General features: G+C 51.5%; 2 protein-coding genes across 2 annotated transcripts in view; both read right to left on the bottom strand.

Annotated features, from left to right (window-relative positions):
- Positions 1 to 346: 346 nt before the first annotated feature.
- DVL3 (dishevelled segment polarity protein 3) lies at positions 347 to 42,209 on the bottom strand. The gene is made up of 17 exons (XM_065410289.1): positions 42,043 to 42,209; positions 15,284 to 15,353; positions 11,252 to 11,373; positions 10,403 to 10,509; positions 9,276 to 9,411; positions 8,877 to 8,970; positions 8,341 to 8,410; positions 7,451 to 7,590; positions 7,206 to 7,282; positions 6,536 to 6,603; positions 6,079 to 6,129; positions 5,814 to 5,963; positions 4,112 to 4,243; positions 3,604 to 3,771; positions 2,031 to 2,243; positions 799 to 1,191; positions 347 to 378 (listed from the first exon to the last, which is right to left on the bottom strand). The coding sequence occupies exons 1-17, from the start codon at positions 42,207 to 42,209 to the stop codon at positions 347 to 349; spliced, it is 2,190 nt and encodes a 729-aa protein (XP_065266361.1).
- An 8,462-nt stretch (positions 42,210 to 50,671) lies between these two features.
- EIF2B5 (eukaryotic translation initiation factor 2B subunit epsilon) overlaps positions 50,672 to 70,958 on the bottom strand; it is a 27,051-nt gene continuing 6,764 nt past the window's right edge. The window contains exons 7-16 of the mRNA XM_065410679.1: positions 69,557 to 69,869; positions 68,645 to 68,790; positions 68,142 to 68,280; positions 67,323 to 67,424; positions 66,007 to 66,114; positions 64,968 to 65,058; positions 63,639 to 63,762; positions 55,224 to 55,349; positions 53,524 to 53,634; positions 50,672 to 52,466 (exon numbers count right to left, since the gene is read on the bottom strand). Of these exons, the coding sequence (XP_065266751.1) occupies positions 52,401 to 52,466; positions 53,524 to 53,634; positions 55,224 to 55,349; positions 63,639 to 63,762; positions 64,968 to 65,058; positions 66,007 to 66,114; positions 67,323 to 67,424; positions 68,142 to 68,280; positions 68,645 to 68,790; positions 69,557 to 69,869 (1,326 nt within the window). The 3' untranslated portion in view covers positions 50,672 to 52,400. The remainder of the gene's footprint in view (positions 52,467 to 53,523; positions 53,635 to 55,223; positions 55,350 to 63,638; positions 63,763 to 64,967; positions 65,059 to 66,006; positions 66,115 to 67,322; positions 67,425 to 68,141; positions 68,281 to 68,644; positions 68,791 to 69,556; positions 69,870 to 70,958) is intronic.

The raw sequence follows: 70,958 nt of genomic DNA on the forward strand, positions 1-70,958 counted from the left end.
ACCCTGGCCCAAGCCTGAGCATGTTGTGGTGGAGTGGGCGAACAGAGAGTGGTACCCTCCCAGCTGGGGCCTCACCTTCTCCACTCCCCAGAGGCACTGAAGCCATGGAACATTCATGCCATTGGCCAGGAGATGGCTACATTTATTGATCTGAACACACACAAGGCTGGAGCTGGGCCCTGCTCCCCTCTCAGGGCTGTGGAGGGGACGGGGGGCGTCTTCAGCTATTGGGAAAGAAGCCATCTTCAGCACCGTACGTGCCCAGCGCCCTTGGGGCTTCGTGTCCTCCTCTGTTGGGCCAAGCTGCCATGCCATGCTCCAGCTCTCACCCCTGCGGGCGGCAAGCTCAGAGGAAGTCAAACACCCCGTAATTCTTTGCTGCTTGACAGAAGAAACACAAAAGGGTGAAAAGAAAGAGGAGACGTTTAGGGTGGAAGGAGTGAGGTGGCAGCGGCAGCTACACACGGGCGAGCAGCACAGGCACCAGGATGGATGCGGGTTAATGGGGTTAGAGATGGGGGTTAGGGGCTTGCACAAGCAGCAGCAACTTGCCTCTGCACACACGAGTCCGGAGGTGGGCTGGGCCGGCGGGGCTCAGCAAGGCCTGCTGGCCCCCGCCTCCACGCCATGGGAGTAGGGATTAAAATCAAGGTTTAGTTCAGTTTATTTTTCCCTTTTTTAGTTATCAAGACAAAAAAAAACAAAGTGAAGCCAGGGCTGTTCCTAGAAGACAAACCGACGAGGGCAGCAGACAGACAGGGGGACGGGTGCTTCACATTACATCCACAAAGAACTCACTGGGATTGCCCATGGCCATTCGGAACGACTGTCTACTGGCCGTCAGTTCAGGGGGCACAGAGGCCAGGTCACGGCCCGGCGGGGCTCCTGGGGGCCCCATGGCAGAAGGCGGCGGAGGCATCAGCAGCATGGGCGGGCTGTAGAGGGGTGGCAGGCCAGGCGGCCCATACGACTGCTGGCTGTGGTGGCTGCGGATGCTGTGAGCTAGGGAGTGCTGGCTGCGCTGGCTGGCTGGCACCGAGCGCTCACTGGCCGCCCGCTCCCGCCGCATACTGCTCCGGGTGGTGTGGTCCGACTCACTGCCACTGCCGCCCGACTTGGACTCGCCAGCCTTCGGGTCTCTCTCCTTTCTCCTCTCACTGCCGCTGCGGTTTGAACCGCTGCTGCGACTCCCTGCAAGAAGCCCAAGGCAAGGTTAGGGAATGACCCCGACAACGCCCCCCCAACATGCAACCCCAGCCGGCACAGCAGAGGAAGGGAGAGACTGGAATAAAAGGAGCCTCCCCTAAGCCAAGGCCACAACACATGGCCTTGGGAAAAACTGCAGAGAGGAACCAGCCAGACCCCAGCCAGGAAGGGCAGAAGCAGCCAAAGCCATGCCCCCTCTCCCTTCCTTTTTCTTTCCATGTAGCTGATACCCTCTGACCTAGCCCTCCCCACCAAATAAAAACTAAACATTTAAAGAAACGCAGAAGTAACATGCCATTTGCTGCCATCACACTGTTCACTCTCCTTGTGTGTTCTACCCCTTCCTCCACCCTGTGTCTGTCTGGTCTATTCAGATTGTTAAGATCTTCAGGGCCAGGACTCTCTGCTACTCTGTATTTGGACAGGCCTAGCCCCGGTCTTGGGTGGTCCTCAGGCACTACCATAATAAACCTGACCAATAATAGCTCTCAGCCCCAGGACAGGGCACCACTGCAGCAAAGCTGGCTTCCTTTCAAACTCTGCCCTCTAGCCCACCAGAGGCTCTGTGACAGGAGGCATCATACTCTGGTTCCATCATGCCCAGGATCTAGCCTGTGGCCCTGGCCCATACTTGATGCTTCAAAGCAGCTCTGCAATGCACCTGCCCGACTGTGCTGTGTGCACGTGAATGGGGGGGGGGGGGGGGAGGAGAGGAGGAGGAGAGACATATTCCTCGTTCCAGATGACCCAGATCTTGGCTTGCTCTCCAAAGGTGTTAAGGAAAATACCCCAATGGCACATTTCAGTTCCTTTCATTCATTTACCTTCACTGTGCTGGCTGCCTGCACTGCCCCCACCATAGCTGTAGCCTGGGTCAGGGAATCCTGGGTGGGGGTTGTATGGATGAGGCGGTGGGTATTGATATGGGAAAGCCATGGGCCACGGTGCGGCTCCTGGGTGGGGGAGTGGAGCCAACGTATCCTGATCTGAGGCTCCGCTGGATCCGTCATGGTCATGCAGGGACAGGTTAGCCATGTCTGGAGAGAAGCAAATAGAGAACCTGGGTTAGTCCTGAAATGAAAACAGCCATGTACAGTGGGACAACCTCACCCTCATCCCAGCTGACAGGTAATCATGGGGTACCCGCAAGAGGGGCAGAAGATTTCAGGGGGCAGCTATGGACACCTCCTTGCCAGAGACCAGCCCAGGCTATGTTGGGGGTTACTGTTCCCCACTTGGTCAGAGAGAGGATCAATGATCTGCTAGATCGGAGGTGGGCAAACTACGGCCCGGGGGCCACATCTGGCCCTCCAGATGTTTTAATCTGGCCCTCAAGCTCCCGCCGGGAAGTGGGGTCTGGGGCTTACCCCACTCCAGCCAGGGAGCGGGGTCGGGGTCTTGCCCCACTCTGCATGGCTCCCAGAAGCAACAGCACTTCCTCCCTTGGGCTCCTACGCGTAGAGGCAGCCAGGGGGCTCTGCACGCTGCCCCCACCCCAAGTGCCGCCCCTGCAGCTCTCATTGGCCAGGAACCGCAGCCAATGGGAGCTGCAGGGGTGGCACCTGTGGACAGGGCAATGCTCAGAGCCGCCTGTCCGTGCCTCCGCATAGGAGCTGGAGGGGGAATGTGCCACTGGTTCTGGGAGCTGCTTCAGGTAAGCACCGCCTGGAGCCTGCCACCCTGACCCACTCACATGCCCCAACCCTGATCCCCCTCCCACCCTCTGAACCCCTCGGTCCCAGCCCAGAGTACCCTCCTGCACCCCCAACTCCTCATCCCCAGCCTCACCCCAGAGCCTGCACCCCTAGCCGGAGCCCTCCCAATTCCGTGAGCATTCATGGCCTGCCATACAATTTCCATACCCAGATGTGGCCCTCGGGCCAAAAAGTTTGCCAACCCCTGTGCTAGTCAGTCATAAACCAGCTCAGAAGAGAAAGGACAACATCAGAGCTGGCCAGACACCCTTAGGTCTGTCTGTCTGTCTATCTCCCTTCCCTTCTCATCCCTCTCAGGTGAGCAGAGCCAGCCAGGTGTCCTTAGGTGTCAGCTCCCTGCCCATTCCTCCAAGGACAGTGCAGACTCTGATAGCACTGAGCGAAGCCAGCCCCACCCACCCAGGAGTTTAGGTTTAGCCCAGGATCAAAAAAAAGGTGACATTTTACTCCTCCCTGTCCTGCCCAGGAGAAAGGATTGTGCAGCAGAAGATGGTGACATTGGCTGCACAGTAATATACCAAGCACTGGAGAGTAGTATGGAAGGGGTTCAGGCTGGCAGTCTAGAGGTGGCAAACCACTGCAAGACTGTCCTCAGAGAGTTGTCAGGGCAGAGCAAAGCGTCTCCTTTCAGCACCCTCACCACCCCCCGCTTCCCCAGCAGCACTAGAGCAGGGGTCCGTACTGCCGCAGAGGTCTCCAAAGATGTAGTAGCACTGCTCTGAGAAGGTGATCTTGTTCACAGTGTGTCGGATGTAGCCGGCCTTCAGCAGGTTGCTGGCGTACTTGCGGGATTCTCGCCGATCTGTAAAACCTTCCACATGGTGATAGAGCCAATCCACCACGTCTGAACCTGCCATGAGATTAACCAAAGAGCACGGTTAAATACAGCAAGGACAGGAAGGGCTGGCTCTGGGGGCAGACAAGGGTGGCCTGAATTTGTTCCAGGGGTGAGGGATGGGAGTGGTCTGTGGGTGAGAGAGGTGCAGGGACACTCCTAGGGGCAGCACAAGGCCAAGGATTCTATTTGTTTCCCTAGCACAACCAACAGGACGAGCCAATGGGACATAATGGTGAAGGATGCTCCCTTGCCAAAGGTCCCCAAACAGGATCCCCTCACATAGGGAAGGTGCCTGCCTACCCATGTGTCTACCCCTCCCCCAGTCCCAGAGGAGGAAGTGGCTGCCTCTTACCGATGAAGGCATTGGGGATGGTGATCTTCAGCCACATGCGGTCGCGCACCTCCAGACCTGACTCGGGGGAGGCCATAGCTTTGACGATGGTGGCCATGTCGCTGTGGATGGACAGGTGAAAGTCATCGAGGCCTGCGAGGCGGACGAAGGGAAGGGAGGCAGAGATGAGAGGGGACGGAAGAGGCCACGGAGCCACATGGAGGTGTCACACACAAGGGGATGGGCCAGGGAACAATACATCGCAGGCATACCCCAGAACACTGAGGAACTGGCCAACACACTGCAGCACCCACTGGTCTAGATCTTCTCAGCTTTCTTCCCTCACAAAACCAAACCAAAAACCTGCCTCCGGCCAGCAGCACCTACTGCTAAGTTTGCAAGACTCTAAAAGCTGCTTCGTGCCGGATGCTGGTTTAGCTGGGAAATTAAACTGGCACCTTCCAGCTTTGCCAGAAAGGCCAGTCTCACGAGCTCAGGAAAGAACCAGTGCCATGCCTCGGCTCTGTCCTCACAGCACCATTTACTGGTGGCACCAACAACCTTCAGCAACCCCACAAAATACAATTAAACAATTCCCCTAACTGAGCGGCTTCTTTGCCAGGGCCTCTCTGCTCCTGGCAGCTCTCCTATAGTCCTCCTGGAGGCCGTCTGCCTGAGCATCTGGCTCCAGAGCCTACCACAGGAGCCAGCCTGCGTCCTAGAGCTCTCCTCACTCAACTCAGCTCTTTCAGCCTTTATAGGAATCAGGTGCCCATCGGGCAATCACCTTACCCTTTGCAAACTACCCAGAACAGGATGGGGCCTAATGGGGCTCCACCTCAGAACAGGGCTGGCCGGCTCCAGGCCCCCAGCCCTTACAGGGCAGACCTCCCTGTTGCAGCTACCTTTGAATTACCTGCCCGTAGCTGAAAGGCCCAGCCCCAAGCTCTCTCCCTCCCAGCCACCACAGGCCTCTGATCAGACCACTATTTCAAGCAGAGGTGCAGCCTCAGGCATGCCCAGCAGGGCATTTCTTCCTGGCCCCGCTCACTTTTCCCAAGGCATTCCTTGCATGGCTGACATCCCCTCCCCTCCCACAGCATAGTCTCCTCCTGCCTCCTCCTTTCGCCTTTCTAACTATCTGAATAGTTACCCACTGGAACAAGCTGCCAAGGGAGGTTTTGGAATCCCCGTCACTGGAGATTTTTAAAGACCAGGCTGGACAACCACCCGTCAGGGATGATCTAGGTTTACTTGGTCCTGCCTCAGCATGGGGGGGAATGGCCCCTCAAGGTTCCTTCCAACCCTGTGTTTCTATGTCACTCAGCCTGTGCCCAGCCTCTCTTGTTGTCTTTGTCTGGAGAGAAGGAAAACGGACGTGAATTTGCCCACCCAAAACTTGTACTTGTCCTGGGCTTTTGGGCAAGAGGACTTTTCTTAGCCTTCCCCAGCACCACCCTCAGGTGCCTGCCTGCAGAATTCTTCCCACCCCAGCCATGCTCTCTTGGCCCTTGCCTGGAGGGAGCTCCTGTTCCTCCAGTCCCTACTTCTGCTGGTAGGGAGTTCCCCTTGGTTCCTGGACCCCCCTTCCCTAACCCCACCCCAGACCTCTGATTTCTGCCCGTGCAGATGTATTGCTCCCGTCAGGCTGGGGTGCCGGCAGGCACAGCGCAGGTGACTGGAAGCCGTGCAGTGGCGGGAGCACACAGGCACAGGGACTTACGCTCGGTCTCTGGGATGGAGCTGGTGATGGAGGAGCTGGTGGAAGTGATTGTGCTCATGGATGGGCTCATACCGTACGCCGGGTAGGTGCCAGTCATCGCTGCCGTGTGGGAAACCCAGGCTGCCGGGTCGATGGGTCGGATGGGCTCACCTAAAGTGAATGCAGAGACAATCAGAGGCTGTCTGAGAATCATACCCTCATGAAACCCACCTCTAGTGGGCGCCCTGGGCAGCCCCTTCCTTCCCCAGCATCAGCCGGGACTCACCCGGATCGGAGCATGGAGAGTCTGGCCCAGCCCAGATCCGCTGGGGAGCAACTGGGAGAGAAAGAAGAGAGGGAGGGTCAGCAAGAGGGGCACAGAGGGAGAGAGTCCCCCTATGGCTCAGTGGCAGCAATCTTGGGGGTGTTTCTCCTTCCTCTGGAGCTCCGAGCAGGTGACCTCCCCGCCCTGGTTAGGTGGGTATGTCCCAGGCATGATGTGGGGGAGGAGGGTGGGCACTGGGGGACACAAGGAGAGGGAGACTGCAGTGCTCAAAGGTCTGCACTGCACCGGTGCCTTGAGGCCATAGCGGAGGGAGCGGGGTGCAACCCCCAACGACCCCACATTCAGTCTCAGTCTCACAGCAAACAGACAGGAAATAAAGCAAACACGCAGGTGCTCGCGGCAAGGTTCTCACATGGGCTGGGCACCAGCGTTAAGGGCGAGTCAGCAATCCACTTACTCCGGGGTAACGAGAAGCAGCCCCTGGGGCTGGGGTCCCAGCACTTGGCCACAGTCAGGGTGATTGGCCTGCAGCAGAAACACAAACGTTTTTGCAACCTGCGCACAGGCCAGCACGCAACGCAACCAGGCAGCTCTCATCAAGGTGCTGGCCCTCAGTGGCCACGATCTGCTCCCTCAGAGGGAGGTTAGGTACAGGCCTGCCTGGGCTGCCAGCACAGATCCCTCAGCTGGGGCTCACCCCCACCCAGCTGGCAGAGCCGGTAACAAGGAGGGCAGCAGGAACTGAAGGGGCATTCAGCAAACCCAGCCTAGGTAAAAGGAGGCTCGGGGCAGGGGACCAGCGCTAGGACACTTGGTTCATGACCTGACCATGGAGACATTCCCAGTTCCAATTCTTGCTTTGGGCTCTTTCAAGGTTATTCATATAACACCCAGGAGTCAGAGCAATACTAATAAGGAGAGGATGTTTGAGGGCTCTGGGCCCTCAAACACCCACAGGCCCAGCATAAGAGGGGTGGGGGTCTGGCTGCTGAGGACAGCAGGGGTTGCTGCTCTCAGACACAAGGGCTGGCTGCATTACCAGTGTCCGATGAGCCAGAGCAAAGGGGACTGTAGCCTAGTAGGAGATGCAGGCCCCAGACAGGAGAGCTGGTGGGGAAAGCACCTACCCTGGCTTGTGCACGATCTCCCTCAGCACGCGCACAGCATCATCGTTGCTCATGTTCTCAAAGTTGATATCGTTCACCTGCAAACAAGGCAAAGAGAGGCTGAATCCCAGAGACACGGCTGTAGGCTGGGCTCCTTCTGAGAGCAGCTTCTGCGACTTGGCCCGTCAGTCTGTGAGCAGGGGCTCCAGTCTGCCCCTCACCCCTCACTGTCACTGCCCCAGCCCCGGCTGCGAGGCGTGCGGTACCTGCAAGAGCATGTCTCCTGGCTCGATCCTGCCATCGGCCGCTACTGCGCCCCCCTTCATGATGGAACCGATATAGATGCCACCATCCCCACGCTCGTTGCTCTGTCCCACGATGGAGATGCCCAAGAAGTTGTACTTCTCTGCAGGGATGGGCGGAGAACGAGCACAGTGAGAGCAGGACGGGACAGCAAAGCCTCACTGCATTGGCCCTAGAGCCCCACACCTGGACAATCCCCCTCCACTAGTCTCAGCCACACAACCATCCTCTCCCACCCCCTCAAGTGGCTTCCTGGCTCCTTCCTCCCTTCCCAACTCCACCCAGCTCAGCCCTGATCTCCTCAGCCTCCCAACGCTCTGAGAACTGGAGTATGGGGATGACAGCAGAGTTAACCCCTACCCTGCCGTGCTCCTGCACTGCACCCTCCTGCACCTGGCACTGTGTGCCAAGCACTGGAAGGACACTGCCCACCTTGACACAGACACATTTTGGGCTCCACATTAGAGTTTTCTATTCTCCCCTTGCCCTCTCCATGTGCATCTTGGCATCTCAGGATCCCAGACAGAAAACAGCTGGGAAGCAACAGTGGGGTAACATGGTACACAGAGGGAGCTGAGCTCAAGTTGGGGGGAGAAAAGACTGAAACTCATCCTGGACCAAATCCCAGGACCCAAAACCACTCTCCCCACCACCCCAATCCCAACCACATTCTTGCAAACTGGCAAATCTTTAAGGGGATTAATGCTTCAGGACCAGTCAGTTTCCCCAGAGGACCCTCTCCCTTCATTACCTCCCCCCTCCTCCATCTCCCTGCTCCCCCGCTGCCCCTCCTGATCTCACTCCTGGAGCTCGGGAGAGCCTCGGGCCCAAACAGAAAGAGTCTCTCACTCACCCATGTTTAGAGTGACTGTGATGATGTTCAGAGACATAGTTGAGTCCGTGATGCTGCTGAAGGACGACGACTGCAACACAATGAGGCACAATGAGACGTCCCCCTGCTCCCTGGCCCAAGCACAGTCCCTCCCAGTTCTCACTGCTCTCTGCTGCCCCCCATATACTGTTCCTATGCTCCCCACTGTCCCTTCTATTCCCTGTAGTGCTGTCCCCACGCTCCCACCTCTGACCCCACCCCAGTCAATGCAGGAAGCTCCACAAACGGACTGCGGGCTGCACCCCACACACTCCCACGGTGACTGGGACAAGAAAGGCCTTTGGTCCTAGCAGCAGCACTGACCCAGAAGGGTTTGTGGTACTTTCACCAGCAGATTCTCAGCACCTGGGCCCTGTTTGTAGTGACTGGAGATTCCACCAGCTGAGTTCCTGGGGGCCAGGGTGAAGCCTAGCCCCCACGTGGGAGTGGGGAGGGGTATGCCGCAGGCACCAGAAAGCCCAGCCCCAGCTTTTCAATTGCCTGCCCAAGAGATGTACCCGCTCAATGCGTGGGGCCTTCTGTTTCCGCCGGCGTCGCTTGTGCCTTCTCATCAGGCGGGAGGCGCTGCTCTGTTCTGTCGAGCTGCTAAACCTGCCGGCAAAGGAGACAGTCAGCTCCACTGCCCACGAGGGTCAAGAGAAGATGGGTCTGTCAGCAAGACGGCCACAAAGGAGGAGCAGAGTGAGAGAATGCTGCGGGCCAGGACTGGAGGCAGCAACAAAGCTGTGTGGGGAGCAGAAGACTGTAATAGCAGAGGGGGCTGCTGGTCGGGATTGAGGGCCACTAGCTGAGGGAAGAGCCCTGAAGGATGGGGCTGAGGTATCCCGATTTGGCATCTCCTTGGCACTAAGAGTGAAAGAGGTGCCCATGTTCCCCCAGGCCTCACGCTCTCCTACCTGCTGGTGGAGTCATCCTCATCCGAGTCGAAGAAGCTGGTGGTCTCCAATTCGCTGCTCATGAGAGTGGAAGAGCTCTCGTACCCGCCTAGGTCTCGGCGCCGCTCTCCTTTTGCCGTCCCATTCACTCTGGGTGCTGGGGGGGGAGAGAGAAGTCAGCACTCCTGGGAGATGCAGAGAGATACCGCTGGGGCAGAGCTGCATCCTGGTCTCCTGCAGGAGCACCAGGTGGGCTCAGCGCTTCACAGGGGGGAATCTTGGGGCTCAAAAGGAATTCCAAGGGGAGGAACCTGGCCATCAAACACCCCATCTTGGCATGAGGGGGCGCTGTGCTGCCCTCCATACTTTGACCATTCCCCATCTCTTCAGGGTTACAACTTCCCTGACTCTTTAGATAATGGGGAAGGGGAAGGGGAGCCACTGGGAGCAAAGACTGAAGCCACAACGATCCCTACAGAGTTGGGAAGGTTACTCAGAGATGGTCCCTCCGGGTGAGAGGTGCCAGGCCGTGGGCAGAGAGTGCAGTGCAGTGCCAGCCCGGGCTGGGAACCACTCTCTCCTCCGTCTCAGCCTTTCACTGAATCACAGAATCATAGACTATCAGGGTTGGAAGGGACCTCAGAAGGTTCTAGTCCAACCCCCTGCTCAAAGCAGGACCAATCCCTGGGAGGGGTTAGAGCCCAACACAGGTGCCTGTGGGCCCCAGACCTTCTGCAGCGCTGCCCCTTGTAGACATGTCCTGCCTGTAGGTGCTGGGAAACAGCCTCTCCCCAAGTGCAGCAACGGAGAGGTGCCTTTCCCTGTGGGGGACAGTCCCTGCCCCCTGTGGTATCTAGGGTGTTCTGCCCCTCCTGCCCCCCAGAGACTCAGGTCCAACACTTGAGATGACACATGGGTACACTAAGATCCGGGGCTAGCTCACGGTCGTGGTACAAGGCTGTCACATCCTTGGGATCCTGCTGCTCGTGCTGGGGGATTTACCCTCACTGCTGCCCTCATTGCACAGCAGGAGTCAGCGCACAAGCTCCGCAGGGCACTGTGGACACAGCTCTTCATGCCTGGAGCAGCTCCCTCCCTGCGCCCCAGCTATGCCCCTCAGAGGCTCCAGTCAGCTCATCGGGGCTCACCATGCTCAGGTCCATCTTTCCGGCGAAGTCTCTCCCTCTGCGATGAAACCACTGAATCTGTCTCCGTCTCGTTATCCAGGTTCTCCCGACTCCCCCCAGTGTTGGGGCTGCAGAGGGGTGACACATCCAACAGAGAACTCAGTGGTTCCCCAAGGACATGAAGGGCCTCCCGCTCACCTCCCGGCATTCCCTGCTCTGACATACGCCAGCTACGCTGCACTTCTCAAGTCGTATTTCCTGTTATCCCCTCACGTCTGAAGGGGCATACCGGGGCCACTAGGTGACAGCTTCCACCCCCCTCTTTCTAGTGTGGGATTGGGACATGTGGGGCTTGGGATGCACACAGCCTCAGCACGGGACAGGGGTGTGGGGGTGCAATCGGAGTCCCACACGGGGATGGAGCTGGGAGGCAAGGCAGTTCAGGGAGCAGTTTCCCCACTCCCTGCCAAGCCCTCAGTGAAATATGCTGGCACCATTGTTAAAAGAAAAGGAAGATGGAAACCTGTCATGTGTGATGGGCAAGGGGAGATCAAAGCCACAGCAGCAGGTGGTGGGGGTCTTCTTGCTGCTTGCACCATGCCCTGCTTGTCAAACGATCAAAGAATTCCAGTCCTAGTGCTCGTTACTCCAGTCCCAGCTCCACCACCCAAGGGACCCTGTCCTAGCACTCCATTCCCAGCCCCACTTCTGCCAGCTTGCATCCCTACCATGCTGGTTAGCCCCTACCCTTCCATCACTCTCCCCATCTTGGCTTGTGAGGAATGGGATCACGTGGCCACTCCCAGCTCAGAGCTCACTTGACAGCCTGCCCTTAGGAAGCCCACTGAAATGCATCTCAACATGACTTACTGGAAGGAGGGAGGCCTGGAGTCCCCAATGCCCCCGGTACGCTCCATGGAGGGCGGCAGCTCCGGCTGGTTATCGGCACAGACAGATCCCCCATCTGAGTGCGACCCCTCCGCAGACACCAGCTGGAGAGAGGAGAGAAAGGGAACGAAGTGGCTCAGGAACAGGGTGGGAGCCTCAGCATGAGGGACTTTTACAACTACACTGGCCCCAGGAGCAACTGGGGCTTCCATATTTCCAGCCCCTAGGAGCTGGTGGAGGAAGAGGGCCGGGCTATGCCCAACCCTGGAGCAGACCCCAATGTGCTTTCCATTCTGACTTTTCAAAGTACTCTGCAAACCCACAACCTCAGTCAGACCAGGGGATGTGGGCACGGCCTGTAACCTGCCCTGTGAAGTGCCTTGCAGAAACTAAGCACCAGGGCTTTGTGCTCTGCACAACATTGTGTTAGACTGGCCATGAAGTAACCTAGATTGTACGTGTTTTGGGACAGCATCAAACACAGTGAGGCCGCAATCTGGACTGGGGCCTCTGGGTACTATTGTAAACAACCACCCACCGCCTGAGCCCAGGCTCAGAGAATAGGATACAGTGCCTATCACCAAGGCACCAACGCCAGCATACCCCAGGCAGGGAGAACTGGGTGGCTCGGGAGGATTGGGGAAAGGACAGAATGATCTAGACAAGTTATGGAGCTGTTCGAAGATGGCTCCAGCTGAGGTAGTTTCTAAACTGGATATATCCCTCCACACTGCTGCCAAGCTGTGTTTGAAAGTGGTTTAGCTGGCACCACATTTAAGCATGATTCCCAAACTTGGTCTGTAGGAGAGGTGGGGACCTAGGTCAGTAAATCAAATGCAGCCTAGGAGAGTAGTGATCAGAAGTCACTTTCCTACGAGGGCTGATCAATAGCCTCCGAGACAGAGAAACCAAGGCCATGTAGGCTAGGGAGCAAGCTACAAAGAGGAGCCAGCCGGGAGGGGCAGAAGCAGCCAAAGCAGGGACCATTGGTTCCTTGGAGAACTGTCTACAGTTTTCACTGGACTTTCCCTGCCCTGTGCTGACTGGCTGTTTGCTCCAACCTTCCCCCTTTCCTCAGTTTTCACCTCAGCATCACTCCTCCTACCCTCTTGTCTCCTCTATCTCTCTCCTTCCCCATCCCTTCAATGTCCCCGCTCACTTCCCTTTAGCTGATCCCCCCAAACTAAACCAACCAAGAAAAGAAAAAACAAATCATAGAACTAACATGCCGTTTGCTGCCATCACACTGTTCACTCTGCTTGTGTGTTCTAACGCTTCCTCTGTCTGCTCTATTTAGACTGTACGATCTTCAGGGCAGGGACTGTCGGTCTGTTCTGTGTTTGTACAGCGCCTAGCACCCTGGGGTCCTGGTCCACAACTAGGGCTCCTAGGCACTACAGCAATACAAACAATAAATAAATACCCTTCTACTGTTTCCCCTTTCATTGCTGGGCTTGGCTGCCCCAAACATGTTTCCTACATGGCATGTCCCCTGCGCTGGAGAGCAAGGGGATTGGCAGTGAGTTCTCTCCAGGCCCAAGGAGAGGATTCTGACACTGTCCCTCAGTCTTGGCCCAGTGCAGCGCTGGCCCTAGAACAGGAGCTGGTGCAAGTCTGGAGACAGGCTGAGCAAGAACGACAAGAGAGCTGGAGGCGAGAGGTACTAGCCCTAGCAAAGGCAGGCCCTGATCTTACTTGCTTGGACCACCTGGGCCCCAGTTCTTCTACTTATCATGCTCCACTGCAGGTAGACAGAGCTCTGGAGAGCACAGTGCCGGAAAGATCACCAGAGGTGGAAGAGGAGGGACTTGGCTGGCAACTAACTGTGCTTTGCTTTCTCTGATACCATCATATCCTCTCTTTCCTGATGCAGCTGGGGAAAATCCACCTGCAGCTCTGCTTTCTGTCAGCGGAGGGCACTGCAGTTATTCAGAGACGTGAACAAAGTCCTGGCTCCAATGAGCCCCCAGGCAAGCAAAAACCTTGTTGCAAAGGAAGGTGGGGTGAGAGGCTGGGAGGCTCAGGAAAGCGGGATTGGTTCTGCTGTGTGGTGGGCTCTTGCCAGTACAAGAGAAGCGTCAGAGGACAGGTTCTGAAAAGGGCACCCATGGCCCTCTCCATTTAGATGCTGTGGGAATGGGGCCAGAGAAATAACTAGACAGACACACAGGGGGCTGGATCCAGGCAGTAATCTAACAGCACCAGGCTGGAACTCCCCCTCCCCTGTTGGGCGAGGGTCTGTCACTGCTTCCTAACACTCCTGCAGTTTCCCTGCCTCTTTAGCTGCCGTGAAGGCTTCAGACTCAATCCCCCCTGCTAAAATTAGCACTAGATTCCTGAAATAGCCTCACTCCAGCCTGTCTGGCAGCAGCAGAACAGACCACACAGCTCCCAAAGCCACCAACTGATGGGGAATCTTGGGGGGTTAGGGGGGCGTCGGAATGTCAGCTGCGCCCAGAGGAAGCCGAGTGCTACTGCCCACAACACACAAGGGCTGAAAGCCACTGCTAACTCCAGGTGTCTGACCGCCCCACAAGGAGTCCAATTAACTCAGGCCCCATCTACAGCAGTATCAGTTGCTAACCTGCCTGGAGCACTGAGAACACAGACTGGTTCTGTATAGGTAGATCGGACCAAACTGTGTTATACCCATGATATGATTCTGCTCAGCCACAGGCCCTGAATCCGTCAGGGTGCAGGAGGGGAAGCCAGCTGCTGTGCACACATACGAGCCACATTTAGAAGTATGGCAAAGAAACTGAGTTGGGGAGCAGAGGGCTCGCAGCCTGCGGGCTCCACTGACCGAGCACATAAGAACAAAGGCAACTGGGAAGGGGAAGAGCAGAGCAGACAGATGCAGCTGCAGTAAATACTGGAGAGGGATGAGAATTGGACAAGCTCTGCGCAGTGCAGGTGCCCAGCAAGCCACTAGAGGGAGAACTGCAAACTGTTTGGCAACAACTAAAAAAAGGCCAACTGTTTGTGTGTCTGAGCCGGCAGAGAGGCCCCCATTCCCTGCACACACAAACAAAGGATTCAACCCCAGTGACATGGGTGCCTTTTTCAGACATACTCATAGCAAGGATAATGCATGTAGCATGCCCTGGACATCCAACTGGCTGGTCTCATATTACCCTAACCTTACTGCTCCCCATCCTTCTTCCCCAACTGTCCTACCACCACCACTGCCGTTTCGTTGCCCCTTGTCTGACAGTAAATGGTAAGCTCCTTGAGGCAGGGAGTGTGTGTAATTTATCTGCACTGGGAGGCATCAGCTCTCATCTGGCCCAGGTCACTAGTGCCTGATGGTGGCTTCCATTTGGGGATCGCTCAGTGGCCCCTGGGAAATGAGCTGTTGGATTTCAGTTTAATTCCTAGTAGGCAGATACCCACATCCCAACTAGCATCATCTGTAGCCTCAGCAGAGGGCAAGGGCTCAGTGGGCCATGGAGACCGAACTCCCCTCGTGTCCCAAGATGGGGTCCCCTCCAGGGCAAGGTGTGCCTGGTGTGGGATGGAGGGAGAAGCTTGCCTGTGACTGCCCAGACAGTACCTTCAGTCTTCACGACAGTCAAATCCAGTCCTCTTCTTCAGCACTTAAAACCCTTTGCTACAGTCATCTGTGGTGGAACTTGGAAAGCTGACCCTGGTGTCGGGGCACACTGGTTACCCTAGGCAGGCCAAGAGCAGCGCTCCAAGCAGCAGCTACACTAGGAAGCAGTTACAAAAAGGCTTGATACACATTCTTAACTATTGTATCCCCAGGACTGTCTCCTAGTGGGTGTGAGGAACGCAGTGTTCAGGACTAGGATGGGAAGTGGTACCCTCAGCCCAGACACTCAGGAGCTCAGCATGGCTTCAGTTCCTACTACAGTTAGTGCCTCTTGATTACAAAGCACAGCTGTCCCACTGCTTTACCTGGCACTGTACAATGGGAATGGTGATTTTCAGAACTGCTTGTGTAGTCTGACGTAGAGACAGACAGACAGACATCCAGCCAAGAGGCCTGCTTACCCAGGACACCACCCGGCCATTGAAACAGGGAAGCTTGGCATTATCATCCGAGATTTCTTCCTTCACGACCCTGTGGAAAGAAAGAGATGGAACAGGTTAGCAACAAGGCTCAAAGCCTATGGTTAAGGTCACAGAAGGCAGCCTCTGGGTTGAGCCATCAGTTCAGACATCAGTTTGGTCATGGGGCAGGAGGAGATGAGAGGGGACAAGGAACTCCTGCTGTTCACAGAAGCACCCACGCTGGGCTGCAGTGTCATTTCTGATCCCCCATGGCGTTGGCAGCAGAAGGCCCCACCGCAAGTTCAGAAAAACGGCCAGTCGCAGGTTTGATGGGGTGGGGAAAGCCCTGGAGGCAGTACAGACTCCAGCTGCTCAGCAATCTCAACAGAGCCCAGAGAACAGGGGGAGGAGGGGGATGCCTGGAGAGAAACCAATGGAGGGAAGTAACCAGGGCGCATAAAAGTCGGTAAGTTAAATCATTTGAAAATTGGATTTTTTAAATTTAAATTAAATGCACTTAAAAAAAAATATTTAAAAATACATTTGAAATTATGACCAGCTATGTTAAGGCCTAACATCACTATGACCAATGATAATCATTTAAAATAAATAAAAAATAATATGCTGCAAGGAGCCCTCCTCAAATTTTGAAGAGTTAACGGGTGCTGGTTTTTTGAATTAGACAGACAGACTCAGGGGAAAACATCTTTATCTTCTGAGGGCCACTCAAGCTTTTTGAAGATGTCACAATGCCACGTACATGCCATGCATTAAGTATCCATATCATTTACAATATTTGCAATGGAGCCAATGCTGCTATCTTCATTTTTCCAAATGTAAGTACTTCCGGTTTCTGTTGCACGGAAAAGCCATTATTGTTGATTCCAGTTTAGCTAGCAAGGGCAGAGAATATTTGCTTCATTTGGCTTGGTTCATCAAAGTTGACAAACTGATTAAGAGTTGAAAAAGCAGGAAAGCTTGTTTTCCTCTTCCACTCTATGACTAAAATCCTGAGGGACACAAGGGCAGAGTTTCAAAGGTAATTAGGGACCTAAAGATGCAGAGAGGTACCTAGGTGGATTTTTAAAAGCACCTAAGCAGGGTAGGTGCCTAATTCCCATTGATTCAACTCTCATTGATTTCAAAATCCCACTGAAGAGAAAGGGAGCAGGAAATGGTGTTACAATGAAAGCCTTACTTAATTCTTTACATTTCAAATGCTGTAACTGGTTTCCCTTCTTTTCCGTTTCTTTAATAAAAGGTTAAAAGAAGTTGTACTGGTGTGTTCGCCATGGTCTCTGAGGTCTCTGTATACCAAACCCCAGACCTTGGTTAACACTGTTTAATGTTGGACAGTGACTGGGTTATGACAACACCTTTGGCCCATGTATTAATTTAGATGAAATAAAACAGCACCTATCTGAAAACACCTATCATAGAATCATAGAATATCAGGGTTGGAAGGGACCTCAAGAGGTCATCTAGTCCAACCCCCTGCTCAAAGCAGGACCAATTCCCAACTAAATCATCCCTTTGAAAGTTTGGCTCACAGTGACCAGAAACTATCTGCCACTTGGTTAACTAAGGTGAATATTGCCTTCATTTAACAAATCAGTTTTAAATGCAAAACATGTTTCGATAACCTTACATTTTTTTCTTTATGTATCCAGAACATTTAAGGTGATTTTATTCAGCTAATAAAAACAATTTTAAAATGCTGGTTTTGAGCATTTTTAATTGCATTCCAATTTCCATCCAAATGTAGCTTGACCCAAATCACACACAAAAAGTTAATCTAGTAAATAAGAAATGTATCATTTACCATTTTCTAACATCATAAAAAATGTAAAAATTTAGATTCTGAATATTAAGTTATACAATTGCTTAAATAAATGCATATCTGCATAGATATTATACATACAGTATATATAATTTAGTAAAAAGGCTATATTTCATTGCAAATCAATGTGTTTTAATAGCTACCAACCAATGAGAATGAACCTTTCTTTAGTAAAAGAACTAAAAAGTACAAATGCAAAATAGGATTCAACTTGAGTCAGGGTTTCCAGCTTGCTTATTTAAATCATGATTCAGATTAGTGATTTAAATCACTCCACTCTGGAAGTAACTATTACAGCCAAGCAGGAAGGCACAAAACAAGGACCATGTCAGCCCCAGGTGTCTAAGGGCTGCCTCTAACTTACAGAAAATAAAACTGGATGCAGCTGTCTTCCCTGGACTGTGACCCATCATCCCAGCATGCAATGCAACCTGGCCACTTAGATCAAGGCAGAGCACGCGGAGACATGGGAGCATAAGTGCTCAGATAACTGCCGAAATTAGGGCAGCAAACTGCATTTACACTCTTAAAGCATCAACCAAAGGTAAATGGACAATGCTACGTGCCAAAATCTGGGGAACAGGCTCTGCCCCACCCTGCCAGCAATATGAGCTGCTCCATTCAGTGCCACAGGCTCCCATTAAAGGAGTCACCGAATGAAACCAAACAGATTTCAAGATCACCACTGGTTATCAACACACAATTGTCATGATCTCTTCCCAAGGCAAAGAAACAGTGTTGCCTAAGGGGCTGGGGGAGAAAGAGAAGAGATGCAGCATCTCAATTCCACAACAGCCCAGAAGGCAATATCCCTTGGGTACAAGGGAAGGTACATCCACAGTCCAGGAGGGCAAGAACACTTAGCACTCAGAGCAGATTAATCCTTCCTCCTCCAAGGTGTAGCCAACCCAAGGTCACATCAAGGCAGCAGCAAACCCAGGATTAAAACTCTGCCAGCCTAATGCTCCTTCCTGTAGTCTGTGCAGTTTTCCACTGACACTATCAGCATGGCTCTGCTCCATAGAGCAAGTGTCAAATGCTGGCACATTGCTGAGGAGACACCAGTCTCTTTCAGCACCCAGGCCAGTCCGTCTCACTTGCTGGAAGGCTCCCCCAACACCCCCCCCCCCTTGCCTGGCAGCACTAACATCCACTCAGACTGACACAGGCAGCCTGGACTCCATCCAGTTCCTAGAGAGAGCTCCAGGCAGAGCCAGTTCCCAGTACTGTCTGCAGCTTCCTGAGGGGCACAGAGCCCCAAATGCAGGCATAGGGGGCAGTGCTACCCACGGGCAGGGACAAGCACTTTTAAAGTGACCAACAGCAAGGAAGGGACTGAACAGCTGCACAGGGGTGATAGGGGAGACCCCACAATTTCAGATGGCATGTCCCACCAGCGATCTGCTCCCCATGTTCCCACAGAGAAACGGAAGGAACACAGTTGCTCCAGGACAGGAACAGGCCTTTCAGGATTCATACTGGTGCTGGGAGCAGATTTCTTCCCCATAGTACATGGACAAGCGCCTCCCAATCTACCCCTCTAACTTCCCTCCATAACCTGCTCCTAGCATGCATGTTGCATTATTTATCATGTGTTTACCACCAGGATTCCAGTGTGCAATGAATACAGATTTAGACTCCCCAGAGGAAAGCCTGATAGCAGTGAGCTAGTCAGACGCATGCTGAGCAAGAACCCCTCCCAGTTCTGCTGACGCCTGTCTGCACAGCTCCCCATGCTATTCTAGCCCTAGCCTCTCCACTCCATAGATCTGCTGATGCCTCTCAATCCTGAGCTAAGAACCTCTTCCCCTCTACACCTCACGCTACCCCAGGTCAGTCACACCTGAGCTGGGCAGCCCCCCAATTGCATAATGCCACATCTGTTCTCGATAGGTGGCACAGGACAACTCTGGAGGAAGCCATGGAGAGGAACAGGGCCACATACCTCCCGGGGACGAATCCTCAGCTGGTGGGGTTCTTCCCCCAGGGTTCCCAAAGCACCAGGTGAGACTGAAAGTGGCAGCCCTGTGGAGCCCAGCAGGCTGCCAGGCCAAGGCGGATCCCAGGAGGACTACCCCTGGTTTGCTGTGCACAAGGCAGGCTGGCCTCACACCTGCAAGGGTTTAACAGACCCACTAGGTTTGGGGTAGCTCTGGAGCATGCTGAGAAAGGATATCCTCTCCCGTCCGAGGAGAACTGCTAGCTATTACTGGGCGGCCCTAACCCTGCCCAACTGAGCGTGGCATAGGCCACATGACACAGAGCAGACTGCAATGGCTCTGCAACCCACTGAGATTAATGAGCCCAGCAGTCAATAAGGCTGAGAAACGGCTCCAGATGGGATCTGTATTCTTCACAGGCCACCATCCCTCCATATCATCCCCAAAGAGCGACCTACGTGGTGTGGCAGCTCAGACCCAGGTGTGAGAGGACTGAAGATACCCTGGCCCTCAGCGGGCTACGACAGCGCATTGCATTGCCTTCCTGCAGCAATTTGCCCTGCACAAACTGCACTCACTGCCTCAACCTGACCCATAGGCACTTGGAGCGCAGCAGCCGTGGACAGAGCAGCACGCCACACGCAAACTGCACACAGGGCCTGGCCCCTGGGCAGTGTTCCTCACACTGCCTCCCTCCTCTGTGCTGCATTTTCCAACAAAGGGACCTGCGGGAAGGAGGAGGGGTCGGGGGAGGCAGGGTGAGTGGGCGGATGATTCAGGCTCCATCCCCCAGTGACATGGAGGCGGATTGTACATGGAGCCAGGCTGGGGGAGGGGGGACACTTCCACGGCCGCAGGAGCCAGGGTTGGGTTTGCTGGGTATTCGTGAAACAGTTGTCTGCTGAGACGCTCACACAAGCAGCACATCTGCTCCCATGCCGGTGGGGGAGGGGCAGAGGCAGCCTGTGAGGAGAGGGAGGCGAGGAAGCCAGCTCAGGCCCTCATCAGACCCCTACCCTCCTGCAGCCTTCTCCCTCCAGCAGAGCCAACTGCTCCTCCCCAACACCACCCACCAGGCTGCGCCCTCCACCGGCAGAGGTGACCAAGCAGGGAATTTCCTGCAGGCTAGTAGCTTTGGGGCAGAGAGGCTGGCTCCATGGATGAGAGGAGTGCAGAGTGTCCTCCAGAGAGAAGCAATCCCAGGCTCACAAGCACAGGGGATTTCATATATTACAGCAGGATGGATGGGTGAGGGGAAAGTAGCAGGAATGGGGCAGAGGGAGAGGAGGCAGCTGAAATCAAACACATACTTGGAGACTGCTGGCCTGTGTCCCTGATGGAGCCCCTGGGCTCCAGAGCCACTTCCAGTTAGCCTTGAACGCAGCTGCTTGAGTCTTAGCCTCTCCCATTTCCCTGCAGTGCCTCTCGCTGGCACAGCAGTGCTGGCTATGGGGGAGCTATGGGAGTCACTCCAGCCCAGGGCTCTCCTAGACAGGGCCCACTGGCTACGGGGGATGCGCAGGGAAGCTAATGCATCTGGCAAGAGAGAGAGAGAGAGAGAGAGAGAGAGAGAGAGAGAGAGAGAGAGAGAGATTCAGTGGGAAGGAGAAACCCCGAAGCATTTGAGAAGCCTGGGGGTGAGAGTAGCTAGCTCTGGATATGCAGTTTTGAGCTGCGTATGCAGCACTATCCTGGGGTACAAAGGGGATAGACTCCCTCCAGAGCATCTCTGGGATGACCCCATCCAGAATCGTGTTCACTTCTGAAGCCTCATTATCAGAACGATAATGACAAACTGAAGGAAGTTCAGAGAAAAGCCACAGAAATTATCAAGAGCACATGGGGACTCCCTTACTGGGGAAGAGATCAGAAATCCAAAATCCGCATCGTTTGGGGGGTGGGGAAGAGGTTGAGAAGGGAAGAGGGGGCAATAATTCGATCACCAAGTATCTGAGGCATGTAAATACCAAGGATGGAAAGGAATTCCTCAGAGTAAGGCAGGGAGCTAGGAGATTCAATTCAGCAATGGCAGTTTCAGGCTGAAGATCAGGAAAAACTTCCGAATAGTGAGATCAGAGGGTTTTTGGTTTTTTTCAAATGTACGGAAATTCTTAGGCAAAAAGCTTAATTTAGTTTAAGGAAAAACCCCTCACAGAACAGTGGCATTTTCTCAAACATCAGAAACTCAATGTTGAGCGCAACCTTACATTACAAAACCCCAAACATCAGAAAGGTGCACAGCTTAGATCCTCCACATAACATTAGCTCTGCCCCAATATGAAAACTCACCGAACAACCGAAAACCAGGAGACGATCCTGTCCTTTAACACCACCACCACATGCTTTAGTGACTAAAAAAACCTGAAATGTGATTTAGCTCTCCACATCTATAGCATAGGCTCTTTAGGGCAGGAACCAGGTCTTGTCTCTCAACCACCATGCAGGTTAATGGTGCTGAATAACTAGAGTAATTGTGCATTTATACCAAAATATTGCAGCCCTTGTCACTACAGATAAATCCTCCGCAGTTTCTTCTGCAAGGCCAAATGCTGTTGCCAAAAAGAAACAGGCTGTGACATCTCTTTACCAGAAGAGATCAGTAATGAGGACAATTATATGTAGGGCAATTCCTGAAAAAAGACGGCATTTCAAACGTGAAATGTCCTCAGAGATCAAGCCCAGACATAACGCTGTTGTACGTGGGTTATCACCTTCTGAAAGGCTGGATCCCAAATCAGGGCGCTTGCATGCCAGCGATCACACTTGTGTGTCAGATACAGAGGCCCTCATCTCCTGGGGCAAACTATGTGCATCAGATAGGCTTAGGGGATTTGAGAAGTCTGCAGTCATAAACCAGGGGCTTCCCGGAGTCAATCAAAAACTCCATCAATACGTCTTCACCCCATGTGCATCAGCAGGTGCATGATGCTGTATGGGATGGAAGGGACCAGGACAGAGATAAGGATGTTTTGTTGACTGACTGCATTTTCAGGTAACATTTGTATTCCTTGAAAGAGCAACATTCTCTCTGAAGGGTCTTCCACTTAAGTAACTGAGACAACCTCCAACTAAACTACATTTTTTGGCTGGGAGATGCACATGCACTAAGTCTGTAAGGCATGCTGGGGTGAGAAGGGCTCTAGGAGCACAAGATGAGATTGTCACCTCCCCTTCAAACTCCTTTCCCAAGCCCCCATGAGCAATATCTTCCTCGGCATTCCAATTTCATCGCACGAGGAGCTTACAGACTCAACTGCACTCCAGCTCCCTTGAACCTTCCCTCTCAGAAGGCGGTATACTGTACCCCGGCCGTCCTCTAGTGTCTCCATCACCTGGTCCCAATGGGCTGCTGAGAACTTCATCACACAATTGCCTTCGTTTGAGGTTTTTGGGAAGCAAGGATTGTAAAGCAACTGATCTGCTAAACTGGGACCCTACAATAACAGTGCCATAGCAGGCACCTGTCATCTGTTCTCCTGCATAAGTCATAAAGTGAACTTTACAAGGAGTCTTCAGAGAGCACGTTTTGTTTCACTGCTTGCTCACAGAGGCAGCCGGGAAAGCCACACCCAGGAACTAAAGCACATCAACCAGGCCCTGCCATTTTTGGCCTGACAACTTAACAGTCTCACCACCTGGTGCTCCTATTGCTAAGGGAAGTAATGGAGTCAGTGAAGGAGCAAAAGACTGAACATGTGCATACCCAACTGTAACAACTTCCCTCCCACGCCCTCTTGGATATGCTGTATTAAAAAGGAATTACTGTGGGGAAGTTCTGTGGCCTGTTTTATACAGGTGATCACAACTAGATGATCACAATGGTCCCTTGTGACCTTGGAATCTAAGGAATCAGTCATGCAGAATTTTTTTCCAGCAAGGCTACTCAGGGCCATGACTCCTTCAAACTGAGAACAGGCAAAGGGGGCGTGAAATTCTCCCCAGCCTAAGGGGCTGAGCACTTCAATGAAGCCTTGGTCACTCACTGTTCCTTTGTCACTGTTGGACAGGTTCTTTATAGTTCCCTGCTCCTAACGAGCTCCTTTGGCCCGCTCCACATCACTGCAGTCATGAGGCCTTGTCAAGGCACCTATTATTATACTGTGTAAAGGTCCTGGTTAGGGATCGGGGCCCCACCGAACTAGGCACTGTACACACAATAAGAAGATGGTTCCTGTTATGATTTCTCTGCCCTAGACACTCAAGCCTTAGAAAGGCCCTTTCAGTGACTGGAAAAGAAACCAGCTCAGGCCCTATGTCCCAAAGCGGGAGTTGGCAGAGACATTCAGCTCCTGCCCTATGTCCCAGAGCTGGAGTTAGCAGAGACATTCAGCTCCTGCTGGATTTGTGCTCAGTGAAGAGGGCACCCACTTCCATGCCACCCCAACCCACCCAGGATTGAGTGTTGATCCAGCCCAGGGATGCGGAAGGAACAGGATTTGGAAATAACCAACTGACCTCAGAGGCCTTTCTAGCACCAGCTAAACTAAGCATGAGGCCCAGAAATCAAATTAAGCCAAAGACCCACAGTGGCCTCTCCCACCTGGATCTCTGCGAGCTGCCGAGTAACCAACTGACTGTAGGAGCTGCCCTGCAAACAAGCTCCACAGACCTGTCAGTCTGAACAGACACAGGAAGCTGGGGAGAAAACTGCAGGAGACACAGAGGCATTTCCACATTAATTAATTTTGCCCTGCCCAGCAGACACCACTGGCATCCACCCCCACAACAACGTTTAGAGAAGCCATCAAAGGAGCCATTCTCCAGGCCTCTGAAGGTTCAAAGCCACTTTCATTCCCTCTGGCTGGGGCAAAAGGAAACACCCCAACTAAAAATAAACCCATCTCCCCACTCCTGTAATCCAAGCAGCTTCAACGTATTGGGGCAGAATGAGCTAGTCTACAGGGTTGTGGAGGAAAAACCACAAGGATAGCAGATAAGCCTAAAGGGACCACACTGGGGGAATGAATGAAGGGCCTCTGGGTAAAAAAGCTGCCTACAGACAAATTCAGGAAACCTTGGGCAAGCCAGCAGACATAGCAACACACTCAGGACTGAAAGCTGGGCTCCTGCTGAGGGAAAACTGGCTCAGAGAAGCTGCAACTGAAAGGAGACGGATGTATTTCAGGGTGGGCTAAGCACTATCCAAAGTGGCTTTTAAGGTTCATCTTAATGGTGGGGCGGGCAAGCAAAAACAACAAGGCCTGGCCAACAGTACTGCTCAGCTCCAATTGGATCCAAGCAGCTGGGAGACGCCACAGCAATACCAAAGATACGAACCTAGGGATTAAGCACACTATACAGCACCCATCACTGTAGTACCTGGGCGTCAACTCCCCTTGCAACACTTGCTGATAGACGAGAGAAGAAACTCACCAACGTACCCACTAACTATCCAACAGGAATTGCCAGCTTGATGATCTGATGGTGCCAAGCAGAACAGAGCTCAGCTCCCACTGGAATGCGGAGGAAAAAGCAGGGACTAGACAGTTAGATGGAAGGAAGGAGCTACTGGGCCAATGGCAGTAGCTAACCCAGTGGTTACAACGAATCCGGTGTACTTCACATTCTTATTTAGTATCTCGTTAATGAGCTCTCGATGGAATCCCTGCAGTTCTACCAGTACGTCACTGTTTTCCAGGCTGCCTGAGAATGTAACACGCTCTGTTCTCACCTGCAGGGCCTGGGACCTTACAGGGGTTAAAATGAGAAACAAGGAAAACATCAAAGCAAGGAGGTACAAAGAACCCCCCCCCATCCCCAGATGTGGAGGGATATTGCAACAAAGGCATCGGAGACCCCCACCACTGCCAGCATGTGTAGTGTGGCAGACAGGGATGAGAAGACCAATGAGCCCCTGTGTGTGCAATGTAGCAGGCGGGATGAGGCCCTTCTTCCTTGGCCTTTGGAGGAGAGAAGCCCAGCCAGCCCGAGCTCTTTCTTAACAGCAGGCAAAGCTCCTGCCAAAAAAACGCTGATGCTGTGGAATGTGCTGGGTTAGCAGAACAGCTCATTCCTGGAAAAGCATCAACGCAGCGGGAGAGCAAGGAGGGAGAAGGGGGGATCTGAGCAACTCAACCTCCACACCTGGGGAACAAGGGAGTCACCACAAAACAATTCGCTCACCAGCACCCCCTCCTCCTGGCCTCTCCGCACAACAGGCCCAGCACAGCCCCTTTGTTCTCAGCCCATATTCCTGGACCAGTCAACAGTGCGGCCTCCTCGCAGAGCGGAACTGGTAAGGCACAAAACCAGGCAGACATCTCCAATCACATCTGAGTCCTGGGCAGACATTTGTTGGGAGTAGGGTGAATATTCACTGGATTTATTCCCCACCGCCATGTGAACAATTGGTTTGTGTTTAACAACAGGTCTGCCCGGGGCGGGGGGAGGCAACAAAATTGCCTCTGACTGCACCCTGGCCTCATGTCACCGACCTAAGTTCCATCTAAGCTTCACAGCCGCATAGCAGCCTATTTAGTGCCGCGCAGGCACTCAGGGCTGCGGCAGAGAGAGGCGCCTCTCTCCGCCGGCCCCAGCCCAGCCACGGACCTGCCGCGGCCAGGAGAGAGGCGCCCCGCCCCCGGCCCCAACCCAGTCCAGCCCTTGGAGAGGTGCCCCTCCCCAAGGCCCAACCCAGCCCAGCCCCAGATCTGCCGCAGTCAGGGAAGAGGTGCCTATCCCGTGGCCCCAGCCCCAGAGCTGCCGAGGTGGGGAGAGGCACCTCTCCCACCCCAGCCCAGGTGCTGATGCAGGGAGAGAGAGCTGGGCGGGAATCCTATCTTCCCGCCATAGCTCCGGGGCAGCCAGCACCCCAAACCCCTCATCCTCAGCCCCACGCCAGAGCCCTCACCATCCGCACCCCAATCCTCTGCCCCAGCCCTGAGCCCCCTCCCACATTCTGAACCCCTCGGCCCCACCCCTGCCACATGAATTTTGTTATATGCACCAATACAGAGGTGATGTGTGACACATCACCTCCATATTGGTGCACATAACAAAATTCTTTCCGCACATGCGTGGGAAAAATTAGAGGGAAAACTGTCACTGACCATCGCATACTGCCCTCTCACTGCCCCAACAGTGGAAGGAGGGGAGGGGGAAACCCAAACACGAGACACTCAGGATGATGGAGAAGGCACAACCTTTCTAATCAGACTCTAGGGCGGAAGATTCCAGTAGTGTCAGCCCCCACGGCCTCCCACAATGCAGCTGCCCAGAGGGGCTTGTAAAGCAAGGGCAGTCTGGGTGAGGTTGGGAGTTCTACCCATACGCCTCTGAGGCCAGGCTGAGGATGACTCCATATGGGATGCTGGGCTGGACAATGGCAGGCAGTGCACCCACTGATTGGGCACCTCCGCTTCCTACAGTAAGGAAACAGCACTGGCTTCTGCTCATGTGGGAGCAACTACAAAGCTCCATTCTTGGGCCTTGATGGCTATTTCATTTGAAGCAGCATCTAAAGGACAAGTCATGTTTCTCAGACGTAGCACACGAATTTCACACAGGCTCTTTCCCAAACACATCACTTCAGATCAGCAGCTATGTTCCTTCTACACCCTGCTCCCATTTCCAATGAAATGCCCTGTAAGGACACAGAGGGGAGAGAGGGGCAGCTGTGGGGAGAGTCAGAATCCTGTGCCCTTTTCTCCACAGGCTCACAAAGTCTCCAGATGGCCTGTGGGACTATCAACAGCAACTTCTCTCCTGACCGGGGCACTCTGTGCTCACGCAGACAGCCTCTGCAAAGCCAACAGGGGATTCAAAAACAAGCCCCAAATCACCTCCTTTTATAGTATGACAAAGCATTAGCCCCAGACAATGACAGAAGGAACCCCACAAAGTGGATGCGTCCCTTTCCAAAAGTAGGGCCAGGGCAGCTGCAGAGGATGGCTTAAGAAACAACTGGATAGTCATGGATCCTGGACTCTACATCCCAGCATACCTTCTGGGGGAAGGGAGGGCGAGCAGTTACACCAATTCCCTACAGAGCTCAGATGCAGGGGAGGAGAGCGAGAGCCAGCTTGAGAACTATTTCCAACCACAGCTGGAGCAATTACTGGACAACTCCTCTGCACCACAGCCAAGCAGGGAAGGAGGAAATCACACGCCTAGTAGAGTGTGCCCACCAGACAAATGTCAGCAAACTGGAAAGAATTCAGAGAAAAGCAACAAAAACATGCATCCGACGAAGTGGGCATTCACCCACGAAAGCTTATGCTCCAATACATCTGTTAGTCTTAAAGGTGCCACAGGACTCTCTGTTGCTTTTAACAAAAACAGTGCGGCTGGAATGATCAACCTGCAAGGAGACAGTTACAGAAATACACCTGTCTACCGTGGGAGGAGGCATGCAGAATAGGAACAGACAGACCAGAGCACTGGACCGGCTAGCCTGGTCTCCTATCTCCAACAGTGGCCAGTACAGACGTTTGGGAGGAAGTTGCAAGAAATTCCTGGAACGAATACTGAATGGGACAGATCTTAAGAGCATTTTATACTAAATCCAGCCATTTCTCAGGCTCTTCCCCAGAGGCAGGGCCCCGCACTAGAGCAATGTACCTGCTGTGGGACAGACATGGCCTCTCAGCAGGGCCACCATAAAATGGATTATTTTCCAGACAAATCAAAGTCTCTTGGTTTAGTCCTGCCCTCTGCACTACTCCCAGTGCCAAGCAAACTCCAGACCTTGGGGTCCAGGGAAGCGCAACAGAAAGGAAGGGGACACTGGTTTTGGCAACTGGAAGAACAAGAAAAGAAAGAAAGATGCTCTGATCCTACCTAGTAAGAAAGAGGATGCGCTGGGACTGAATCAGAGACCCAAAATAAAAATAAATAAAATAAATTAATGGAGATATCCCATCTCCTAGAACTGGAAGGGACCTTGAAAGGTCATTGAGTCCAGCCCCCTGCCTTCACTAGCAGGACCAAGTACTGATTTTGCCCCAGATCCCTAAGTGGCTCCCTCAAGGATTGAACTCACAACCCTGGGTTTAGCAGGCCAATGCTCAAACCACTGAGCTATCCCTCCCCCCACCAAAAAAAAAAAAAAAAGCGAGCAAGTCACAGAACAAAACTAACTCTGACCAGAGGCAAGTCAACCACTCCCCCAAGGAGATGGCATACTGCTCCAAGCAGCAGCTTAGCCAAATGTGCAGGACAGGGAAAGTCCCAGCAGCCCCAGCCCTTCCCAGGCTGTTCTCAAAATTAAAGTCATTCTGCTTTGGCTCCTTTGCTTCTCTTGGATCACGGTCACAACTGGCACGAATTGGTCCTCCTCTTGGCAGTCTCAGCGAATCTAGGTTGCCAGGGCCCAATCCTGTAGCGGTCTCTCCAGAGCAGGGCGAAGACACAGTGGAAGGTGGTAGGACTTGCCCTGCTGCTACCCAAGCTGCAGCTATTATGTGAATAAACAACAGAATTCTGAGTTCTGTAGCAGTGTTGAAAAGTGGTTACACTAGCAGTTAGTTAAACCTTTTCCAACACCACTTCAGAGTGGTCCATTGCGGATAATTATGTTCAGCAACAGATCCACTTCCTGCCCCAGTGTATCTGCAGGATGGGAAGAGTTATGTGACCCAGGACTTTCACTTTCCTCACTCTTAGCCGTATTGAAGCATTAATATAGCATCTCACAAAACTGGGTGACTGGGCAACAAAATGGCATATGAAATTTAATGTTGATAAATGCAAAGTAATGCACATTGGAAAACATAATCCTAACTATACATATACAATTATGGGGTCTAAATTAGCTGTCACCACTCAAGAAAGATCTTGGAGTCATTGTGGATAGTTCTCAGAAAACATCCACTCAACGTACAGTGCGGCAGTCAAAAAAGCGAACAGAATGTTGGAAATCATCAAGAAAGGGATAGATAATAAGACAGAAAATATATTGCCTCTACATAAATCCATGGTACGCCCATACCTTGAATACCGCGTGCAGATGTGGTCGCCCCATCTCAAAAAAGATGTATTGGAATTGGAAAAGGTTCTGAAAAGGGCAACAAAAATGATTAGGGGTATAGAATGGCTTCTGTATGAGGAGAGATTAATAAGACTGGGACTTTTCAGCTTGGAAAAGAGGAGACTAAGGGGGGATATGATAGAGGTCTATAAAATCATGAGTGGTATAGAGAAAGTAAATAAGGAAGTGATATTTACTCCTTCTCATAATACAAGAACAAGGGGCCACCAAATGAAATTAATAGGTAGCAGGTTTCAAACAAACAAGAAAGTATTTTTTCACGCAACGCACTGTCAACCTCTGGAACTCCTTGCCAGAGGGTGTCGTGAAGGCCAAAACTATAACGGGGTTCAAAAGGGAGCTAGATAGATTCATGGAAGATAGGTCCATCAATGGCTATTAGCCAGGATGGGCAGGAATGGTGTCCCTTGCCTCTGTTTCTCAGAAGCTGGGAATGGGCGACAGGGCATGGATCACTTGATGATGACCTGTTCTGTTCATTCCCTCTGGGGCACCTGCCATTGGCCACTGTCAGAGGACAGGATACTGGGCTAGATGGACCTTTGGTCTGACCCAGTATGGCCGTTCTTATGTTCTTATTTGCATGGAATGTCTCTCCTTGCCCCGCAGTTAAGTCACTGGGAGCGCTTTATAACAACGCATTTGTGAGACTGGGACATCCATACGGGATCACATAGCAACACAGGCATGTGATTACTGTGCACATCTCAGCTCAGATGCATGTGAACTCTACAGCTCACTAAGAGCATACAAGCAGCAGGCAATTTCCCCATACTTAGCGCAGCCCAAGGCATTGGCCACATGGAGGGTTGTGTCAACTGGGGGGACTAGAAGATTCAAAAGGGCCCAGATTAAAGATATCTGTGCATAAAAAGGCAGCTGAATTGAGTGACACACACACCTTGATTCTTGACCGGGGGGGGGGGGGGGGGGGAGAAGAGAGGGGAAATAGGATTTTGTTTGTCTCGACCTTCTCCCACCCTATCAGCATTTCTTATCCAAGAGAGGGGAGAAAGTTGTATGTATCTATAATGCAAGTCCCTCTACCATACTACAATGAAGGCATCTCCTGGCCTAGTCTGATTTCACTTGTGAGAGTAGAGAGGTTGCGTTAGGAAGATCTAAGTAACACAAGGATAAGTCAGCTACCACAATGACTAGCACCCTAGTGACCTTCTCTGCACTCTCAAAGTTTTGCCACCAAACTGGCAATCACATCAAGTACCAAAGTCACACTTCTTGCAATATTTTGCACATTACCCCCAGCTATTTAATGATCGGACACTGTGAAATGAAAACAAAAGGGTAGACCAAAAGCTGCCCTGCAGGATTCATTGTATGACAGGTGCATGAGATACTCTCCTCCCAAACAGCGTAAGAATCCCCAACAGCGAACAGTTTGGTTTGCCCACGTATGGATTACCCACAGGACTCTGGAGTCGCAGGGACAGTGAGTTGCTATAGCCTCCTGGGCACTGAAAGCTATTCGGGGAAGACCGTGGAGTGTAGGCAGGAGAAAGAGGAGGTTATTAAGAAAAGGAATAATATAGGCGATCAGCAAGAACTCTGTCAGGAGAGAAACCTGCCTGGGAAAATCATTTTCCTAGAAAAGAGATGGGAGTCCAACTGCTTCAAACATTTAAAACTAGACTGGGGCAAAACACTAGAAAAAGTGCATTAAAGAATAAAACTGCCCCAGTGTCTGCAAGCCAGACTTGGGGGTGCATCCACACTAAGAAAAAAGTGGGTTTTACTAACAGATAGTAACCAGGGCTTAATTTGCACCTCTAGGCTTGGCAGTTCGTAGCCCCGGCACTGATGCTTGACACATCAGTTATGAAAGTAAAAATATTGCTTGAGACCCGGCACCTCTTTCATTACAAATTAAGCACTGATAGTAATTAACATGGTAAAGTTATGGACAAGGCAGTTGCAGTTTTAACACGTGTTAACAGGCAGAGGTAAATATTAATGGTAAAAATAAAACACTTTCTTCCCTAGAGAAGACAAGGCCTAGATGAGCTCACACCCACAGGTCTTTTTCATTGCTAGCTTCTGTGCTCTCTCTCCAGTCCCTGGTACTCTCTACAGAGCCTGAAGTGGTTGGATTTACAGCTGACACATCACAAGGGGCCAGTTTAGGAAAGAATTCCAAGCAAAGTCCTTAGGATACCCACATTAGTAACAACTCAGGAGGAACCCTGTCTGTACAATAAATCCCTCTGGAATTCACCCCATGAGGCTAGAATAAGACCTGGCCCTTTCTCAGCACATCCCAGCCAAGGATCTTAAAGCACTTTCCAAACACTAATCTCTAGCCCAATAAAGTAGGTCAGTATTACCCCTATGTTATAGAGGGGGACTCTAAGGCACACAAAAGGGAAGTGACTTGGCCAAAGTCAGTAAATTGGTGGCAACGCTGAGAACAAAATCCAGGGCACTCGACTCTTAGGCCTACGTTTTCAGCACAAACGTCCTCTCCATTGTAGTCCAAGCCTGTGACACAGCTCCCAGAATGCAATCCTGTTTGACTGGCCCTTAGACTCATCTCTGAGGTAGACTAGTGTGTACGGCAGCAGCTGCTGGGCATCAGAGAACAGAGAAACCCAGACACAGCCTGCCTCATTCACACCCAGCACTCCCCATGAGCCACTGAGACAGCTGGCAACAAAGAGGGAGGTCATTCAGCAGACGCTCTTCTCAGCACTGCAAGGGCAGATCCAGAAGTCAGCTGAGAGGAAAGACTTTCCCAGACAGGGCTGCTGCTAGTTCTCTCCTAGCAGCTGTTCTCTATGGGGAAGCCAATGTCCCTACCCTGGGGGGCATGAGGAAGCCTGTTCCCTCCCAGGGATTTAAAGCTTAAGTGCAGCTCGGAGCCTGTAATGCCAGGGCCAACAAGCCTGATTCTTTTCTGCCAGTTCAGTCAGTATTACAGAAATTCATTGTAGTTTTACTTACATCTTGGCCAGCAAGGCAGAGCAGAGAGGGGACAACCAACTCAAAGCCCAGCCGGTATGACACACTGACTGAATGATGCTCCCACTGCCCTGGAGACTTGACCCACGATGGGGCAGTCCTAGGGAATTTTTCCCCCTCCCAATCTAAAAAGTAACTGATATAAAATCATAATTGTTCCAACTCCAAACAATACTGCCTGTACAACTGTGAGCCCAGTGATCCCAGGGGGAGAAGAGCCCGGCTCCAACTCTGTGCCTGCCAAAGCTACCAGAGCAGCTCAGTTCCTAGCGGCGCTGGCCCATTGTAATTATCACAGTCACAACATCACAAGGCTGGAGAGAGAGAGAAAAGCCAGACCAAGAGCCTCAGAGCAGCAGGAAGGAAGCTCAGGAAGATGCCAATATGTCTCGTCTGCGAGTCACCAAAGCTCTTGTCTGCTTAGCCTGAGAGTCCTTTGAGGCAGGGATGGAGCACACAGTACAGAGCACACCGGCGCACTCTATAAACAAGAATAATAATTGGGACCTCTCTTGTAGACGTGGTCAGAGGGAGTGGAAGGTTTTGCTATGGAGACAAAATAGCTGAGAGATTGGCCCAACCCCCCCAAATCAGATCCGGCTCCAAGTGCCCCAAAAATGTGTTGGGGAAAATTGATCTGAAAACTGTACTATGCTTCCAACAAAGTCTTGTCTAACACCTCCCCCTCCCCAATGAAATGATGGGGTTCACGTGTTCCATCTGAACAACAAGCCATGAGGGCTGGGATCACATGATGTTGCAGCCAGACCCACCCCGCTACAAACACTCCAGAAAACCACCAGCCAGATAGCAAAGGTCATGGAAGCAGCCTCCAACTAACAAACAAGAGGGTGGGAGGGGAAAGAGGAGGGAATCAATCGGAAACACCAACCAGGGTTCTGGCTGTCACCCCATCAGATAAGCCTCCATGCAGCCCAAACACCATCCAGTGTGCACAGAGGACTGGGCAACACACAGGCAACGTCCACATCAGCAGCTTGCACAGCATTCTACAAACCAAACTCACCCAAGCCCAGCTGTCCTGCAGGGGCTTTCACAGAGAGTCAGGTAAAAGCAATGCCCTGGCCCAGGACACTGCTGTGTTCTCTTGCATGTTTACACTGGATGCAGCCAAGGCTAGCTCAGGGGCAGGGGAGGTGAAGGATCAGCAGGATCGAACCAATTCTCTCATTCCAGGAGCATCCCCTGCATAAACTGAAACATCCCATCAGCTGCATAGCCCTTTCCCACCCCCCCCTCCCCAACAGCTACACAGGAGGCTCCCGCTAACCTACATCATAGAAGCCTCAGAAAGGACACAAGGAGCTTTAACAATGCGCTCTGCATAGCTAAAGAGAAAGGCGTATGGCCTGACTGCCTAGAAAAAGGGGCTGGTTTTTGTGAGGTTTTGGAAAACCAAGCATGACTATGAAGAAAGAGCTACTGGGGGACTCACACCTCTGTCCACACAGAGACGCCTTTTCGCACTCCCCTTCCCTCCTGGCTGAGCAATATCAAGCTGCACATCAGCTTCCATAGCTCAAGAGGGCTCTGGGCCAGAATGCTGCAGCTCAAACACATTTGGTCCTGTCAGCCTCCTGGGGATCGGCAGGACTGAGCAGAAGCGTGTTTTCACAGCCATGCCCTCGTATCTGGGGAGGGAGCGCATGGCACCAGTTCAGCGACTGCAGGTCAGGACGAGCCCGCATCAGAGACAGAAATTAGCCAGTCCTCTGGGAGGTGCACAGCAACAGGACAACGATACAGGATCACAGTCACTGGACTGGACACTGCAACGGAGACGAATCACAGCGCTCCCAATGAGATGAGAGTAGGTGGGGAATCCAAGGGCAAACCGGTCATGGACACTGGAGGGAGCTAAGCTTGAGGAGAGCTAGCAGGGCTCAGCATTCTGAGCCACCATCTGCATCCCCAACTCCAAGCCAGCCAACACCACTAATTCCCTGGCAATCCCACTCCCTTGCTGCTCCCGGCAAAGGGGACACTAACATTGTTCCCAAGCAGTACCACCCAGACACACTGCTGAAAGGCAACCGGGCTACAAAGGGAGCAAAGGGCCCTGTGTGGAATGGAGCTCTGCCAACTTCAAAACGAGAAGTTTAAATGGAAACCAGAAGACCAAACAATGGCTGCCATACTGTCATCATTAGCTCACTAATAGGACAAGAGGCAAAAGTAAACCAGAAAACCAACAGTATCATATTCTTCCAGTGAGCACTGGGGGAGGGCACTCACTGTCCTGACCACAGAAGCCAGAGATACCCCCCCACCAAAGCCTCACACGTTCCCTGGCAGGCCGCTCCGGGCATGAGGCCTCTTTCCTTCACTCAGAGCACTAGACCCTGCTGTCACTGAAAGCCACTGGCAGACCACTGAGCTCAGAAAACGGAGTCAGGAACTGGAGCCAATTTAATGTTGAGTACAGAAAACACCCTTTCTGGCAGAACCGTATGTCTCAGATCCACAGGACTGGTGCTATGCCCTCAGCTTTGGAACAGTCTCTGGGAGGAATCCCTTCGATGTGCCAGACTCCCAAGGGGTATCACTCTTCCTTCAGGGTGAGCCATGAGGCCTCATCACCTCCTAGACTGAACGTCTGGGGCTCCAGACCTCCTGCTTCACCCTGTGAGCTCCGTCCAGAGGATCCAGCTGAGACAGACCCTGGCAGAGACTTGTCTACCCTTCAGGGATTAATGCACCTCACCCAGTATTTGCAGTGACGCTTAGTGTCAAAAAAAGTCAGGTTTATCAGTCAATTGGACACAGCCTAGTAAGTCCTTAGGTGAGCCCAGAGACTGAAGGTTAAAGCATAGTCCAAGCCCATTCTGGTTAGCTCAGAGCCCAGCCAAGCTGTAATGAACTCCATGTTCAGGCTCTGTCTCTCTCTCTCTCTCACTCTGACCTCCCTGGGCAGTTCCCAGGTGAGAGGCTTGACTCCTTCCAACAGCCAAATCCGATCCCTCCACCTCACTCCTTCCCAGTTCTTTGTTCTCGAGCTGGGGATTTTGCTCAGCTTCCATGCTGAGTGGTGGGGAAACCCCTTTCCCTCTGGGCATTAGTTGCCAGGTGTCATTGTCCTGGTGACTGGATTTGCCATGGTCTTCTCAGATTTTCCACGGATACGGGGTCAGCGTCAGCCTGTCCTTTTTAAGGACCCATTCAGGCTCAGACAGGTGACATTCATACCCATGTCTCTCGTTCAGCCTGCCCTGAGAGCAAATGGTTCCTTTTCCCCCACCACTGGGTAGCCATGCGAAATACAGGAGAAACTGAGGCACACAAAAAAATTTACAGAAAATTCCCACTTCGCCACACCATAACCAAATAGGACCTTGTGATGGACAGCATACAGCAACTCAGGGAAACAAGGATGCAGGGCCATGTTTACACAAGGGTTAAATACATTTCAGCAGATGGGCAGAGAACCATGCTTGAAACCATTCCATTAACAGCCAAGAGCAGGCAGCTCAGGCAGAGAACAAGGCTATGTCTGGCCATGATCACAGATCAAACGCCAGATCAAACATGCTGGAACTCAGCTAAGCTGCACTTTGAGATGGCTAGAGGACAGCAATTCCATTTCACGACTACTTTTGAGGTCCCAAAACTTGTTTACCTTCCACACCAGAACAAAACCAAAACCTTCTGGACTTTTTCAGGAATCAGAATTTTGTCGAGAAGTCCGTGTTCAGCTTTTCAATTCATCATTAGCTGCAACCAAGTTCAGTAGGTGTTGTGAAGGTTTGTTGTTTGTGTAGTGTAGACAGGGCCCAAATTGGCTAGCTTGTCTTACAAAACACCTCTCCCTGGCAAAGAAGCCAGGGTACGAGTGCCATCAAACATGGTGGTTGCTAACATGGTGCCAACCACAATACAGACAGGGCTGGACACCAACAGAGTCTAATAGCTGGGTTTGAGCAGTAGGGTGCAGCGATGCAGGCACATGCAATGCCATCCAGGGGGTGTGAGTACAGCAACTAACCCTCCACACACACATCTGTTACACCCCAGCCCTGGTGCTCTTGCTCTGCCTCCCCCCACAACTTGGGAACAGACTCCTGCAATAGCCACGACTAGGATCAATTCCAGTGTCTATGTGCCACTGGTGCCCCACTGGGGAGAATGGTGTGGAAACTTGCCACCAGAAGAGCACAGAGAGATTGGCAGTCCCTAGCCATGTGCTCAGCAGCCTACAAGGCAGGAAGTGCAGCCGGTCAGTGGGTGCAGCGCCCAGCATTCAGACACCCGAGAAACATTTCAAATAACCATTCGCCCCCAGCCAGGCAACTCCATCCCACCTGATCAGCAGGGAGACCTCTGTGCCCTCACAGCTAGGTAGGAGAGACCGCAATAGACGAGTGTACTGTGAACATGTCTCAGAGCTGAACACTGCCCTCCAAGGACCTCAAGCTTTCTGGTCAGCTTGACAAGGAATAACCTGGTTGGGGGAGGACCAGTCAATATGCTGGGCATCGGCCAACCACCTCAATTCTGTCCTAGGAGGCAGGTGCTTTTTCACAAGGATTTCTAGGCTGAGTCAGTCTAATTGTCCTAAGCAGAGCTACACAGAGTACCCAGCACTGCAGGCATCTACAATTCAACTAAACCCATTTGTCTTGTCCCCTTAGCCCTTCCTGTCTTTGCAGCAGCAGATTGGGGGACATCCAGGGAATGAACAACTCTTCTCCTCAATTAGGGAATTTAACTGCTTAGGAAAGACTCAACAACAGATTTGTGCTCAGCCCCTGAACGCCACAGGGACAGCATACACCCTACCCCTCAGTATGAGTAAGGACACAGTTAGCAGATCACTGGCTGGAGGATGAGGAGAGGTGCAGGACAGGCACTGCCCCTTACCCAGACTTACCACAAGGGAAATAAGTAAGCAAACAAATCACACAAGGCTTCCAAGCCTTGTGAGCTCACTTACATTGTCAACAGATTCTCTCTCACCCTCTCCCTGCATGCAATCCAGTCTGAGTGACAGCAGCACCTATCACCAGGAACAGGGCAAAGCCAAGAGCCTTCTGCAAACCAGGAAGTTACGCATACAAGAAAATATCATCTCAGGCTCCAAAGGGCTGGCACACTATGAGGCAGCTCACCACTTCTTAGAGATTGACACTGCTTATTAAGTTTAGGATCCATTCCTTGTCTCCAAACACTCTCAACCAGAAAGACAGAGGCTCCTGGCACTGATTTCAAAAAGATCCCACAATAAAAATAAATCAATCAGCCTCTCAGCAGACATCAACACATTTCCCCATGCACATGTGCGCGAGATGAGGTCGCCAAATACCAACAGCGTCAGACCCACGAGCTGGGAATTCCAGCAGGGCCTGCTTTGTTCTGTCTCCAGAAAGTTCTCCTAATCTCAGCCTTGAACCCAGCTTTGGAAAGCTGAGTGATAATTAAACAGGCCTGGATTAGTTATCAGGCTGGTGATTAGTTGGATACCAATTTTCGCTTGCCAGCGGAGACCTGGAAATCACTCACCACTGTTCAGACGTTAAAGTTGGAATCAACTCCTGAACACAAGTGGGAGAAGCAGCAGAAGCACCTCATCATCCCACCCCAAATCACTTGTGTCCCCTTAAGTGATGCAACACAAGAGGGCATGGGAGCTGGTTTGTCTTATCACTGCCAAAAAAAGGGGAGATCACAGAGGTCCAGAGACCGCAATGGAATGGAATAGAAGAGTTGGCAAGGCACAATGGAGACAAGCAAAACAATCAATTGCTCAGACCAACCACTTCCTTAAGCACAACCGGAGTTATGAGAAAAAAGAAACAGAGTAAGGGGGAAAATTAAAACTTTCAGGCAGCCAAGGATTTAGGGAGAGGAGAGAAGAGGGAAACCTTTGAGCCAGTTGCTAAGAGTTTGCCTACACACAGAAATTGCATGAGTTTGAAAGACTACTTAAATTAAACCAGAGCAAGGACTGCATGGACATCCTTCTATTGGTTTAAAACTGGTTATATTGGTTACAGGTAAAATCTAAACCAATAAAAACCTGGTTTAAATTGATTTAAGAGAGCAGCCACAGAGTTGCACCAGTTTAAATAAACTGGCTTAAAAATCACACCTTTAGTTTAACTTGTTGCAACTGTGTGCATAGCACAGACTGCAGAGAAGACCCGCATTTGTGATGCACAAAGCAAGACACCATTTCACTATGACAACTTGGGGGAGCCTTTTCACACATTACTGAGATCCAGATCCTTACTGAATAACCAGGCAAGCTACAATGGGGCTTCAGGAGGTGTGGTGTTTGTCACGTCCTTGCATGGATACAGTAATAAAAAAAAAAAAAATTAAAAATCAGGGTATCAACTGAGATCAGGGCCCGTTGTGTTAAGCACTGCACAGATTCAGACACACACAAGTAAGAGTCCCTGCCCTGAGGATCTTACAGTCTCAAGAGACAAGACAAACAAAGGGTGGGAGGCAAGTATTAGAATTGCTGGTTTACAGATGAAGAACTGAGGCACGGAAAGATTAATTGACTTACCCAAGGGGACTCTATTGCCATTTGTTGCTGTCGCATCTCAGTCCAGTAAGAGACTCCTGCTCTGTGGGTGGGTAATGAACACATTTCCCCATGAGGACTAGCTCAGGAAATGTTACGACCTCTCTGTTTAACCCTCCCCTCTTCCAAATTTGCAAGATTAATTATTCTTGGGTTTCTTTCCTTCCCACAGAAGATACCATTCTGGGATTCACTTATTCCAAGGCTGGGTACCCTGCACTTTGGCTAGCAATAGCTGCTGATCAGCCCTGCAACTCCACACTGAGTAAGGAGAATCCTGGTTCACATTTCCAAGGAGACGTAAACACTGAATCAGCCTCCCGGCAATCCTGATACTCAGAGCAAACAGATGTTAACAAGATAAATAAAATAAAGGAAAATCCCACACACTAAGGCCTGGTCTACAGTTAAATGTTAGGCTGGCATAGCTAAAAGTTCACACCCCTGAGCACTGAAGCTGTGCTGACCTAACCCCCAGTGTAGACATGACCAGATCAATGGAAGAATTCTTCTATCAACCCACCTACCGTTAAAGCGCCTTCCAGCGCCGTAGTAAGTGTCTACCCCACCACACGACCGTGGCATGCCTGCAGTGCCGTAGCTGTGTTGCCCTACTGCTCATAGCAAAGACATGGCCTAAGGCAGTGGCTGCTCTGCTGCTTTGGGATGTGGAGAGCTGAAGGGAGCTCCCAAGGGAACGCCATGCCAGAGCTGTCCTGCCTGGAGAAAGGCGGAAAAGATGGACTTGACCAGGCCTGAGCTTAGGGCAGAGGAGGGAAGGGGAAATTGTCAGGCCTGCATTAGCAGGTAAATCTGGCTGACTCTGGGGAGGGTGAAATGCATCCAACCCTGACAGACAGCTTGCAGAGAACTCACCCTCATTCCCTAGGAGTTTTGCCTCCTTAGAGCCCAAGGCCCACCCCAGTTGGAGGCTTCCCCTTTCTGTGTTACCAGCTGCCACTGAACCTTCAGGCTCCAACATTCCCTCTGCCTCATAAAGAAGTAGTTTCTAGAAGTTCTCCCACTGTCAGAACCAGGCTGGCTCAGGAGACTCACTCCACAGGAACCATGTTCCTCCTTGCAGGTGCTGGGGGAAGGGGCAACCTGGGGAAAAGGGGCAGATTGTCTGGCAAAGAGTAATAAGTGCACATGAATACCACCCCTTTCTATCTCAATCACACAGCAATTCTTTTCAGTCACTCACATGGCACAGTAAGTGCCCATGCCCTTCTACAACGATCTCTCCTCCCCATCCATCTTACTAAGATGGAGATACAAGACTCCAGTAGGTTCCTGCCAGCCCATCTCCCCATGGGTCAGTTGAAGATTATTCCCTCCTGTATACTGTTTAGAAGTTACCAAAACATCTTAAGTGACAGGGCCCCCGCCCCTTCCTTGGAGACAATTCCCCAGCTGGATCAGTCTTACTGTCTCCCTCCAGCCCTCAGATCATTCTCCTTGCACTTCTCTGAACAAGCAGGTACCCAGAACTAAAAGCAACATTCCAGATGGGTTTTCCCCAGAGTCAGACAGAGAGAAACTCTCCCCTCCCTGCTCCAGAACTTGAGGCCTCTGCGTCTGCAGCCTCAATTAGATGATTTATTCAGCAGCATAGAAGTACGTGGCACTAAAACAAAACCACACTGACCAGTTTTTTACCCCATATCACACTGCAGACTCCTGTCTGATTTGCTGCCCACCCCCTCAGTCTCTCTCATCCACTTCTACACCCCAGATTTCTTCCACCCAAAGAGGATCCAGGTTTAGGGTTATTCCTCTCCCTCATTGAATGAGCTGCATCTGTCCAAGCTGATCCTTGTTTTATTATTTTCAGCCCATTTCTAGTCTCATTGGGTCACTCTGTATCATTTCTCTGTCCTCACTAGTATCTGCAGCTCCTCCCTGGTTTGCTTCATCTGCAAATTTCACTAATCTGCCATATGCCTCCTCTTCTGGATCATTAGTGAAGCTATGAAATAAGACCAGGCCTAACACAGGTTCCTGCAGCTTCCACCAGACCCCCTGGCCACAACTTGAGACATTGCTATTTATTACCACTCTTGGTTAACAAATGCAGACACTTTTCCACCTATATGGCAGTGTTGCACTCAAGAGTTTCAATTCATTTTGAGAGCAACATTTCAAAGGATCCCAAAGCATTTATTTACAAACAATATGCATGGAGAATTCATTTCACCCACCACTGAAATGCAGCCTCCTCTGAAGGGAAGGCAGCAGCAGTTTGGCAGTACCCAACAATGGGATACAACAATTTAGGCACAATATGTAGTGCAAACAACTGAAATTCCAGAGGGAAGGTAGGGCAGGAAAATGTACTTAACTCAACTGGAATTTGGACAAAAGGTAATACCAACTCATTTGAGAAATGCCAGGAATCTTTCATGACCATGAATAGGCTCAACATTGGTTCTAAGTCTAATCTAAAAGCTGTCATCTCCAGACCTAACACCATACTGGGGCATTTGGGTCAAAACGGACTCAGCAGAGAAAGTAATTATCTGAAAGATTCTCACCCAAGCAGTAACCAGGCCCAATTTACAGGCTTGGCTCTAATTTATGAGATCTAACAAGGTCACAGCCTGGGGCAGTCTTCGGTTGTAGTAGAAAGGAGCTAGAAGGAGTATGAAACTATAGACCTCTTGCAAGCCCCAGTCGCCCCCTCACAAGTTCTAGTGTAAACTGTGAACCCTGTGAGGGGGGGAAAAAAACAAGCAAGATGGGTCCTGCAACCCCTTCCCAAGCAGGTGCTCTGCAAGAGAGGAGGAGCAGAGCTCCCCAGACAGAAATGGGATCTTCACCAGAGACTGGAAAAGAGTAGGATGCAGTGAGATGACAGAATGGGGTGAAGGGATGTGAATATCCTGGGGAGAGGAATGGATCAGGGGCTCCATAGGAAAATTAAGCGTGTGCCTACATAGTTGGTGGTTCCTTAAGAGATGTAGAGTTTGTTGGGGGGTGTCAGAAAAACTAGACTGTGGAGCCCCCAAATGAGAGAGGATTTGGGGGAAAAAGGTACAAATCCGCCAACCTTCTAACCCAGATATAGACATTTGAGGATCCTATGATCCCTGGCATTGGGGAAGCAGGGAGTGCCCCCCAGCACACCCCAGAGGCACGATGGGGGAGCCGGGGGTGCCACCCAGCACACCCCGAAGGCGGGATGGGAGTACCGGGGTGCCCCCAGCAGACCCCAGAGGCGGGATGGGGGAGCCGGGGGTGCCCCCCAGCACACCCCAGAGGCGGGATGGGGGAGCCGGGGGTGCCCCCCAGCACACCCCGAAGGCGGGATTAGAGGTACCGGGGTGCCCCCAGCACACCCCAGAGGCGGGATGGGGGAGCCGGGGGTGCCCCCCAGCACACCCCGAAGGCGGGATGGGAGTACCGGGGTGCCCCCAGCAGACCCCAGAGGCGGGATTGGGGGTACCGGGGGTGCCCCCCACTCACCCGAAGTCATCGTCCATAGACTTGAAGTAGAACTTGTAGTTGGGCCGGTTGAGGAGGCCCTTGAAGTCGCCCAGGGTGACCCGCTCGGCCGGGATCGGCAGCTTCACCAGGTAGGGCGTCTCCTGCTCGTCCAGGTGGTAGATGATCTTCGTCTCGGCGGCCGCCATGGCGCCCCCCGCCCGGGCCCCGACCAGGCCTGCAGCCCCCCGGGCCCCGAGCGCCACCAGGCCCGGCCCCCAGCACGGCGACCCGGCCCGGCGCCCCTCGGCCCCGGCGCGGAGCCCCTCGAACACAGCGGCCCGGCCCGGCCTCTCGCGGGGTGGGTCCCTCTCGCTCTTGTTCTCCGGGTCCCAGCGCCGCCCGGCTAGAGCGCAAACTCCGGCGGCTCCGGCTCCGCCCCCGCGGCCCCCCGTCCCAGGGGCTTCGCTGGGCAGCGAGAGCGCGGCCCGGCCTCGCCCCGCTCCCCCCTTCCCGGGCGGCCGGCGGCTTCCCCTCAGCAACGTACAGGGGGCTGCGCACAGAGCCCCCCCCCCGCTTCCCCACAACCCCCCGCTCCCCCACAGCCCCCCCGAGCGCCCAGAGCCCCCCCGCTCCCCCACAACCCCCCGAGCGCCCAGAGCCCCCCCGCTTCCCCACAACCCCCCGCTCCCCCAATCGCACAGAGCTCCCCCACTTCCCCACAGCCCCCCGAGCGCCCCCACTTCCCCACAGCCCCCCGAGCGCCCAGAGCCCCCCCGCTTCCCCACAGCCCCCCGAGCGCCCAGAGCCCCCCCGCTCCCCCACAACCCCCCGAGCGCACAGAGCCCCCCCGCTCCCCCACAACCCCCCGAGCGCCCAGAGCCCCCCCCCGCTTCCCTACAACCCCCCGAGCGCCCAGAGCCCCCCCGCTTCCCCACAACCCCCCGCTCCCCCAATCGCCCAGAGCTCCCCCACTTCCCCACAGCCCCCCGAGCGCCCAGAGCCCCCCCGCTTCCCCACAGCCCCCCGAGCGCCCAGAGCCCCCCCGCTCCCCCACAACCCCCCGAGCGCACAGAGCCCCCCCGCTCCCCCACAGCTCCCCCGAGCGCCCAGAGCCCCCCCCGCTTCCCTACAACCCCCCGAGCGCACAGAGCCCCCCCGCTCCCCCACAACCCCCCGAGCGCCCAGAGCCACCCCGCTCTCCCACAACCCCCCGAGCGCCCAGAGCCCCCCCGCTTCCCCACAACCCCCCGCTCCCCCAATCGCACAGAGCCCCCCCGCTTCCCCACAGCCCCCCCGCTTCCCCACAGCCCCCCGAGCGCCCAGAGCCCCCCCGCTTCCCCACAGCCCCCCGAGCGCCCAGAGCCCCCCCGCTCCCCCACAACCCCCCATCACACAGAGCCCTCCCGCTCCCCCACAGCTCCCCCGAGCGCCCAGAGCCCCCCCCGCTTCCCTACAACCCCCTGAGCGCCCAGAGCCCCCCCACTTCCCCACAGCCCCCCATCACACAGAGCCCCCCGCTCCCCCACAACCCCCATTACACAGAGCCCCCCCGCTCCCCCACAGCTCCCCCGAGCGCCCAGAGCCCCCCCGCTTCCCCACAGCCCCCCATCACACAGAGCCCCCCGCTCCCCCACAACCCCCATTACACAGAGCCCCCCCGCTCCCCCACAGCCCCCCGAGTGCCCAGAGCCCCCCCCGCTCCCCCACAACCCCCCGAGCGCCCAGAGCCCCCCCGTTTCACTACAGCCCCCCGAGCGCACAGAGCCCCCCCTGCTTCCCTACAACCCCCCGAGCGCACAGAGCCCCCCCTGCTTCCCTACAACCCCCCGAGCACCCAGAGCCCCCCTGCTTCCCCACAACCCCATCACACAGAGCCCCCCCCGCTCCCCCACAGCCCCCCGAGCGCCCAGAGCCCCCCGCTCCCCCAAACCCCCCCGAGCGCACAGAGCCCCCCTGCTTCCCTACAACCCCCCGAGTGCACAGAGCCCCCCCGCTTCCCCACAGCCCCCATCACACAGAGCCCCCCCGCTTCCCTACAGCCCCCCATTACACAGAGCCCCCCGCTCCCCCACAACCCCCATCACACAGAGCCCCCCCGCTCCCCCACAGCCCCCCGAGTGCCCAGAGACCCCCCGCTCCCCCACAACCCCCCGAGCGCCCAGAGCCCCCCCGTTTCACTACAGCCCCCCGAGCGCACAGAGCCTCCCCGCTCCCCCACAACCCCCCATCACACAGAGCCCCCCCGCTTCCCCACAACCCCCGAGCGCACAGAGCCCCCCCGCTTCCCCACAACCCCCATCACACAGAGCCCCCCCGCTCCCCCACAACCCCCCGAGTGCACAGAGCCCCCCCCCCCGCTTCCCCACAACCCCCCATCACACAGAACCCCCCCGGTTCCCCACAACCCCCCGAGCGCACAGAGCCCCCCCGCTTCCCCACAGCCCCCCATCACACAGAGCCCCCCGCTCCCCCAAACCCCCCCGAGCGCACAGAGCCCCCCCGCTTCACTACAGACCCCCTGAGCACACAGAGCCCCCCCGCTTCCCCACAGTCCCCCGAACACACACAGCCCTCCCGAGCGCACAGAGCCCCCCTGCTTCCCCACAGAGCCCCCCGTTTCACTACAGCCCCCTGAGCACACAGAGCCCTCCCGCTTCACTACAGCCCCCCGAGCACACAGAGCCCCCCTGCTTCCCCACAGCCCGCCACTTCACTACAGCCCCCCGCTTCCCCACAGCTCCCCGAGCACACAGCCCCCCCGCTTCCCCACAGCCCCCCGAGCACACAGCCCCCCCCGCTTCCACACAACCCCCCCGAGCGCACACAGCTCCCCGCTTCCCCACAGCCCCCCGAGCACACCAAGCCCCCCGCTTCCCCACAGCCCCCCGAGCACACAGCCCCCCCGCTTCCCCAGAGCCCCCCCGCTTCCCCACAGCCCCCCCGCTTCCCCACAGCCCCCCCGCTTCCCCACAGCCCCCAATACAGAGCCCCCTGCTTCCCTAAAGCCCCCCAATATACAGAGGTCCCCCGGCCAATTTCCCTACAGTCCCCCAACACACAGCCCCCAGCCCCACTTCCCTACAGCCCTCCCTGAGCACCGAGTCCCCCTGGCTGCTTCCCTACAGCCCCCTGAGCACACAGAGGCACCCCCCCCTCCACCTCCCAGCTTCCACAGCAGGGAGAGCCACCTCCCCGTCCTGGCTTCCCTGGAGCCCTGCAGCATGCAGAGCTCCCAGATTCCCTACTGCCCCCCAGAACAGAGCCCCCCCAGCTTCCTTGCAGTCCCCCAGCACTCAGAGTCCCCTACGTCCCTACAGTCCCCTGACACACAGAGCTTGAACATACAGTCCCAACTTCCCTACAGACCACCCTACACCCACCAGTCCCCCCCCCTCCCCAGGGGTCCAGCACAGTCCCTACCCCTGAATACACACAGCTTCCCCCCAGCCCTGGCTTCCCTACAGCATCCTCCTACACCCACCAGCTCCTCTGTAATGCTGGCAGACCAGGTGCCAACTCCTGCTAAAGCCCCTGGGCCCCACTGAACATTGACAAATGCATAGCTGGATACCAGTCTGGCTCGTCTGTGCGTTACCATTGTTAAAAGAGATATAAGAATGTGTTTAATGTTCAGACTTTATTAAATGCTTGTAGGCTGCTTACTTAATCTTACTAGTAACATCTTCACCCCGTTATAAGGTAATATTTAAGTATTTGCTAAAACTGTCAAACCCCCAGTCAGGGGAGAAGCATTAAGTGTTAAATACTATTTACCTTACCTCCTCCTCCCCAATAAAAGAAGGCCTATAGATGCCAGACAAACCATTGTGGAACATCAGTGGACAAAAGACTTTGTTGTTTGCTTCCTTCACACCCATGAAGAGGGTATGGTGCCCAAGCCCTCATCCTTTCACAGCTTGAACGCTGGGGGAAGGGAATAAAAATCCCTGTTAAAGAGAAATTATCATCCCTATGCTGCTTGGCATTCACAAAGGGTAATATTTCTAAGTATAAGCAAGGGATCCCCAAGCTGTTTAGTTTGGGTTAGCCCTAAAGAACATAGAGAGCTTGCATATATAGCAGTTACTATCACCTTTTGGAACCTAAGACTAACTGTGTGTTACATTCACCTGCTTTAATCTTGTAAATAACTCATTTCTTTTCTTAATTGAACTAAAGATTTATTAACTATTACAGGATTGATTACCAGTGTTGTCTTTGGTGAGAGATCTGGGGTGCAATTGATTTAGGGTAAGTGACTGATCCTTTGGGATTGGGAGTAACCTGAATATTACTGTGAGTTTTGGTAAAAGGGACCATCTATCACAGAGGCGGCCTTGTCTGGGTGGCAAGAGTAGACCAGAGTGCCTGCCCAAGGGGACTGTGTGTGACTCCATGGGAAGTTGGTTCTAGTGCTTGCAGAGTTCATACTTGTTACTTGGTGGGTGAAATCTAATTATAGAGCACACAACCAATTTGGGGTTTGTGTCCTGCTTCTTGACAGTCTGCCTTGAGGTTGGCACCCATTTTTTAGAGCTTCTCCAGACATCTTGATCCCCCCCCCGGGACTCTGGGACAGCCCCGACTCCTGAATACACACAGCTCCCCCAGCCCAGTCTTCCCAGCAGCCCCCTACTACATCCACCAGCTCCCTGCACCCCCAAATACACATAGAGCTCCATCCAGCTCCCCTACAGCCCCCTTCGATAACCCCCAGGACAGCCTTCCCCCAAGACACACATCCTCAGCCCTGGCTTCCATACAACCCCCTCCCTTACACCCAGCTGCCCCCCAGAGGGCTCCAGGACAGCCCCCACTCCTGAACACACATACTTCCCTCCAGTCCCGGCTTCCTGACACCCACCAGCTGCCCCCACTCCCAACAGGGCTCCAGGACAGCCTGAACACACACATACAGTTCATCTAACCTGCTCTCAGGGCTCCCCTGTAGGCCCCAACCCCTCTCTCCACACAGGGACTCCCTCCCCCACCCCAGCTTCCCTCCAACCCCAGCCCCTGCCAAGGGTCACCTAACTGCGACTCCAGGCTCTCCTATAAATAAAGCCCCACATGCGTGCATGGACCCTGGGCTCTCCCAACCCTCCCTTTGACCCCTATCCCCTTTCTCACCCATCCACCCCAGCCTTTTACAATCTCAATCCCTCACAATCATGTGCCCCCTAGTTCTAACACTCCCCACTCAGACTCCCTCCGCCTCTCTAACACCTCCACTCCCTTATTTGCTTCCCCACACTCCTTGTGATCTTGGATTTCTTGCTCCTCTTTTCCCCATTAGTGCCCCTGAGAGCTGCAGGGAAAACTGTCCCAGCAGTAGATTCCTCATCAAACATGTGCAAGTTGATGGCTGGTTAGGAAAGCTTCTTCCTACCTGAGAACTCCTTTTATCTATATGACTAATGTAATCCCTTTGAGAAATGGTCTCATGATTGAAGAGCCAAGTTGTATGGGAGCTGCTGGGAGATTTAGCCAGTTCTACTGGATAGGGATTCTGTTACACTGTCTAGCACCTGCACATGTGGGTGCTGTAGGCAGAACAGTAAAGCCATGAGAAACCATCCTACTGCCAAGGGCTCAGCACAGACTAGACTCTGAAAAATCGCCCACTATCAGGGCCAGAATCCCGTGTCAGGAGGATAAGCTGTTCCCCTTGGAACAGATTCCTTGGGTTCACAGACAGCCAGGGTGGAATCCCCACTTTATCATTTCCAGGCAATGCTGACATGTCTTGTGGCTGTTGCCGATGGCCTGGGTCGCTCAGGCAGTGCTGCTGGCAGGGAGCTGCACTCACTTGGCTGGGAATCTATTAGCCTGAAATTCAGTTTAACCCCCTCACCCCCGCCAAAAACAACCAAACAAAAAGCCTTAAAGAATAGACACTGAGGGGTACTACACCTATAGCAGAATAGCTATGGAAGTGCACCTGTGCCACTGGAGTATAGATGTCTCCTATGTTGATGGAAGAGGGTTTTCGGTCCATCCACCTCTCTGAGGGCCAGTAGCTAGGCTGATGAAAGAATTCTTCCGTTGACCTAGCTACGTCTACAATGGGGGCTAGGGGGTTAACTACATTGCACAGGACATGACATTTTTCACAACCCGGAGTGATGTAGATCAATCTAATCTTTAGCTGGAGACCTAAGCACAGAGCAGGAAAAGTTGGCAAATAAGCAGCAGCTATAGGAGGCATGAAGAGGGGAATGAGTGGTTTTCACTTCAACCTTGGGTCTGGAGTTCTTTCTGTAGACACAATGGCCCTTCATGCAGAACAGTGACTGGCAGAGGAATGGTCGGACTCCACAGGGATCTTGCCCACAGTCCAGCTGCGCAATGGACTAGGTTAATGTGCCCCTTCTCATCTGAGAGTGCCATCTCATCTGAGGGATCCACTGTACCTGTCCTCCTAATGCAGTGTTAATGCCTCAAAGATATTCAAGGATGTAGCATAACTACCTCTCCTGATGGTGTAACGCTCTTGGACATGTGTAGGTCTGCTATAACAATGTGTTAGTATCCCCCTATGGTGCAACTTCAGCTCCTGCCGGTCCAGCAGGTGATGCCCTGGGACCATACAGGGAGCTAATGTTAAAGATTTTCCTGGGTGCCCTCAGGTGGGTGGGGGTGGCTGGCACTCTTTTCTGCTAGTAAGGCTGCAGCACAACCCAATGGAGCTTCCACTGCATTAGTGGGGGGCTTCTGTTGCTGAAAGAGCAGCTTTTCACAGTATTCCCTAGTGGTAGGCTCCTCAGGGATAAGGTAGGTGCTGACAGGCCATGTAAGGTTGAATGGAGACATTAGGCTGTATGCACTCTGTAGTTGTAATGCTGTTCCAGCTCCATTGCTCAAATCCTACAACTCATATCACTAACCAACTCATTACTGCAGCTGCTTTTTAAAAATGGGATAAGTGATTAAATGCTCCCAGTTGACAAACACCAACTTAATTGCTTGCAAGTCTTGTTAAGCATGATTCACTCAATGCATGGGAGTAAAGACCACAGAGCCAAGGAAATGAGGAGTAAGGGACTAGGCTAAGGCTAGGTCTACACTACGGGGGGCGGGTCGACCTAAGATACACAACTTCAGCTACGTGAATAGCGTAGCTGAAGTGGCGTATTTTAGGTCGACTTACCTGGCTGTGAGGACGGCGGCGAGTCAACCGCTGCCGCGCCGCCGTCGACTCCACTTCCGCCTCTTGCCGCGGTGGATTTCCGGAGTCGACGGAAGAGCCATCGGGGATCGATTTTATCGCGTCTTCACTAGACGTGATAAGTCGATCCCCAATAGATCGATTGCTACCTGCCGATTCGGCAGGTAGTGAAGACGTGCCCATAGCAAGCCAGTTCCAAAAGGAATCATTGCTGAAGACTGTAGGCTTAAATCTACATGAACCATGGGTCCAGGAGTGCGAGAACAATTTTTATAGAAGGGATGCTGAGAGGCATTGAACCAAACAGTAAACCCTGCATATGATGGCAACCCCTTCAAGCCAGCTGTGGCAGCACCTCTTGTTCCAGCATCTATGCACAGGTGTACACTGAAAATGCTCAACTGGTACAGCTACAGCTGCGCCACTGTAGTGCATCATAAGAACGGCCAAACTGGGTCAGACCAAAGGTCCATCTAGCCCAGTATCCTGTATTCCGACAGCGGCCAATGCCAGGTGATAGTAGGCCAGAGAAAGCATTAAGCCTGGTTTGCTCTTCAGCATTGTAATTAACTCTCTTTCATAAAATATATAATGATTTGCCCTTTAGAAGTAAGTGTGTCTGTATTGCACTATGGCTGTTCCTTGGAGGAGGAGATCAAGTATGTTATTTTGAGAAGCCTCCTTTTTGTAAAGCACAGACCTGGAAACAAGAGTACCAAAAAAATCCACTCAGAAGAGCCCTGAAGGATTAGGACAAAGTCTGGCAACATAGGAACATTCTACCTAAATCTCTATTGTATGTGCCTATAACCCCTGGGTGAGAGAGGCTCACAACAATAAGAAATTGGCCACTTTAGCGCAGAGAATTCAGGCTGTGGAATGCAGAACACAGAAAGCAGAATTGTTTGTTCCTTGGCACAAAGAATCCAGATCCTCTGCTCAAAACAAGTTAATTATGCAATTACAAGCAAAACCCATTTTTTAAACCATCTTTATATTATTAAAAAAAATACTCAAGACATCCAGGGAGATTTTAAGCTGCCTGGATCTTGCAGCTGGCTTGCAAACACTTTTGAAAAAGGGCTTTGTTGCCACCCTCTGCCCTTCAAAATCACACAATATCAGGAGGGGAGAGTGTTATATACACTTTGTAACTCTCAGCATTGTTTCATTGAGGTTTAAGATGCATCTTTGTAAGTTAATTCTGAATAAAAGGGAGCCTCTGCCGGATAGGAATCTGACGTGCAGGAGTTTCAATCAGATACACTGTTCTCCAGCTCCTATCTCAGATGGTGGTATTGCTGGACATGGTTGAACAGTTATCCCAATTTCATATCTGCATATTATATACATACTTGGATCCTGTTGAGAAATAAAGTTAGCTATGTGAGCTATTACATAAGTCTCTTCATTAGACTATGTATGAGCCCTGCTCAGGCTTGTGCCATGATCAGAGACATTTATTCAAAGTAAACAGAGGAGAGAGGTCATTCTTTACACCAGGATGTTTTTAATCACTCCCTGAATTAAATATTGGCAGATATAGAAAGTTCAAATATCAGCTATTTTCCCCAACATTTACAAGACTGGGTTCCGTCATGCCAGACGCTGAGGGCCTCCATGCACAGTCCTGGCAACCGACACTGTGAGAGCTCAAGTCTGCCCCCTTCCCAACATCCATCTTTAAGAGGCAGCGTTTTCTGACCCGCTCCCCCACAGATCAATGTCCCCTCGTTTAGAATATGTGGCATCATCCAATGGCCAAAAAAATCCTGAGTGGGCAGCTTCAATGTATCCCCCCATAGAATTTATTCCACACCTCCCCCCCTAAAAGGACAGTGGCAAGGTCAGCATGCTTAACATATGACCTACCTATTAAGGGTCAGCTGATCTGCTCCATTCTTGGGGGAGAACAGGGGCAGGAAGTGGCACAATGACATTTACAAGAATGCTGCTCCTGAAGGCTCTATTACCAGCATGGAGGAGGGTGCAGGAGAGGGATGGATGGAAAGGACACACATTCACTCCTGCTGCACACCCATGCATTACCCTGCAGTTGCTGATCCATAGTTTTCCCCCCACAGGAGAAAAGCAAAGCTAGCGTTTAACAAAATAAATAAATAAATAAACCCCCTCGCTTGAGCTAGTGTGTCTAACTGTCGCTAGCATGGGAAGCAGGACGAGAGAACGTCTGCGTGTCGCAGCTTGCGCACTCAGAACCATGCAAATCCCTGAACCAGGGGCCTTAACTAGTGTCAGGCATCTGTTCCCTTTTCTAAGTTAAAATAAAAACTCACCCAAAGAACCAGCAACTAGGGGGACAGAGAAGGTAGGTCATATCTGGGGCATAATCCTCTATACAGTACTTTATTCCCTAAGTGTGTTTCTGTTATTAGCTAGCCCTCCATGAGGTAGGAGAGTGAGTATTAGCCCCACTTTACAGAAAGGGAAACAGACGCAGAAAGATGACATGGTTTTGCTACGATCACAGTGCAAGTCCATGTCAGACCCAAGATTTTAACTAGCCAGGCGTGCCTGATGGTAAGAGGTTCTCCCTCCTCGAAAGAAAGCACAAGTGCCTCTTCTCATTCCAGGCTGCCAAATGCCTTGGGCTTCCTCTGACAACTGTGCCTTCCCCTGCCAAAGGAGTTCCTGAGGCCCAGTCCTGTGCTTAGATGACTAAGCCATGTCTGTCCACCAGCCTTGCCCATGTCCCTTCAGAAAGGGCTCTCCACAAGTGAGTGGGAATGAATTGTCCATTGGCCTCTTTACAGCTCCATGAACAGTAACTCCAAATAACCAGGTCATATGACCACATTTACGCAAACCAGAAATGGTTCAAACCCCAAGAGTTAGATTTACATGGAATTTATATGTATATGCCTGTCACCGCTACATTAGGAGTGAGTGGCTCCCAATGGATAGCTTATAATACATCATACACAGGCCACAGAGGGATCTTGGATGTTAGTGTCTCCTGCTTTTCCCTTGTGGTTCTCACGCTGTGCTGTGACTATCCCACGTAAGATGCCATTTGGGGGGCTGGGAATACACAACAATTAACGATGGGATTGTCAGTCACTTCGATTTCAGGTCCCACACCTACGCACCCTGCGCTGGCATTGCTCTTGCTCTGCCCACCTTGCCAGGCAAAGCCTGGCCAGTAAGAGATCCCTCCCTCCTCCTCTAAGGGCAGCAGGAGTGCCTCTTCTCATGTCAGGCTGCCAGGTCAGTCTTGGTCGCCCTCAGACGACTCTTCTTCCGCCTCCTTCAGCCACTGGATAAACTTTTGAAGCTGCAAGGACAATGAAATGTGATGAGGAGAAATAAACCCTGGAAAACAGCTACTTTAATGAGACAACTGCAGTTTCTCAGCATTTGACCACTTCCACGTTAGATGGGAGAGGCCGAGGAACAGGGAAAACGGACATAAAAACGGACACTTAAATCCAGGTGGTATGGGCAGTACAGACTGTTTGGAACCCGCAAAGGAGGCCTCCTCATGGCCAAGGTAGCCCCAAAACCCTAATAAAAAGAGGCAAAGTCTGCCTGGGAGAAGGGAAGTTTGGACCCAGAGTTGTTCCATCAAAGGCTCATGAGAAGAAGGCATGACAGCTCCACCTAATTTACAACAAGCACATAAGGTGGGCAGTGCAAGGAAAGCTGCTGCTAGGAGAAACCTACCCCCAGCAGGACTGCTCTGAGGGTATGTACTTGGCTCATTTTGCCTTTTGAACCCTGTTTAAATAAGCAGCTCTAGGCAATGACCGGTTTTTATAAAGGGAGTTGACTTCACGTGGGCTCTAAACTAAGCAAATCTGGTCTCTTCCTCAAAGAGGGTTTTCTTTCTGTACCGTTTGCGGGAAAAGCTTTGGAACTGGGCTTGGCCACATCCGGATACAGAGTTCCTACCGATGGAGAGGTTTATGCTCGTTACAGCACAAGCCAGTTATAAAAGGGCTATTCTGATACCAAGCCGCTCAGTAGTGCCAGTGCTCAGTGAATCATGCAAATGGATGAGAAGAGAGAGCCAGGTACAGTAGCTTCAAAGGAAACATGTAAGGAGTGATAGTTCATTTCCCTGAAGCCCATTTCAAGTAGTTGCCTAGCTTAGAGAGGCTTCTCCATTACTCAGAGCATAGGGTGATCCCAGCAATTTCTCGAGCACCTGTCAGTAAATATTTCCCTCTCCCACTACCTCATCCTTCACCCCAACCAGAACACTCTGGTTGTGGCAGAACATGGCAGAAAGCCAAGCTGGGCTGCCGTAAGCCAATGCATTGTGTTTCATTACCTGCCTTGCTGAGAACCCAGCTTTACCAGAACCACCTCCGCCCCAAGGTCAGACTTACCTGCTGGTTTTTACGAAGCTGCCTGCCCTTATCAGATGCGTCCCGCTGAGAAAACCAGAAGAGAATCATCTCCTCTGCCAGGATTTCCAGCTGGTAAAAGGTCATCAGCACCTGGACCAATCAGAAAACCATAAATGGGGCAACAGAACAGTAAAAGGCTGTGTATGACAATCTGGGACTCCCAACACAAGCCTCAGTGGGAGAGAACGGGGTGTATATCATTGTGCTTTTATTGTCCCCAATACCCATACTTCCCTGCTGACACTGAGCCTCTGAGGTGAGGTAGCTCTGAGCACACAAGGTCCAAATCAGAGCTCCCCTCATGGCTTTCAACTCCAAGGATGCCGGGAGGGGTATTTAGGAGTTGAAAGCAATGAAGGACCCCAAGGGGACTCCACAAAGTCATCTCCCTCTCCTTGGTAAAGCACACTAATAACAAGCACCGAAATGGATCTTTCAGGAACCTCTTGTGTCCACAGACCCAGATGCGCATAATTCTGGCAGCTGCAGTAGGGAAGAGCACTAATGCGGTTCAGCCAGTCCTAACTCTGGTTGTCACATCTGCAACGCAACCCTGCACGGCCTTTGCTAAAAGGTGCCTTCTAGTGGGTGTCAAATGCAATTGAACATTTGTAGAATCAAGCTCTTGCCTAACACCATGATGAGGGGAGGATGCTAATGCACTCTTGCTTGGGGGGGCCTCATCACCCCTTTGTGCTCAGCCTGATGAGACACTTTGCAGTCAGTCTCCTCACGGCAGAGGACTGACAGAAGCTGGGCTACATGTGCCAGCTCCAGTAATGAAGTGTCACTTCAACTCCTGGCCGCCAGGGAAAGCCAGGCTAGAACAATGGATACATGCCAAACAATCTCTGTCATTCAAGGACATTTTGGCTTACTGAGTTGAAGGCTTTTGGCGTCAGTCCAGGCTAAGTGCTCGTGCCATTAGCCAGAGGCACTGGTACCATGAGATAAGATTCCTCCTTATTGGGGAACCAAGGTGTAGGCAGATTTGCAGGACAGCTCTCTTCTGGAAGTGACGGGCGTAATGTTGTGCAGGCACTTGTAGAGGAATTATTCATGGAAAGATTTCTAATTGGGGAGTTTAGCTGCAATTTTAGATGGCAGAAATAATCCATTAACACAGAGGGAGTGTGTGTGTATGAAACGTGCATTTAACACTTTCCAGGACTGAAACCTACAGTGGAAAAGCAGATCAGCCACACACTACTTTCATTTTGTTCATTGATTTCCACCCAGTTCAGCCTGAATACGAAATCCCACCCTCTTTCCAGCCTTGCCTATCTCCCATCTTTAAGTGTGACAAAAGCTATTTTATACCCCCTCGCTTTTGGGTCCAAGATGGTGGGTTTAGGTGCCTTCAGAGTGTGAAACTGGCCTCTCCTCCACTCCCCTCCACTACAGCACCATGGAAGGGGTCCCTCTGGGTTAGATACTGCTAGATAGCAGCTCCAGATTGCATGTCAACCAGTACTCCTCCATAGCAGGGCTCAGTCAGAGGCCTGGGCAGACACAGAGGAGAGATTTTAATCACGTTCGTAGATGTTTTTTCACCCACCCTTCCCAACAGACACACAAGCCTTCCTTTTCTGATAGAAGACAAGCTGATGGCACCTACAAACCACAATTCACTACTGAGCTAGTGGAAGCAGAAGTCCTTGCCACTGTGAGGAACTTACTTTGGCTATGGATGTGTGGAGGCCATCATGTTCGAGGAAGAACTCCTCAATGGCAGATAAGGCGTCCAAGTGATCTGATGCCCGCTTTATGTAGTTCTTAAACACTGGGGACCACTTCTTCAACAGCTGCAGGAGGAATCAGAGTAAAGAACAAAGGCTCTTGGATTATGAGACCTTTAAATACAGATATGTGCATGTTCAATGCAGTTCCTCAGTGGGAACAGACTGGTCTGGGGAAGCAAAGCATTGTAGAAAGCCACTCTCCCATCATTCAGACCATCTAATTACATACACAACACTGTCCCCAAGAGCTGAGTGAAGTTAAGGGGGCAGCTGGGGTTACAGCACAGGACTACGAAGTGACAAGTCCACTTCTGTGTCCGTGTTTTCCTGTCTGTAGCACAAAGAGGATGTGTAACTATCTTGCTGAAGTGCTTTAGGAGCTATGGATAGAGTGGTAGGTATTATCACAAATGAGTTCAGGGGAGCAGGGAACTCAAAGGATGTCACTTCACAGCAGACAATGGTACATCACTGAGACTGGGACATGATCACTCCGCAGAGCAACTAGAGAAGGTGTAACTGAAAAGGATCAACTACTATAACTAGATCAAAGACTTAGGCTGATCAAAGACTTAGGCTGTCTACACTAGAGACCTTACAGCGGCACAGCTGTACCGCTGCAGCCGTGCCACTGTACGGGCTCTCGTGTAGCTGCTCTGTGCTGACAGGAGAGCGCTCTCTCGTCGGCATCATTAAACCCTCCCCAACGAGCGGCAGTAGCTATGTCGGCAGGAGACACAGCGCTGTCCACACCAGCACATCGGTCGGTGTAACTTATGTCGGTCGGGGGGGGTGTCTTTTCACACCCCAGGCGACAAAAGTTTTTACCGACGGACATGCTAGAGTAGACATCGCCTTAGTCACTGTACCGCTGTCTGCCCACTGTCCATCCCCTCTAGCTGAGCCCAGGCAGACACAGCAAAATGGGCTGCCTCCAAAACAAAAGCACAAGAGAAGTTCCCAAAGGCTCAGTCCCCATTTGCTTGTGTGTTTGTCTGGAAGCTTCTTAGGACACTGTAGCAGCCACTAGAATCTGTTACAGGTAAAGGGGGAGGAGAGATGAGACACAGGAAGCTGTCACGTTACTGGCTGATCCCTCCCCAAGGTTTATTTTTCATTAAACCTTTCGCTCAGTGATTTTGTGCTGTGTTTCTAGCTGAGAAATGGGGGTCTGGGCTTGGGGAGGAAAGTGCGCAGGAGGTGCGCATCCTGATCCCAAACCACAAGATCTTTTACAGCAGGGGTTCTCAACCTTTTTCCTTCCGAGGTCCCCCCAACATGCTATAAAAACTCCAGGGTCCAGTGGCAGGCAGGGGAGTTGGGGGGCTCCAGACTTCAGCCATCAGGCGGGGGGAGGGGCCTCTGGGCTTCAGCCCCATAGGAGTGCCCCAGCTTTGGGCTCCAGCCCCACAGCTCTGGCTTCAGCCCCACAGGGGGAGCTGGGGCTCCCCAAGGCTCCGCTCCCAGTTTCAGCCCCACAGGGGTGCCAGGGATCAGGGCACAGGCTTCAACTGCGGGGCCCCGCAGCCCCCTGAAACCAGCTCACAGACCCTTTGTTGAGAACCTGTTTTATAGCACTAGAATAAGAGAACTGAACACAAAGTTGCCTGCTTGATTGCGCAATGAGCCAGAGTGTGCAGCTCCCATAAACATCCTGCTTCCCACAGCACGTTAAAGTCAGTGAGTTCTGTTTCTTTTTTAAAGGGTTAATTTAACAAGAGACAAACCAATGGCTAAGTTAGAGCCCCCCAAGTTCCCCTGCATGCCTATGAAGCTACATGTACTCTTTTACCATGCTCTGAGGATAGCAGCCCCCTCAGAGGATGAACAGGTCTGCCCCCTGGGTAGAGATGGTACAGCAGCAATAGGGACTTCTCAGAAGCATTGGGCAAAGACCTCCCTCAGCCACATACGTGGCTAGTTTCTATCACTGACACTTCTCCCACCAACTCCTGGGAGGAAGCATCTTTGCCAGTTGGAAAGCTCAGACCTCTTCAGTGCCACTGTGACACTGGCAGACCAGGTGCCAGCTCATGCCAAGGCCCTTTAGGCCTCACTGGACACTGACAAATGCCTAGCAGGAAACCAGTCTGGCTCACCTGTGTGTAGGATTGTTAAGATAGGTATTGGATTTATATCAATGTGTAGAGTGTTTAGATTTTATGAAATGCTTCTATGTTGCCACATGCATTAATCTCACTTATAACCTCAAGTATTACCTTGTAACATGGGATATGAAGTGTTTGTTTTATAACTGTAAAATGTTTGTTCTGAAACTACGTGACTTACCAAACAGGAAAAAAAATAAAAAAAAATCACCTAATGCAAAATGCTGGATTCCTACAGATGGCGTTGTCTCCTGCCTATCAGGATGTACTACTGAATCCACAGCCCTGAAGAGGGTAAGTGCCCAATCCCTCATCCCATCACAGCTTGAATGCTGGAGGAAGGGAATAAAAATACCCATTGAGCCAAATGTATTATTCCTTTGTTGCTTGAACTTTGAGGGGCAAGGATTTCTAAGCATATGCAAGGAATCCCCAGCTGTTTTGCCTGGGTTAGCCCTAAAGCAATGGTTCTCAACCAGGAGTCTGGAGCCCCCTAGGGGTCTGCAAGCAGGTTTCAAGGGGTCCGCCAAGCATGGCCAGCATTAGACTTTCTGCCCAGGGCAGAAAGCCGAAGCCCCATCCCACAGGACTGCTGGGGTCCAACTGGCCCATGGAATTTTTATAGCATGTTGGGGTGGAGGGAGAGCTCAGAAAGAAAAAAGGTTGAGAACCCCGCCCTAAAGGACATGGAGAGTCTGCTTACTATAAGTTGCTATTACCTTTTGAAAATTGACTAACTCGTGTGTGGATGATTACCTGCTTTAAGCTTGTAAATAAGAGTCATTTATTTTTCCTAGTTAATAAACCTTTAGTTAGTTTATTACAGGATTGGCTACAAGTGTCGTCTTTAGTGTGAGATCTAAAGTGCAAATTGACCTGGGGTAGTGACTGGTCCTTTAGGATTGGGAGTAACCTGAATATTTTGTAATTTTTGTTGTAAAGTGACCGTCTATCACAGAGTCAATCTTGCCTAGATCGGAATGCCCAAGGGGACTGTCTGAGACTCCATGTTAATTGTGTATAGTGCCTGAGGAGTTTACACTTGTTACTTGGTTGGTGAAATCGAAGTATTTAGAACTCACAACCAGTTTGGGGTTTGTGCCCTGCTTCTTAGCAGTCTGCCCTGAGGTTTGTATTCTCGCTCATGAGCCCCTCCAGGCAGCATGACAGCCACACAGGGGACCCTGAGCAAGTTTCCAAGCCTGCAAAGGCTGTGAATGCAGAGCACCCACAACAACTCCCAAGGCAGAAGGCAACAATGAATGGCTCTGGAGTGCCACATTCCATCTCCTCTGCTGGTGGAATAGGTACTATTAGGAACATGTTAGGGTCTTTGTGACTTCAAACATCCAGCAGAGGAGAGGAGAGGCAATAGTGTGGGAAATACAAGTAGGATGATTTGTATATTATACCAATGACGATTGGCTCACAGGACAATATCTGTAATAGGGCACAAGGGTAGAGTGGTCCTGATGTTGCAGGAACTACTTTAACCCATGGGCAATATGTTTAATGCTGACGCTTACTTCTCCCTCCCCTGCAACCATCATTTTTTATTCCTCTTTGGAATTTTTTCCCTCTCAAATGCACCTCAGCAGTTAGTTAGTACCACCAGGCAAAGACGTATTTTGTGACCCCTTCCATTAACACCTTTAACAATAAGCAGGCAGAATTTTGGAACATACCAGAAATGATTACGGAGTTTCAAAAAGCAAACTTTGATTACAAAGGAATCACAAAGTTCTAAATACACCTGCCATCCTATGTGATGAATGAAGCTAGCCTGGAGATGAAAGATTTTCAACACGCAGTGTTATTTTAGAATGACCAGGATTGTGATACTTTGGGTTTGCCACCACCGAAGAGAGACAATTTGCAGAGATATAAGGCTGGAATAGGAATTTTCATGACTTCTGCATCTATGTCTGGTAGTTACCCAGCTTCAGCCAAAAATCTGACACATTCTTGACTGGAGTTAATTTCAGGTTCTTGTCAAAGGAGAGGTCTATCAGATCATCCTGCACTGGGTCTAGTCAGTGCTGCTGCGTTGACAGCAGCTTGAATGAAGATGTTTGTGATCCAAAGATATTCCTTCACCTGCATCTCCACTTCCCCAAGACCCCGGTATGAAAGTGCTGTCATGAGGTGTGATCTGCACAAGTGCGACCAGGCTGTGGTTCTTACCTGCCATCATCTTGGCACCATCCATGCAGATTATATTGTTATGCTCCCACTGACTGTGGAGATCTTTGGCTGAAAGGTCTCTGATGAGCATTCGTCTGTGCTGTTCCCCGGCACAGCTTTATACAAGAGTAAAGTCTGCTTCATAGAACCAGTGGAGACACAACCTCAAACACTAGAAGCTGGGCAGCAGCAGACGCACTGACTGATTCATTATGGTGAATTGCTACGCAGTAACTTTTCCCGAAAGTAATTGCTCTTGAACAGCCTCACCCATGTCACTAATACTGCATCAAACAGGGTTACGTGACAAAAGCACCGTCTTCAACTTGGCAGCTGCTTCAGGCCCTATAACTTTTGACACCATGTCTAATGTCTGGGGAAGGATGATGTTTTCTGCAACATTACATGCCTTATGCTGTTGTGCAATTTGTAGAGATACCAAATAAGATGCCTGCTGGGTGTTTGGGTTGACACTGCCAGTGTGAGCAATACAGTCTTACTGATTTTTCGAGGCTTCATGTTTTCCCTGAGAAATAACCTTGTGCTTATTTCTTCACTGATGGGTGTTTGGCTTCTGAGCATTATGCCAACATTGAAGACTTCACACTCATGGAAAACAGCACTTCCTAACATGTTACACACCATGATTTCAAGTCAACGTAAACCTATATGTCTTAACTATCACTGGTTTCAGAGGCGTAGCCGTGTTAGTCTGAATCAGTAAAAACAACGAGGAGTCCTTGTGGCACCTCAGAGACTAACAAATTTATTTGGGCATAAGCTTTCGTGGGCTAGAACCCACTTCATCAGATGCATGGAATGGAAAATACAATAAGCAGGTATAAATATATAGCACGTGAAAAGATGGGAGTTGCCTAACCAAGTGGGGGGTCAGTGCTAATGAGGCCAATTCAATTAGGGTGGATGTGGCCCATTCCCAGCAGTTGACAAGAAGGTGTGAGTATCAACAGAGGGAAAATTATTTTTTGTAGTGACCCAGCCCAAATAAACATGCCCAAATAAATGTGTTAGTCTCTAAGGTGCCACAAGGACTCCTCGTTGTTTTAACGATCACTGTAGTTCCACAATTTCCCCTCCTCTGAGCTGTCACTCGAACAGCTTGCCATCATCCCTTTCACAAATGATCCATCTTTCTCTGTCACCACTTAGCCGGGACCGAGGTACAATCGATTGAACGACACATACAACATGGCTGTGTGAGGCTCAGCTGACATGTCTGGCATTCTACTTTTGTCACTGTCTGCGCATGGGTACTTCACTTCATACAAAGTAACGTTTTAATGGGGCTTGTAGTACTTTGTATGAGGAACATCCAGGTTATACTCTCATTCTACACTAGCATATCCAAAGCACTAGCTGGGGTTTTCAAATTATAACAAGATGGGGTGGCTTAACAGAAACACATCTCTGACAATAGTTAGGCAGCAGCTGTGCTGAGACGAACATCTGTCACACTGACTGCTGTCTCATTGTTCCCTTGGGCTCCTCTGTCTGTCTATATCCATTTGTTGTCTCTCGTCTTTTACTTAGATTGGAAGTTCTTTGGGGCGGAGACAGTCTTGTCAATCTGTGTTTGTACAGCAGCTAGCACAATGGGGTACAGGTCCATCACTGGGGCTCCTAGCCACTTCCATAATACACACTAATAATCAATCACCACCAGCCTCACATGACGTATACATTTCTCATTTTAAAATGTACTGACATTTTTCCATACTCATAATTTTATATTTTTGTGTGACCACCCATAACACACCTCATCACTGCCCCAGCGGTTGTGATCTCCAGTTGGGGAAACCCCACATTCATATTTTCTGCACAAGGTAAGGACGTCAGTACATAAGATTGTTCCAGGCAGAACACTCTAGGAAATCTGTTGGCCGCCTTCTCCAAAGGAAGACTTGGGGAGCTGGCTACTTTATTGGCTAAATGCTTCTGGGGGTGTCCATGTCAAGCTTGCTTATGAAGGTAAGAGAGCACTATCTACATTTGATAAAGCCAAGCAGTGTATTAATATTTAATACACAGAGCACTGCTGTATATACATACACACCAACCTTACAAAATTCTACAAGGGAGGGGAACTGATTTAGTGCCTACGCTGGTAAATGTTCATGTTAGTTTTGCTATGATGAAACACACATGTACAAAATATATACACCAAACATAAGCCGTTTACCTTTCACATCCTACCTTCTACACATCTTACACTTGGATCATAAATACTCTGAGGCAAGAGTTGTCTCGCAGTTGTGTGTTTGTGCAGTGTAGGGCTCGGATCCTAGACTGGGGCCCCAGGCGCTACTGTACTACAAACAAACAATCATCACTGTGGTTTTCTTATCATTTCCCCTCATTACAAAGCGAATGGAAAACCCCTGGGCTCTGCCCCATCCTCGTCCACCTGCTCCTCTGACAGGATGCTGTAGTGATGCTTCCATGTCTGTCACTTGCTGGACCAGCAGCTCACTGCAGGATCCAGCAAGGAACGGTGCTGTATCTTATTCAAATTAGGATCCCAAACAGCAGCAGACTTCAGGCATCCAACTCTCCAGTTGTATTGCTTTCCACATACAAGGAGAGTCTAGCATCTGCTCGGTGTGCACCCCAGCTCCCCTCTTTCATTAGGATACATTTTGGCCAAGAGGAATGGGACATTTTCAATTAAACCTTATAAAGAGAACTGAATTAGTATGAACTGAATTGTTTAACTGCTGCACATTTCCAACCGAAGGCATCTCCCCAAACTGAACTAAGTCAGGGGTCTGGATCCATTTGCGGAAACGTCTCTTCCCCCACCCCACACAATCACACTCCCCCACAGAAAACACAGGGGCTGCCCATTGTTGCTCCCCATATCCCACTAAAGGCAGGACAATCCAAATCAACCCTTTGCAGCTAGGAGCCAGACTTGTTTCTTCTAATATATGCATCATTGCAATCACTAAAGGGTCACTCAGTCCAACACACACAAATGGGCATCAGAGGCCACAGCAGAAAAAGCGGGGACCTGTCCATCTCCTCCAAACTGAGACCAGAGGTCCTGGGACAAGCTCTCACTGAGGGTCAGCAGGTAACATGGCAGCCCCTTCTACACAGCCACATACACCCAGGGCCTTTCTAGGGGTGGAGCAGGGCTCTGCATCTTACTCAGAGGCAGCCAGGTCCTGCCTTTGTCTCTGCAGTAGACACTGGAAAAGTTACCAGTATTAGATATGTACTGCAGGCAAGGAGTACTCCTGGTGACTTCCCCAATAGGACTGTGCCTCTTTTGGATCTATTCTCAGAGGAAGGGATAATATTTCCAGTCCTCGCTCCCAGGAGACAGAAAGAAGCATATGCTACTTAAAACAAAAAAGTCTCTTCCAAGCCAGACACTAGCTGAGCTTTGTCAAGTCAAGTTAATGGTGTTGATAATTTTACTGCTTTAGGAGAATCAAGGGAGGCTCATGAGCCAGCAAGTCCCTTGAATTCACGATAGGCCAGTCCCTAGGCTCAATGATCCTATAGCCAGCAAGTGGCTGGAGGACCTAGACCCACTCCTAAGCACCAGGAGAGAAGTCCCAAGAAAGAACAGGTAAGAAGAAGTCTTAATTTTCCATGCCCCTGAGTTTTAGCTGCTGCTGAGGCCTCCTGCTCTTTGGCTTTCTTGACTCCCGTGTGTGACTGAGTCCTTCTCCCACAAGTGCCTTCCCCACTTACTGCCATGCTGTTGCATGCAGCCTCCCAAAACTCCTTCAGATCCCACTTCTGAACCCCACACTCCAATGCCAATTTACTAGAAGGGTGTGTCCAGTGCAAAAACCAAGAGACTGCCAAGTGCATAACTCTCTATCCCATCCCCAGCCCTCTTCTAAGGTTCACGTTCACGTATGGTGCTCAGCACAAAGGTGAACACCCATCTGTTGTTCCTGTAATAGTGACTGAGACTAGTCTAATTTAATTCAGGAGGACCAGGGCTCCTCTCTCTAAAACACCATGTCACGGTAGAAGAACAGAAAATATATGCAGGCTGAAAGGAGTGGGGAAGTGTACTCACAGGAATCAGCATTACACAGTAGTGTTGGGGGTCTAACTCTGTGTCCAGCTGCTGCAATGGGAACTCCATGACCACCTGACTGAGCACCTGCATCACCTCCTTCAGGCCAATGTTATAGGCGTATCTGTAAGGGAAAGGGGAGAGGCTGTCAGACCGACACACCTTCTAGGACCATAAGCCTGTGCAATCTGGCATCCTGCCTCCAGCCATGGCAAATCACTGAAGTCTATTCTTCTATTGCAGGACATCCATTTCTAAGAATTCCATTAAATGTTAGCTTCCCAGCCCTGGGCCCAAGTCTTTTTTTAAACATAATGTTTAGTGTATTCGTGCAGTCAGAAACATGCCTGCATTGCAATGGGTCTCATGAAAGACCACATTCCTGAAGACCCGGTTTCAGAATGTAACATGCTGCCTGGACAGGGACAGCACACTCACATTTACTGGTATGATGCAGGAATATGATGGGGGAAACAAGAGAAACAGACTTGTACTTGAGAAGCGGTAGGTAGAACACACCCAGTTAGACCCTGAGCTCCAACCCTCACCAATCGGATAGCTTTCAAAGTGAGATAAGCATTACTGTTCACCTTTCATTACCCCTACACAGACCTGGGAGACAAACTAGGTGCACTGACAGCTGTGCTCAGGAAAAAGTCAATTGGTTTGTCTGTGTCTCTAGTTTATCGTCTGCTCCCAGTAGAGAGAGGACTTTAATGAGGCCCAACAGGTTTGTTCTGCCTAATTATCCTCAGTGACAGCGGAGGCTGGAAGGCGAATTCTAAAGCATGTACAAGCTCAGGTTGCCCTAAGCATGTTAGCAGTGGAGATGCTAACAAGAGCTAATGACAGACCAGACTATCACAAAGGCTAAAACCCACGAGCTGTTGTGTAAACAGGGTGGAAATGCCACACCACACACAGATTCTTGGCTCTGGACTTGCTGGTTGAACGTTGCAATGTATGGAGAGTGGCAACTCCCTGGGTAAACTAATGTGTGGTGTTGCTCTAAAAGGACTGGTGTTCTCCCATTCCCTTCATAGGCACCCAATGGATATTCAGTCCCTAGCCCGAGAGCTCATGGAACAACAGCTAAAGCTTGCTGGGGAGGTTATGGAGCGAGAGCACTCTCTGCATCGCCTCATGTCACTATCTTCAGTTATCACTATCTCTTAAGCCCGACTGCTGAAGAAACTAACTGGATACTGATCGCCATATGGGCTAGTCACATGGTTTCCCTTTTCCCCCCTTTCAAACCTCTTAGCATCATGCTCGCTAGACAAAAGACACTTCAGAGTTAGGCACTGCAGTTCCAGGGGGAGCACTTACTTGAGAGAGTTGATTTCCAAGACCAGATTATCACAGGAGATGTTCTCCTCTTCACCCCTCTGCAAGGTACCCAGAACCTCATTCTGGAAAACTGTCACCAACGCAAGAATAGGCCATTAGATAGGAGAGGGAGAAGTCCAGCAAACAGCATCTCTCACTACAGAGAAACCAGCCCCGTGACAGGAGCAGGGACAAGCCGACTAAAGAGCTCCTCATTTTCACTCCATAACCCAACACATGCCCACAGTTATTCCACCTGTAAGTGACTGTAGAGCACGTATAAAAGTAAAGACCTGCCAGATCCCACCAATTTCACTCCTAGGCACCAGTGCAGGCCTGTCTCCTACTGCACCACGTGTTCTCCAGGGTTGTATGCAGACCTGTTTTAAACAACTCAGGCAACAGGGCTTCTACAGCTCCCTTGACAGGCTATTCCATGACCTAAGGGCTCATCTACGTGGAAAGTTATACTGGTATAAGCCAAGGGGGAATTTAAACTTGTATGACAAGACTGGTATAACTCCCCAAGTGGATGCACTTAAACTGAAAAAGCCACTCATACCAAACTAAGAGCGCCACATGGGGCGTAATGCCAGTGTAACTACATTGGCTCAACTATACCAGTAAAACTTTCCCATGTAGACAAGCCCAAACACATCTTGTGGCTTCCTGGATGTGCAACAGGGGGAAAATTACCACAATAAACTACTATGGAAAGGGAACACAGTCTCTGACAAAGACAGCTTCAAACAGCCTTTGGTCAGGAAGAGGGAAAGTCCTTCTCAACCTTCTCACCTGGGCCCCTATGCATGTACTAACCAGGCAACAGCATGGAAGAGAATATCAAAGAACTGTAACAGGAACAAGAGAAATGCTGGCCAGGAAGATTGGGGGCCTCTGAAGAGGGAGGCGTGAGCTGGAGCAAGGCAGGAACTTTCAGTGCACACAGTCACAGCAGCATAGGGCTCACCCCACTACCCACAAGCTCTGGGCCCTTCCCTGGCGCTCCCAGCATTCCCTCTAGGCCCAGGCCTCTCACCTTTGATGTCATCCAGCTGAGGAGAAGCAGTCCGACTGTCTGGCTGCTCGGAGCCCAGACTCAGGTCACTCTCTGTCTCACTCTCTTCCTCTGGATTCAAGGTGGGGCCTGATAAACAGGAAAACGTAACCTTTTAAGGGGCAACCCTGAAAGCAGAGGAGCTGCAGTCATTCCCCAGCTGACAAAGCTGGAATCTAAGCAGGTTTGAACAAGCTATCCTTGTATGGGATTTGCTACTTCCAGACCCAGACATCCAGAACCACTGAGTGGGGCCTGCCACTAACTTGAAGAGGCTTTGCTGGATCCCTAGGAGCAGGCAGCATGCGTCAGTGATGAAAGCAAAAGCATCCCTCCCAGCCAAACTGCTCACTCGTTGCAAGGCAAGCAATGCCCGCAGCATGGGACTCTCACTTGAGCTGGAACCTTACAGAAAAACAGATGTAGCCTCTGAGCTGAGCAGTTCTGGTGGAAAATAATGATCAACATACATGCCCCCCATCCCCGAGGGGCGACAGCAGCAGCTCGGTGCCTGGAATGTAATGGGCTCCCTCCATCATTCAGACACAGGTTTGAAGTTTGTTATTGTGAGACAAAAGGCTGGAGCAGAAGAGGCAAGATCTGGGACCATCGTTCAAAGACCACAAGAAGAGCGCTTGGTCAATGCAATGCATCCATATCCACCGTACTGTACACGGAGCTCAATGGGAGACTTCATGCCACCGAATCCCACAATTAGAACATGGACTTCTCTGTTTGGCAGCGATGGAATTTGCCACAGGATCCATCCCTAATTGTGCTCCAGAATCTCAGCTGCCTTTTCTTTTTTTCTCTTCAATAAAATGTATCTAGCCTTTATGGCTGGGCAGGAAGTTTTCCAAACATGTCCTTAGCAGAACTGGGGCAGTGACATCTGTCTGCATCTGAAACAAGGGCTCCAAGAGGGATGGGATTTCCCCATGCAGCTGGAGTGTCAGATTTCTAACCCGAGGTTGTTCCCCCCACTCCCTCTTCTCCAGGGCTTTGTCTAATCTGAGTTTTGACATCTCAGTAATGGACTATACACCACTTTGCTTGGGGAGACTTCCTCAGCCTGGTTCAAGACACCACCTTCGATGACCTTAGATACGAATTATTATTTGTATTACTGCAGCATCTAGGAGCCATAGCAATGGACCAGGACCCCCCTGTGCTAGGTGCTGCACAAACACAGAACAAAAAGATGATCCCTGCCTGTTATTAACGTTCCACTCAGCAACTCACTGAAATAGGGTACATGCGTTTCCATTCCCAGCAGTCTACATCAAACCTTTCCTCACCCCAAAGGCTCTGTCTCTGCTCTTCCTCATCCGCTTCATTCTCATCATCTGCTTTCCAGAGGTAACCTCTGCCCTCTGACCCCACCTCTGCTTTGTTATAACCTGAAAGAAGAAGATGGCATTTAGAAGGACGGAAGATACTGGGACAGCCAACCAACCTGAAACTGATTGGCCTCTAGTGGGGGAGTGAGGGGAGGGTCAGAATGACCTGCACCAAGCTGTGTCCCAAATACTTAACCCACAGTGGGAGGGTTGGGTCTCCCATCCGTGCATACAGGGTGCTGCTCTCATTAACCTAGGCCAGTAGAAAATGACCAGGCTGTTCTTTTATCTTGGCCTACAGCAGCATGGCTTGGCTGGCTTGACACACTGACTCACACTCTGAATCCTACACAAGTGGGGCCTGACAGAACCAATATCCCATGGGGGAGGAGCTTTAAGATCCGGTACTCCCTGGGGTGCAGTGGGAGAGAATTGAAGGCCAGATGGCTTGGCATCTGTCCTGAATTGAGTGACTGTTCAAGCTGTAGCCTGTCATCTGTAGAGAGCTCCCACCCCAAGACAAGTGTCCACAGATCTTTATGATGAAACAGGAGGTTGGGTGCTGGAGAGGGCAGGTAGTCACCAGTTATTTGACTTGACTATTAGCTTGGTATACTGGATATCCCTCTTTTCCCACTAAAGGGGCACAGATGCCAAGCTTAACATAAGACTTTTGCTACCAGCTTTGCATTTCAGCAAGTTTGGAACACAGGCTGGTCCCAGAGGGTGAAGCCCCACAAAGGACAGGACCAAAGGGCTGAACAAAAGCTCATGCACCTTTCAGCTTCACTTTGTTCTCCTCCTTGTTCACTCCAGAATCATCACTGAACTCATCGTCATCCTCCTCTTCCTCATCTGGTGAGTGCAGCGAGATCACTGTGCCCTCAAGGAGGGTGATGTTAGGACCCACCACCACCTAAAAATAAAGGACTTACTTATCTATATAAGGAACAGAAGCACAGCTCCCTACATTGCCACCTCTCATTTCCCCCCCCCAGGAGCCAAGGGCTGCCTCAAAGAGTTTCTCCTGGAACTGTATAACATTGAAACATATTTGGAAATATTAGCGGTGCCTGGGCATGTACCCTGCTAAATAAACCAAACTCCTTGCAGAAGGGACAAGGTGGGGGCAGTAACCTATGCCCCAACCAGAAGAAAGGGCCTGGAGCACCCCTCATTCTAGCTGCTGGCCAGGTCCTCTCAGTTCGGTATATTCAATGAGCAAGTCTAGTAACTCTCCAAGGAGCGTGGAGAACCTTGCAGACACCGAAGCAGCTCACCTGGGAAGTAAGGACGCAGTGAGGATTTAATTTGACCTTCTCCTTCACTTCAGCCTCATCGCAGACAATAGACTGCCGGATCGCCACACGGTCTGCTACGTGGACACCGTTCCAGAGGAATGCTCCATCCAGGATAACTTCATCCCCTATTAAACGCCACCACAAAGATGCTGAGCAGGGCAGATCACAGCGCTCACTCTGTGCTTCACTAGCACTTTCCCAATGCTGAATGCACCAGAGAGTATCCAACCCATTAGCTCCAGAACTAGAGGGTACCCTTGTGGCTCAGTGGAGGTTAGACATCCTGGCAAAGCCAGCCTCAGATTTCAGCAGCCACTCCGTAGGCTAAGCCAGGGAAGACAAACTGAGTTAAGGTTTCTGTAGAGATTCAGCAAATGCTGCAGTACCAACAGGCCTCCCCTTACAGTAATTCAGCAAAATGGGGAAAAATGAGAACAATGGAGCTGTATTCGAGGCTGTGAAGTTGGGGCACTAGAAGGTTCATGGGGATGAGCATGGGATACAGAGATTTTCACCTCTAGAATACTGGTCTGAGACAAGCCCAGTAAGTTATTGTCTTAACAGACATACACATCACCTCTCTTTCTTTTTCCTGTTTGCCACGTGCCCTCCCCTCACTCAGCTTGCACTATGCTCCCTGCTGTGGCATTAGCTCCCACCCCAAAGGCCTGGACCGTTTTAAAAATTAAGCACTCAAGACTGTACAATATATACTAGCTTAACTACTTGTAATTCTCCTCTTTCCACTTTGGTTTCCCTAATAACTCCATTTCACCTACTGCCTCCACTCCTCTCCTCCCACAAAAAGTACCTTTGATCAGAACTGAATTCACTATAATTCCAAACAACGTCAGGTTTCCCCTCCCCACGCCTCCCATTTATGGCACTCACCTATTTTGCAGTTTTGACCGATGACACTGTTGGTAATGGAGCAGTTGCTGCCAATGACCGTCCCCTGCCCAATGAGGACGTTCTCGTCCAGCACGCTGCCGTGGCCCAGGCTCACCTCTGCCCCTTGGTAGATGTTGTGCTTGGAATGGGTATAGCTCTGTGTCTCATCATCCGTGAAGTTCATCTCTGGAGTCATAGGATAAACCCAGCGCCGGATGATGTCGGAACACACGGCCTCGTACATCAGCAGGTTGGACACACGGGCACCATACTCCTCTGCTGTCACATGCATATGGATCTGGTTCCCTAGGACCTGGGAAACAGACAGAAGCGTGTCAAGGGACTCTTGGCAGAGGAAGGCTCCCTGCACCTGAGCAGGGCTCTACGCCATGTTAAATGTCACCCACACACTTTCCCACCACAACCCACCCCTCTTCTTTGCACTCTTGCTTCCATACAGGTGCTTCTGCTACCATATTCACTAACCAGCCTTCTCAGACACTAAGGGCATTGCTTCCATGACACTCTCAGACCCCAATGACCTGAATCACATCCCAAATACTCTCAAACTCCAGCCTCCCAAATGCATTACAAGCCAGAGTCACTATCACCCCAGTGGCTTTAGGAAGGCATGTCATTTGCACAAGCCTGCTCATATGTTTCCAAAGACACACCCACTACAGTACCAACATGATTAGCCAGGACAGGTATACACAAGGGGATGCTTCAGGTTGGGGTGAGGGACATTGGCAGAGCTATATGGGAGGCAGTGGAATAGGAAGACCAGGGTGGTTTTCAAGTCAAGGCCCAGGGGCATCAGCAGAGCTCTGTGGAGGCAGCTAGCACACATATGCTGACATGATGCCTATCTCTAGCCAGGACTTTCAGATTCCCTATAATTGCTGAAATTCAACCAAACAGTAAGTCTGGAAAGATGGAAGGTCAAGTGCAATAAAGTTTGTTATCATTACTTGTATTATGGCAGTGTCCAAAGACCCCAAACAGGATCACAGTCCCACTGTGATGGGTGCTGTCAAACTCAGGAGACAGTCCTTGCTCTGAAGAGCATAATGTAAAACATGGCACCATGATAGTGAAGCAGTAAAGGCTGTGTCAGTTTCTAATTTAACAAGACCAAGCCTTCATATTTCCTATTCTTCTACATACAACCTAAACCAGGAGCTGAGAGCAGGTGCTTTTGTGAATTGCAGGAGATCTAGTTGCTAGTTTAACGGAGAACTGTTCCCAGCTCCCCAAGAACCTCCAGTGCCTATCACAACTTAGAACATGTTACAGCTCAGCACACACAACCAGCTGTGCTGACATGGAAACACCTCATCCCAGACAGCAAACAAAAAGGTCCCAGCCACCCACTAAAGAGATGAGGTGAAAAGCCAAAGGC

Source organism: Emys orbicularis, chromosome 9 (assembly GCF_028017835.1).
Source record: "Emys orbicularis isolate rEmyOrb1 chromosome 9, rEmyOrb1.hap1, whole genome shotgun sequence".
In the NCBI taxonomy this organism is placed as follows: domain Eukaryota; kingdom Metazoa; phylum Chordata; order Testudines; family Emydidae; genus Emys; species Emys orbicularis.

Excerpts from the sequence above, each read along its gene's own strand:
- DVL3 (XM_065410289.1), bottom strand. The coding sequence starts at position 42,209 with ATGGCGGCCGCCGAGACGAAGATCATCTACCACCTGGACGAGCAGGAG. Across the intron at positions 3,772-4,111 it reads CATCCCCAATGCCTTCATCG|GTTCAGACGTGGTGGATTGG; the intron begins GTAAGAGGCAGC and ends ATCTCATGGCAG. Across the intron at positions 379-798 it reads AATGGCCATGGGCAATCCCA|CAAAGAATTACGGGGTGTTT; the intron begins GTGAGTTCTTTG and ends TCTGTCAAGCAG.